The sequence below is a fragment of the Carettochelys insculpta genome, chromosome 4 (assembly GCF_033958435.1).
Source record: "Carettochelys insculpta isolate YL-2023 chromosome 4, ASM3395843v1, whole genome shotgun sequence".
In the NCBI taxonomy this organism is placed as follows: Eukaryota; Metazoa; Chordata; order Testudines; family Carettochelyidae; genus Carettochelys; species Carettochelys insculpta.
Window position 1 is genome coordinate 95812446 of NC_134140.1, and position 72089 is coordinate 95884534.

A 72089-nucleotide genomic window follows, 5' to 3' on the forward strand; every position below is an offset into this window, starting at 1 on the left:
TCTATAGAAAAATAAATAATGTTTATTAGAGACATGCCATCATCTAAGGAACGGCTGTTATTGCCATTTACAATGCCAACTGGCAGTGATGAACTAGATGAGCTGAAAAAGAGCACAAAATGTTTGTAATAAGCCCAGTGCCTTTCTCCCGCTCCCCCTGCCCAAAAAAAAGAGGAGCTGGTACTCAGATAGCTCCCTGCCCCTGCCTCCCCAACCAGTCCCATGGGTGGGGCGGCTGAGGTGCTGGTACTCAGTACTGGCAGGTACCAGCACAACAAAAGCACTGAATAAACCTGATATACAAGACCCATAACAGTATATGTGTTTTCACAGATAAGAACAAAATTGTGTATTGGCACAGGATTATTCACACATAGCTTCCTTAAAAACTTCAACTGTTTGAAAAATATTATCTCAAATTTTAAGAATTTATCTTTCAAAAAATTCTGAACTTGAAATGTGTGAACAAGCTCCACTAAAAACACTATTGGGAGTATCCATTTATAATAATCAGCAGAAGACACTGACTTTACAGTAGTACAAATAAAAGCAGAAATGGGTCGAGAACACTTAATATAGTATTATAGGTGTTTAGACTAAACAGTATAATGGTATATTGAGCAGGAAGTAGCAAGATAGACAGTTTTTTGCAGTGTGTTGGTGACAACATTTGCTCAGATTCCAAGTTATGTTACATGGGTATAAGTCTTCCCTCTGACTTCAGCTGATTTACTCCAAGTTTGTACTCTTGTTGCTGAAATCTTTTCTGGCCCAAGATGTTTTGACCAAAACGACAATTTGCCTCATATTGTACACATTTTACAAATAATTCCGCCTGCTGCTGATAGTTATTGTTCTAGTACGACACCTCTAATATAAAAAAGTTAGATTAAAATTTGTAAAACTGCTGAGTACTTTTATAAAGATGACAGATATGCTGTTGCAATCCACTCTTGGATTACAGAAGTATGGCTACATCATTATGTCAGATTACTAAAAGGTTATTAACAAGATGTTGTTTGATTCCAATTACAACTCAAGATATTTACATGAAAAATGGTCTTCAGGTTCCTCCAACGAATGAACTAAAATACTTTTCAGTTGTGTTCCTGTGTTTCTAAAATTATTCTACTAGAGAATACTGTGAAAATAATTTAAAATAAAGCAATAGTTCAATGGATCCTTAATCACTTTAAAGGTGGTGTGATAATTACCATGAAACAATATTTTATGTTGGCATTCACAGAAAACAGAAAATCACATTTTTTTAAAAGGACCCACATATTTGAATTGAACAATTTCCCAAATTTAGAAAAATCATGCAGCAAAACACAGGTGACAATTGCCAGGGAGATAGGTGTCTCTATTAAAAAACTGTTACTGTTTCCTTAGGTAGATTTATTTCCCATTTCTGAACAGTGTGTCTCTTAAATTGATACAAAATTATAGTGTCAATCATGGATGAGGTATGTAACTCCAGTTAAAATTCATTATCGTCTGCTTTCCTTTCCTTTCATGCAGGCAGTGTCTTTCTCCAAACTAGAAACATATTCACTTTCTTTTACAGATCAGAAATCCAAGAATAAAACCCCACTCAGAGCACTCAAGCCAGATCACAAACTAATTTAATGTCTAATTGGCTAAAGCATATTTCTGAGAGTCAGTCAGTGGAAAACCTTTGTAAGGCAGGCAACATTTGATCTTAGCCACAATGGCTAGTCAGATGATTGACCTTCATCTGATCAGAATTTAGACTACTAAAATTGCATCTCAGGAAACAGACTTCCTAAATCAGAATTTTGTTTGGTGCTTGAAAACACACGTCTCACAAAATCAACTAAAGACAGTGAGAGCTGCACAGACTACAAAATATTCCTCTTCTCCCTCTAGAGAAGCAGCATTGGGCTTTACTCATCAGCCTAGAATGATGTAAATTATCCAAACAAAAAAGCAGTAAAGTAGCACTTTAAACACTAACAAAATAATTTATTAGGTGAGCTTTCGTGGGACAGACCCACTTCTTCTGACCATGGCCATACCAGAACAGACTCAATATTTAAGGCATAGAGAACCAAAAACAGTAATCAAGATTGACAAATCAGAAAAAAAATCAAGGTGAGCAAATCAAAGAGTGGGGGGAGGCACAGGGGGGTAAAGAATTAAATTAAGCCAAGTATGCAAAAGAGCCCCTAAAATGACCCAGAAAATTTGCATCCTGGTTCAAGCCACATGTTAATGTGTCGAATTTGAATATAAAAGAGAGTTCAGCAGCCTCTCTTTCCAAAGTAGTGTGAAAATTACTCTTCAGTAAGACACAAACTCTTAAGTCATTAACAGAATAGCCTACTCCATTAAAATGTCAGCTGACTGGTTTGTGAATCAGGAGTGATTTTATGCCAGTTTTGTGCCCATTAACTCTTTGTCTGAGAGAGTTTGAAGTCTATCCAGTATACAAAGCATCTGGGCATTTTTGGCACGATGGCATATATATGTTAGTTAAGGAACATGAGAATGTGCCCGTGATTCTGTGACCAACCTGGTTAGGTCCAGTGATGGCATCCCCAGAACAGATATGTGGACAAAGCTGGCAGCAGGCTTTATTTCAAGAAAAAGTCCCAGGACTGGTGTTCCTGTGGCATAGACGGTGGTGAGAATCCTCATAAGGTTGGGAGGTTGTCTGTAGGAGAGAACAGGCCTGTCACTTAGGGCCTTCTGGAGTGTGGCATCCTGATCAAGAATAGGTTGTAGGTCTTTAGTAATGCGTTGCAGTGGTTTGAGTTGGGGGCTGTAGGTAATGACCAGTGGTGTTCTGTTCTTGGCTTTTTTGGGACTATCTTGGAGTAGCTGGACTCTGGGTATGCATCTGGCCCTGTCAATTTGTTTTTTATTTCTCCTGGTGAGTAATTCAGATTTATGAATATTTGGTAAAGATCTTGTAGTTTTTGGTTTCTGTCACTAGGATCAAAGCAAATGAGATTGTACCTAATGGTTTGACTGTAAACAATGGATCTAGTTATGTGTGCAGGATAGAAGCTAGAAGCGTGTAGGTAAGTATAGCAATCAGTGGGTTTCCGGTAGAGTGTGGTACCGCTCAGGCCATCCTTGATTAGTACTGTAGTGTCCAGGAAATGTATCTCTTGTGTGGAGTAATCGAGGCATAAATTGATGGTGGGGTGCAGCTTGTTAAAGTCTCTGTGGAATTCTTCTAGAGTCTCTATACCATGGGTCCAAATCATAAAGATGTCATCAATGTATCTTAAGTAGAGGAGGGGTAATAGGGGATGAGAGCTGAGGAATCGTTGTTCCTGGTCAGCCATAAATATATTAGCATATTTTGGTGCCATGCAGGCTCCCATAGCAGTTCCACTAATCTGGAGGTATAAATTGTCCCCAAATCGGAAATAATTGTGGGTGAGAACAAAGTTACAGAGGTCAGACACCAGACTGGCTGTGGTGACATCAGGGATGGTATTCCTGATTGCTTGTAATCTGTCTTCGTGTGGAGCATTAGTGTACAGAGTGTCTACATCCATTATCCATTATTATAAAATTATGCAGTTAGAGTCTATCTGCATGCGTAATATTGGAAACCAGTCATATGACTATAAATACACAAGCTAAATGAAAAATCAGCTATGATTTTGGAAAATAAATATTTGGAATAGTGGACAGCTTTAGCTGTACTTAAGTCCCTCACAGTTCCTAACCTATTTTCAATAAGATATGTAGGCAATTAAAATGGAATTTGAATGATTATCAAAGAGACCCATCAGTGAGATTCTCCATACAGTATTCTGAAAAAAAATCTTCCCTATAGTAGCTAACGTACATTCAGTGTACCGGGTGAAATGCTGATTACTTTGAATTTACATCCAAGCAATTTTGAAAACCTTCTGCTGTATATATTTTTGCATATCTTTCATCTCTTCCTCTTTAAATAAAGAGCTCTACAAAATCCTCTCTGGTACAACAGAGCAAGTCACACAACACATCAGCATTACACTATGTTAAGTATCATACACTACAGTGAACTTCACAATAGTGTGTTCATACACTGAAAGCCACATTCTGCCACTGGATATATATGCAACTTCCATTGGCCATCATAGAAGTGGTACGCATGTACCTAAGGTCACAATTCAGGGTTACAGCCTTTTATTTTCCTTACAATTTGTTGATTAAAGAGAAATCAGCAGCTCTCTTTGGACAGCTCTATATAAAAGAACAGAGAGAGGAGAATTGCTACAACATATTGGGTGCGTCTCCACTAGCTGGATACTTCAAAGTAGATGGCACACCATTGAAATAGCACCCGTCACGTCTACACGTGCCGTGTGCTATTTCGACGTTGAAATCGACATTAGGCGGCGAGACATCGAAATCGTTATTCCCATCCATAGATGGGAATAGTGCCCTACTTCGAAGTTGAACGTCAAACTAGAGTGTGTGTCGACGATCCACATCCTGCTACTTTGAAATAGCAGGGTCCTCCATTGCGGCCATCAGCTGAGGGGTTGAGACGCTCCGTCCAGCCCCTGCGGGGCTTTATGGTCCCAACGCACGGCAGCCTTTAAAGCACCACAGACCCGGATTTCCTGTGGCAGGAAGCTGAGAGTGTGCAGAAAGCAGCACACACACATACTAGCCCTACACGCCCTCTACAGGCCCTGACCCATCCACCCACGACCCATGGCATTGAGCCAGTCCCCCAAGCACCCCCAGGGCTCCCCTCCTGAGGGGACCCAGGCACCCCCAGCAGCCAAGAGAGGGGCCAAAAAGGGCGGGACCCCTCCTGGTCAGAGGCCAAGCTCCGAGACCTGCTGGGGCTCTGGGCTGAAGAGGAGGTGCTCCACATGATGGGGAGCAAGCAGCGGAACGCAGAAGCATTCACATGACTGGCTGAAGCCCTGGCTGCCCAGGGTCACCCTGCCTGCACTCCAGATCACGTCCGGAGAAAGGTGAAGGAGTTGCGGCAGGGGTACGCTCGGGCCCGGGACTTGGCCAGCCTGTCTGGGGCCGCCCCCGCCACTTGCCCCTCTTACAGAGAGCTCAGGACCATCCTGGGGCCCCAGGACATGTCTTCCCCCCAGCCACTCCTGACACTACAGCCAACAAGCCCCAGCAGGCCTCGGAGCTGGAGTCCGGCCCAGAGGCCAGCCCCTCACCCTGGGGCCCACCCAAGGAGCCCCCCACAGGACAGCAGAGGAGGGGTCCAGGAGCGAGAAGGGGGGCTCCTCATAGACCTCCCATCCCGGAGTACCAGCCGGGTGTCCACCCATGGGGCTTCCCCCAAACACAGCAATGGATGGTCAGGTACGTACCCCACAGGGCACACACCCATGGGCCATGGGGAGGGGGCACCAGACATGACTGGGAGCCTCATACACCCCCAGCGGACCCTATCCCACAACCGCCCAGCCATAGCACGGTCCCAGGATGACAGCACAGCCATCAGCACCCGTCAGCACCCGCACACATGGACAGCACTGCGCCTTAATCCTGGGGGCGGGGGGACAATGCTATGCGGACAGCCAACAGGGACATCACACCCACCGTTGGGGACAGAGACCCAGCACCCAAGGGGGGGTGGACGGAATGGGCCATGGGCCACAGCACGGTACTAACAGCCTTCCCCTCCCTCTTGCCCTCTCTGCAGCTGCACCATCCAATGCCCCTGGCAGCCAGGCACCCTCTGTTGTCCCCAACAGCCCGACGGAGGTCAGCCACCACCAGCACCTGGAGACACCCCCAAGGCCAGCGGGATAGTCCCGCCACCACCGGCCCCTGGGGATGGCCCCTATGGATTCCCAGCTCCTGGCAGCTCTCCCTCGGCAGATGGAGGTGGCGCAGGAGAGACTCCGCTTCGACCAGGAGGAGTCCACCCAGCAGTGGGCAGTGTGGGAGAACTTCATGGGGGTCTTCCAGGACATAGACGGGTCAATCCAGGAGTCTGTCACCCGGCTCCTGCCCCCCACTACCCCCTGAGCCACCCTCCCCACCACTCCACCCGATGGTCCCCCTCCAGAGCTGCCTGCTGCCCCACCTGCTGCCCCACCCACCTCGCCGCCTGCTGCCCCACCTGCCACCCCACTGGCTTCACTGCCTGCCACCCCACCTACCGTGCCACCTTCAAGTTCCCCAGGACCAGAGTCCACTGGGGCTGAAGACCAGCCAGTGGAGGCATCCTGGTCATACTTGCCAGTCCTCCTAGCCCCCAGCTGGCCATGCTGGGGATCATGGACAAGGGGGGGGTCGTGAGCCGTACCTGCTGGGGGTCACACCCCTCTACCCCCACCCCGGACTGATGGGCCAACAGCCGAGCCGTCCACTGGGCCCCCATGTATATAGTTGTCCCCCTTTGTATATTGGTTGCAGTTTCTGTTGTGCACAAAACAAAGTTACCAGTTTTCAAAAAAAAAAAAGTTTTTATTTTCCAAATAAATGGAGGTGTGTTCTTGTTGGGGGAGCGGCGTGCAGGTGTTGGAGGCGGTGTTCAGGCAGTGCGGGCTGTTGGGCGGGCCTCCTCCGGGGAAAGCCACGGAGGTGCTCAGGGGGCTCCCTGATCAAAGTGGGCCCGCAGGGCCTCACGGACCCATACCCCCTCACAGTGGCCCTGGCAACTGGGTGTGGTGGCCAGCTGGGGGAAGCCCACACTGGCGTAGACCGCCCACTCCTGGACAAAAGCCTCCCCCTTGCCCTCGACAATGTTGTGGAGCATGCAGCATGTGCCCACAACCTGGGGGATGTTCTGGTAGTTGATGTTCAGTTGGGCAAGGAGGCACTGCCAGCAGCCCTTCAGATGGCCGAAGGTCCTCTCCACTACCTGGAGGGCATGGTTCAGGCGGGCATTGAACTGCTTCTGTCTGGCATTGAGGTGGCTGGTGTACGGGCGCATGAGCCAGGGCTGGAGGGGGTAAGCCGCATCTGCCACGAGGCAGAGGGGAATGGTGATGTCCTTCAGAGGGATCTCCCTCTGTGGCGGTATTGGTCCCTGCTTCCAGCCAGCGGCACAGGCCCAAGTTCCCAAAAAAACACGGGCAGTTCCCAAAAACACGGGCAAGTTCCCAAAAACATGTGTGCAGCCAGGCCAGCCCAAGTACACGTTCTGGAAGTGGCCCCAACTGTCCACCATGGCCTGCAGGACCACAGACTGGTAGCCCCTGCAGTTTATGTATCTTCCTCCACTGTGGTCTGGGGAGCAGATGGGGATGTGGGTCCCATCCAGGGCCCTGAAGCAGTTTGGGAACCCTATGGTGATGAATCCGGAGGCAGCTGTATCCAGGTCCCTGAGTCAGACGACCCTCTGGAGCAGCACGGCATTGAGCACACGGACCACCTGTGGGGAGGGAACACAGGTGCCCATGAGGGTGTTCAGGGTGCCCCAGGCCCCCCCTCCCAGGCACCTCCCCAGGTACCCCCCCCATCCAGCCCGTCACTCCCCAGTGCCCCTCCCTCCACATCCCCACACCCGGCCCCTCCGCCCCCCCAATGGTGCTTGCCCTGGCCTCCTTATCTCCATGATGACGGCCCAGACCGTGGCCTTTCCCACTCCAAACTGGTGTCCTACGGAGCAGTAGCTGTCTAGAGTGGTCAGCTTCCAGATGGCTATTGCGATCCTTCTCTCAACGGGGAGGGTGCGCCACATCCAGGTGTCCTGTTGCCTCAGTGCGGGGTGAGCCACTGGCAGAGCTGCAGGAAGGTCTGCCGGCGCATGCGGAAGTTCTGTAGCCACATGTTGTCATCCCACTCTCGCATGACCAGCTGCTCCCACCACTCGGAGCTGCTGGAGTAGCTCCAGAGGTGGGGGAGCAGCCGGCAAGGGAGGAAGAGGGAGCCCGGTGGTTAGGGGTGTCCCAGTCTGCCCCTGAGGAGGGATCCTCTGGCAGGAACCACTGGGTGGCCTCCTGGGCAGCACCTCGCAGGGCGCTTGCCCCCTGGATGACTACCTGGAGGGCCTCCTCTTCCTGCTGCTGCTGCTGCTGCTGCTGCTGGGGGTCCATATCTGCTGTGACTTGGTCTGCAAGAGGGAGGAGAATACTCTGCGGACCTTGTGCTGTGTAGGCTGGGTGTGTCTTGGAGGGGCCCTTTAAAGGAGCTGCTTACTGTTGACCCGGAAGGGCTAGTCCAGCCTGTGATCTTGTCCGCAGGCTTTCCTGGCACCTTATTTTGACGGGGAGCACTTGTGTGTGTGGACACTCCGCGTTTCCTTCTGTGGCAGCTCCTTTTGAAGTTCCCCATTGCTATTTTGATGTTGAACGTTGACGGCTCCAGCCCTGGGGGACGTGGAGACAATACGCATCGAAGTAGCCTATTTCGATGTTCTTACATCAAAATAGGCTACTTCAACATAGCGTGCTAGTGTAGACGTAGCCATTCTGATTAACACCTTCTTCTCTTAAATTGAGGCATCATGACAGTGTACCACTGCTTCTATCAAGGATATTGCAAACAAATATATCTAATGTAAACATGATTAAATATAACCAATGCATAAGTCAATATTATTATAATCATGCATTATAGAAGGATGAAAAGGCATTATATATTTAGCTAGAGTCATGTAAGACTGACAGACCCAGGTTGCCAGCAGCAGGGCTAGAACCAGCAAGCATGGGGCCTAAAGTCCTGTGCTCTACCATATGAGATGAAGGTCAGCTGGCTCTTAGCCTGAGCTGTAGAGCAGAGACTTAACTCACTCTAGATGAGGTCCCAGTACCTCTTGGTACTACATGCTTCCCTGGGCTGAGGAAGCACATCCTGAGCTTCTGAGACCTTGTAGCAATTCTTCCCAGCCAATGCAACCAGATCTGGGTTGCTAGCCCCAGGGATAGCACTTGTGAGCATAGGGTCTAAAATCCTGCACTCTACCACATGAGCTAAAGGCCAACTTGTTCTCAGCTGAGGCTGTAAAGCAGAGACTTCACTCACCCCAGATGAGGTCTCAGTACCTCTGGGTACTACAATCAGTTTAAGTTTGTAACAAATGAACATACCTATTACCATATTATCTATGTGATATATATATACACTGTACCACCTGTTACTGAAACACAAACAGATCTGGACTGAAATAGCATTATCACTGAAGAACACACATCCTAGTGAAATTGCAAGGGACAGCATGGTGGCTGTAGGAACAATCTAAACACCTGGGATGGAATTGAGTAGGACACTAGATACATTTATTAAAAAAAATGCATAGGCTCTTTAAAGACTGTAAGTGATTAAGACATATTCTGTTTTACCTGGAAGGTCAACATTAATTATTACCAAGGTATTACAAGACATTGTTATCAGCACATTGCCACTTCTTAACTGATGGTCTCTCATAATTACACCAATTAAAAGCTGAAAAAATCACTTTGTAGTTAATAAAATTAGGATTTATAATGAGAGGACAATTGTCAACTAGGTTACAAGCACAAGAATTTCTCAGTATCACTAGTTCCCCATTTTCCACTTGCCTGCTAAAGGTAAGATGTCAGTAACATATCTTAACACTACTGTATATTTAACTCCCCAAGGTACAGAGAGAGTGGACAAAATAACTATTTAAATAACATTTCATGCATAGTTTGTTTATATTTAATTTTTCAGTTTAATTTGATTGACTTTGTTTTTCACATCTTGAGAAACCTTTCTTTCCTAAAGTAGGTGAACTGTATATACTTAAACCCATTGAAATATGGATGTAAGCTATTTCACTCTATTAATATTTGAATATGAGTAGCGCCCAAAATTACTGTCGTACTTCACAGAAATAGTATCACTACGCATATCGAGATGAGAATAGTTGAATTATAAAATATGTTGTGGTGGCAAATGGCCGGAAGGTATTAATCTGATCATATTCTCGTTAAATGATTGCTGCACTGAACTCAGACACCTTACACCCCGGATCAAAATTCAGGCCTCCAATTGGTCGGGTCCAGTCAGATTCTGATTGGACACTTAACCCAGGCCTCTGATTGGGTACCTGGGAAAAAGTTCTCGAAGCTTCTACAGGCTGGAGGACCTGACTGAAAACTGCAAACAAGCTCATACATATTCAAATCATGTCATACATTATTCATAAGAACACCAAATAAAAAGCGGCGCAGCACAGCACCAGGGAACCATTCCGCCCAGCCTTTTCGAAGAGCTCCGGCTAAGAAGACTTTTTGAAGAGCTCCGGCTAAGAAGCCTTTTCGAAGAGCTCTGGCTCAGAAGCCTTTTTGAAGAGCTCCTGTCAGCTTCTAACACCAGCACCGCCCAGCAGGGTCCGCCTGCTGTGGCAACAGAGTGCTGCTATTACTAAAAGACCAAAAGGCAGCTCTGAGGGAAGTCTGGCAAGTGCTGAACTGGCCTCACCCATAGGGTGAGGTACTGCACACTTGCCACTAGAGGCCCAGAGCTTGCTACCTCAGTGGCACTATCAATCCCGCCGCCTCTAAGCAGCTCTAAGGCAGATTGGGTGGGTGCTGAACTGTCCTCACCCATAGGGTGAGGTACTGCACACTCACCTATAGAAGCCTCAGGGCCTGCCACCACTGCGGCACCTACGATCTCGCCGCCAACCCATTCGCCTGAGAGGACTTCGCCCGCCGAGACACGTAAAATTCCCCGCAGGCCTGAAGTTCACCTCAGGCTTCACTAACTCGGGGTCCTACGAACTACCAAAGACTATATAGACATTTATAGGCCTGAGGCCTGGCTTAAACCACCAAACTTTTCACAGGCCTGATAATTCCTTCAGGCCACAAAAGACTTCTTGTGAGCCCAAGGCCCGGCCCGGGCATACTAATTATACTGTAATAACACTGTGGGTGTCGGGTCCCCACGTTGGGGGATTTGGGGTCATTACCCAAATCACGCCCTTCCAGGGCCGAGGGAGGGACATGCCCAAAGGATCGACCCTCAGGGCCGGACTTTAACGCCCAAGCTTTAAAATTATTAACGCACACTAAGTATTAGCAATTTTTACAGTTAAAATTTGTTTAATTAAGCTTAGGTAGTGATTAGTTAAGTTATTAGTTAAGTATTTGGTAAGAGGTTTAACCTCCCAGCACCCTTCTACCCTGGTGTCTTAACCCAAACCTTGTCCAAACCCCAGTCAGGAAGGTAATACTTCCCTGGGAGGAGGCTCCAGCAGGCAAAGCAGGAGGACATCAGCCAGAATGTCATGAAATAAATGTTCTTGAATTTTTAAATTGAAAATATTAATTGTCCTATTTGAGGGCATGTGTCATACAGAACCGCCCCCACTGCCCACCCCTTCCTCCACCACACTCCCTGCCCCAACGCCCACACCATGGAGCACCCAACTGCACCCCCCTCCCACTTTTCCTGGACAAATGACAGCACGCACTTGTGGCTGAACTTAAACTGCTTTTTCTTTGAGAACTTTTTTTTTTTAACTATAAATAAAACAAGAACAAACTATATACAACATGTGTGGAACCAAAGTAATATGTACAAATAAAACAATAGTAATAAAAAAGTTTGCTCAGTAATGAAAAGAAAACCAGGGATGATAAAGGGGAGAACTATTTACATGGGGGGGACGGGGCAAACGGGGAGCACAAATTAATAAGTCCCAACTATATACAAGGGGGGGGCCACGTCCCAGGCCCCTCGCCCCTAAAGTCCAGCACTGGGCGTGGGCGGCTGGGAGCCCCGCCGCGGCCGCAGCCCTGTCCGGGGCTGGCTGGGGGCGGGGAGGACCGGAAGACATGCCCGGCGAGTCTCAGCTGGCTCCAGGGGTCCCTCGGCGTTCCGGCCCTCGGTGGTGGGTGGCAGGGCAACGGCGGACGGGACGGCGATGTGCAGAGCAGCTGGTGCTGCGGCGGATGGAGCAGGCAGGGCGGGCCTTGCGGCGGACGGCACAGCATGGGGGGCCAGGTAGTCCACCAGGCGGTTGAAAGTCTCCATGTAGGCCCCCCATGCCTCTTGGCGCCAGGCCAGCGCCCGCTCCTGCAGGTGCAGGTGGCGTTGCTCCACCCGCAGGTGCTGCTCCGCGACCTCCAGCTGCTGACGGTGGATAGCCAGCTGCTGGGGGTCTGTCGCCGTCGGCTGGTGGTGGCGCAGGGTCCGCCGTCTAGCCCGCCATGGGGCCGGTCGGTCCTCGGCCGAGGGGCTTGCCGGGAGCGATGGCCCCAGAGGGGTCTCCGGGACCACTGATGCCTCGCCGGCGCTCTCTTCCAGTCCTTCCGATGGTGCAGCTGCGGGACACAGGAGAGGAGCGGGGGAAGAAGAATGGAGACAGGCGTTAGTGTGGGCCCCGAGCCGTGGCCTTTGTCCCCCCAGCCCTGTGCTGCAGGTTCCCCATCCCCGTCCCCGGGAGATGCTGCTGTGATGGATGGGGTTCAGGGGTCCCCCTGCACTGTACCCCGTCCCCTGGTGGGAGCGACTCTCACTTCACTCCGCAGGGTCTGACAGGAGAGGTTTCTTAGGCCACAGATGCCCAGTTTCTCCCAGGAGTGACAGCACCAGCTGTCAGAAGAGACAGTCCTTCCAACCCGTCCTGGGGAGAAGACCCCAAGGGGGGCCCCTCTGGGATGCAGCTTTCCCCCTCCTCAGGCTGGCTGCCTTCCAGCTCTCCCTTCCCCTAGCCTCTACCTGTGGCCTCCGCCCTCCCACCCCCAATTCAAAGCCAGCTCAGCTCCTCCCTCCTCTTTGTTCAGGGCAGAGGTGTCACATGCCAGCTGTAGCCCCAGGATCATCCTTCGCCCCTGGGAGCTATTCAGCTCTTGTTGCTCATATCTAGCCTGAGTCTCCCTTTTGCACTCCCTCCATTCCATCACATGCTGTTGTTGCTGCTGCTGCTGCTGCGGGGTGTCCCACCCCCTCCTCCCGGGGGCCCCTCGAGGTTCCGCTCCCCCCTGCCCCAGGGATGGGGCATGGCACTGTCGTGCGGGGTGGGGGGGCCAGGGGCTGATGCACTGCTGTGAGGGACATGGCCCTGCTGTCCTTGGGGCCATGGCCATGTGAGCATGTGGGGGGCCCTGGACACATATCTATTACCCCTGCCCCTCAAGCCCAGGGGTGTACACCAGAGGCGGGTACATATCTGTCGGTCCACTCCCACGGTCTGGAGATCCCCGGGGGGCAGAGGCCTGGCTGCTGCTCCGGGATGGCAGGAGGAGGATCTGCAGCTCGGATTCTGTGGAGGAGGAGCCCCCTCCTCCTCCTGCCGCGATGGCCCAGGGGGGGCTCCAGGGGGGGGCCCCCAGGGTATGGGGCTTACCTCTGGGGTGGACTCTGGCTGAAGGGCCTGCTGGGGCTCGTCGGCCGAAGTATCAAGGGTGGCCGGAGGGGAGGAGGTGTGCCGGGGGTCCAGGATGTCCCTGAGCTCCCTGTAAAAGGGGCAAGTGAGGGGGGCGGCCCCAGATCGGCCGGCCGCATCCCGGGCCCGGGAGTAACCCTGCCGCAGCTCCTTCACCTTACTCCTGACGTGATCAGGAGTGCGGGCAGGGTGACCCCGGGCAGCCAGGCCGTCGGCCAGCCGAGCGAATGCATCCGCATTCCGCCTCTTGCTCCCCATTACCTGGAGCACCTCCTCCTCGCTCCAGAGCCCCAGCAGGTCCTGCAGCTCGGCCTCCGTCCAGGAGGGACCCCGCTGCTGCTTGCCAGCCTGGCTGCCCGCCTGGCTGGGCTGGCTGCCCTGGCTCCCCTTGGGGGGGGTCCCCTGGGGGCGCTGGGGGGGCTGCCAGGCGGCCATTGATGGTCCTGTGGCTGCTGAGGGACGTGCAGGCTGGCCGCGTGTTTGGGCTGCTGCCTGCACATTCCCTCAGCTTCCTGCACAGGAAGGGAGGGGGGGAACCTTTAAGGGGCCGCTCCACGTGGCCACCATTGAGCTGAGGGGCTGCAGAGAGCGTCTCTCAACCCCTCAGCTGATGGCTGCCATGGAGGACCCCGCAATTTCAACGTTGCGGGACACACAACGACTACACGGTCCCTACTTCAACGCTGAACGTCGAAGTAGGGCGCTATTCCTATCCCCTCATGGGGTTAGCGACTTCGACGTCTCGCTGCCTAACGTTGAAGTTAACTTCGAAATAGCGCCCGACGCGTGTAGCTGTGACGGGCACTATTTCGAAGTTAGTGCCGCTACTTTGAAGTATCGTGCACGTGTAGACATGGCTTAAGTGTTAAGAGAAGGCTTTGTGGTCTACTGCACACACAACAGTTTCAGTTAAGTATCTACAAGAGAGAGAAAGTTTATGGATACTTAAAAAAAAATGTGATCAGAAATGCCAGTCCCCCAGCCATCCAATGCAGGAAAAATATACAGGATGGCTATGTCTACACTAGCCAAAAACTTCAAAATGGCCATGCAAATGGCCATTTCAAAGTTTACTAATGAAGCACTGAAATACATATTCAGCGCTTCATTAGCATGCGGGCGGCTGCGGCACTTTGAAATTGACGCAGCTCGCCACTGCACGGCTTGTCCAGACGGGGCTCCTTTTCGAAAGGACCCCACCTACTTCGAAGTCCCCTTATTCCCATCTGCTCATAGGAATAAGGGGACTTCAAAGTAGGTGGGGTCCTTTTGAAAAGGAGCCCCATCTGGACGAGCCGCGTGGTGGCAAGCCGTGTCAATTTCGAAGTGCCGCGGCTGCTCACATGCTAATGAAGCACTGAATATGTATTTCAGTGCTTCATTAGTAAACTTTGAAATGGCCATTTGCATGTCCATTTTGAAGTTTTTGGCTAATGTAGACATAGCCGATATGATTCATCGTCAGAACACACAGAGTTGAGAGAGCCTTCATATGTGGTACAGAAATTCAACTTTCCTCTGACATCGATAGGTTAATCCATTCCCTCATTTTATACTCGATCTAAGCATATAGAAAACTTCAGTGCCCTTGATTGTATTGACTAAAATGTATTTGGAACTATTGACTATTACGGTACATCTAGACTTGCATTTCTCTTTCGAAAGAGGTATGCAAATGAGGCTCATCAAAACGCAAATGAGGTATACATTTGCATATTTGGCATCTGATTTGCATATTCTAATTTTGAAAGCACCTCTTTCAAAAGAAGAAAGCCAGTGTAGATGCTGCTCTTTCAAAAGTAAACCCATCTTTGAAAGAATCCTCCTTCCCTTTATTTAATGGGAAGAAGGATTATTTCGAAGATGGGTTTACTTTCGAAAGAGCAGCGTCTACACTGGCTTTCTTCTTTCAAAAGAAGCACTTTCGAAATTAGAATATGCAAATTTATACCTCATCTGTATTTTCAATTTGCGTCATTTGCATACCTCTTTCAAAAGAGAAATGCAGGTGTAGATGCACCCTTACTTTTACAAGATACACTTCAGATGACCCAAAGACTGAATATGCTCAAAGACAAACAATATCCAGGTCTAGTCTTGCACTCTATGATATTAAGAGTGCTAGTTACTGTGTTCAGTCATGATAAAATAACAGTATTAAGATAAAATTCAGAATCATTTAATTTGATCAATTTATGTGATCTTACTTCAATTTCCAGCTTGCAGAGCATAGGGCTAGGGATACTCATGAATACAGTTGAGGGAGCAGGGAGGCATTGCCCCGAAACAGAACCCTCACTTTTCTGCAAGGGCAGAGCTGCCCTGTTCAGCTCTCTGATTCTACAGCTGGACAGCACCTCCTGGGTCCTAGTATCAGTCCCTCACCTTCTATGTGTTCTGGCCTCCTTTCATGGCTCCCATCCTGGTTTCTATTAAATGGTGAATGCCAGCAGTGAGGCAGGGCAAGGTGATGGGTTGTAAAGCTAGTGGAGAAGAAGGATGTGGGAGAGGAGAAATGAGGGAGTGGAGGCATGGGGATAGGGACAGTAGAAAGCAATGGGGACAGGGATACCAGGGACAGGGAAAGTGGGAAGCAAAAGCCCAGCATGCAGCATCCCTCGGCAGTGGCTGAGGCTCCCCTGTTAAGATGGCCTGTCAACCACCATGTAAATGAGCTCAACCCACCACACCTGAACCACTGCAGACAACCCCCAGACCCTGACTGCACTGAGCTCCAAACAGTTGCTCATCGGTAGCTATACCACCAACCCAGCACCTGGAACCCCCTGTCAAGTCCCATTGCCCCTGTACCCAGAACCCCAATAAGACCCTGTGCATCCAGATGTTCACTGAGGCGCCCTCACTCAAACTGCCCTACACAGAACCCTGTCACCCCACATCTGAGCTGACCCACTTTCAGAGCCCACACACATTTGGATCCTACTGGAATGATCCTGCTTGCCCACTCCTTGTGCCCCTTGCAAAGAGGTGAGGCCCCAGGGTGTTTCAAGAGCAGGCCTGTGTCTTGCAGTGTGTCAGGGTTGGGTGCAGCCATCACCACTAAATCTGTATTCCAGGGGATGGGAGAGACTGCAGGGTGATCTCCTATCTCCAAGCAGCCAGTGACCTGTGCTACCCACTAGCCTTAAAGAGCTTCCACATTTATTTGTTGACAAACAAAATTTGCAGAATTTTTAAATATGGTGCACAGAATTTTTTTCCACCAAATTATCTTAGGAGTAACCTGTGCTGTTACTGAGATATCAAAATTAAATAAATATATATTGAACACATTCGGGGTAATTAATTTCTGTATTTCTTGCTTAAATTGTTTAAATTTCAGCTTAACATAAAATATTTACTGCTAAGTGGAATGTGCTGCCACATTCTTGGGTGGAAACCAAATCTCTAAAAAGTTTATGGTAGCATATTCTCCCAATGCTCTGCTGTTGTAGCTCACAAACTGGGGTGCTCAGAAACAGCCTTTCAGAGCTGAAGTCATGCCTGAGTGTCTGTATATAGTTACAGCACTGGTTCAGCAACTCTAACAAACAGCAGCCAGTCAGAAACCCTCTCCCACGCTCTGACTTGCTCCAGCCTGGTTACTACTTAAAGGGTGACCTCAAAATGGCTCCCATCCTGAATTTCCTCAAAGAAAGGTATTCTGCACATCCAGCCTTCTCCTGTGCAGTTCATATATTAAAGGTGCATTGCTCAATAGAGAGTCAATATTTAAATAGTTTGCTATTGTAAATGGAGTTAACAAATGCTTCTGTTTAAATGCAAGATTGGATTACTTTAGGTTACAAGGAAAGCAAGCTTGTTTAAAAAAAAGGTAGGATTTTCAGTGAATTCAAATATCGTGCATTAAAAAAATAGAAAAAATGCTTTCTAGTAGCAAAAACATATGCTATAACTGGTTCAAGGTAAAATATTTACCATGTGTTTCCAAAAATTAAACTTTGAAATTCATAATGAACTGTGATGGATAAGGCAGGGTAGAATGGATCCTTCCTCACCATCTTTTATAGATTTTTAGAGCCAAAATGGACCACTGTGACCCCTTACTATGATTTCCTGGCAAGATCCAGTGCATACAACTTTAGGAATTCCTTCCTTCATCAATTCCCATTACAACCTGTTTGAGTGGCTACAGCAAATGAGTTAGAAAGTAATGAAATTTAAAAATGTCAAATTAAACAGAGAATTGTCCTCATTGTTATAATTTGCATGATACTTCCATTTTGAATTTGTCTACTAACACTCTGGATAACGTTATGTCTGGCTGCTAAAAAGCAGAGCTTTCTATTATCAGCTATATTCCCTCTTTGTGGGATTTATAAACTAATTTACAAATTACACTGTGGCTATTTGGTTTGAAATACTTAGAATATGTGTAAATGGTTTATATATGCTTTAATAACTAGTTTGCATACTTTAGTAACTTTGTCTCCTCCATTTTACACCCAAATGTACAAGAGTGCAAATCATACAAGGATAAATCTTTCAGCTTTTTTTCCAGCATCTTTGGCAGTGGAATCAGTGAAATTAGGAGATTTTGGGGTCCGTGTGTGAGATTTCTTGCTTGGCTTAGCCCTTTGTGGCTCTGTTGCTTGCACTCTCTCAGCTTCCTGTCATGGGGCTTTCAGGGTTCCCTGCAGCTTTTAGGGTAGCCATATGCAGGGAGCATATAGCTTGGTTTGTGTCAGACATGGCACCCACTTGGCCAGCTGACCAACACCATGGAAGACTTATCTGTCAAAAAAAGTTTCCTGGGACATCCACATGGATTTTTTGTTGACAGATTCTGTTGAGGAAGGCATTCTGTCTCGTGGGGGAGAGGCAGAAGTCTGTCAACAAAAGTGCCACATTCTGTCATGTTGCTGTTGCCAGAATGCACCTTGGTGTGGATGCTCTGCAAGTTTTGTTGACAAAACTATATCTCTAGTGCAGACGTAACTTAAGACTTTTATTCAGATCAGGAAAAGGGTTTAGTCCAGTGTTACTTTAAGAACCATGAAAATTTTAGTAACACCGTTAGTTGAGAAAAGTTATTTTGAACAATATAAGAAGTGATATGGAACAAACTTTCACTGTCATTTTATTTAATTTTTTTAATTCTTCTACAAAATTAAAATATTTGCACTAAAACATTTTAAATATTGATTCACATTTGTATTTATGAAGAATGGAGAACAGGTATTTTGACATAAGATAAAACAATTCTCTATAAGGTTAGTTACTGACAATGGGCACCCCAATAAGGGTCTATAGCAGTATATATGCCTTTTTGCCTGCTCATCTGTCCATTTTTATTAATAACTTTCATTTGAGTAAGGTCAGGGGAATTGAGATGAGGAATATTTATTTAAAATAGAGATCCAGGTTAATGAATATTTCATATCTCTTAATACAGCATGATTCCTGTTTACCACCAAAGAATTAACCGTAGGATACAACTTTTAAATTTACATATAAAATTACTTGTCCTTATAAATTCTCATTTAACCTGAAGAGATTTATTATTTCATTGGAATGAAATCTTTAAAGGAAGAAGAAGAAAATTTTCAATCTTTAGGTATTAAAAGATTTGTAAAGATTTGCTGGACAGAATCCCTCTACCTGCAGGGGATAGAATACAGCTGAATCATCCCATGCCATGCTAAGTCAAGTCCCCAGTTTCTGAAAATGAAGAGAGAAGAAATAAAGGATGATGGGATAAACCAGGAAAATAAGGAGAGCAATTTTGTCAAGTGGTGGGTTATGACTAGAGTTGGGAGAATAACAGACTACTGTCAAGGATGAAAAAAATTGGAAAAAATAGATTCCGCCCAAAATGTAAAACAAATTTTCATCAAAATGTCAAATTTATTTAATTAAATAAAATATTTTATCTTATCCAAAACAAAACACAGTTTTGACGTCAGCATCTTTAATAGCTCTATATTACATTGGATCCACTGTTAATGCAAACCTATCCATGGATGAAGAACTGAACATCAGAATCGGGAAGGCAGCTATGATTTTTGGTAGACTTACAAAATGAACATGGAACAATCTTATGATGACACTGAAAATAAAAATAGTAATCTATCAGGCACCTGTACTGAGTATCCTGCTATATGGTTCTGAGACATGGACCACCTACCTGAACCAGGAGAAAAAACTGAACAGCTTCCATCTTGGCTGCCTCTGCAGAATTATGAATATCAACTGGCAAGATACAGTTTCAAAGGCAGATGTCCTGTTAAGATCTGGCATACCCAGCCTCACAGCAATCCTCAACAGCAGAAGACTATTGTGGTTTGGTCATGTGAGAAGAATGGGTAAGGAATGTCTTCCCAAAGAAATCCTCTTTGGTGAACTGTCATGTGGGTTGAGAACAAGAGGAAGTTAAGAGTCAAGGATACACGTAAAAATGCCATGAAAAAATTCAACATCTATCCAAAATCCTGGGAATCTACATCATCAGATCAAAATACCTGGCAACGACTGCTACGACAGGGCACTTCATCCTTTGATAGTGTAAGTGCCAGCCACACAAAAGAACTTTGTCTTAGAAGGAAAAGCTAAGACTCAATAATTCAGAAATAGAAGTCAGGAATTCAATAGACTCAAGAATTCAGAAATAGACTGACACGTGGTTATTGCAATCTACAGTGCAAATCCAATATTGGATGGGTAAGCCATGAGAGAAGCTGCAGACTCAAACACTGCCCATAGATCCTCACCGCCTCTGCTAGTCACCATCTCTTGAGATGAAAACAGGCCATAGTATGCATGTGAATACTTTGGAAATGAAGTTATTTTGATATTTTTTTAATTCTAAATGTTTTGTTTCAAAATGTTAAAACAAAACATATTGATTATTTTAAACTTTTTTATTCCTGGCTCTTAAAAAAAAATGGCGAAATCAGTACAAATTTACTAGATGTTTGTGTTGCCAGATCTGCAAGTTTCTCAAAGATTTTGTGTCAAAGTATATCATACACGTCTAGTCACAGTCCCCCCAAGGAAAGTGAAACATAGGTCTGAGCAAGTTTTATTACAAATTGGTATCACATCGTCACTCCCCCCGACACCCTTATCCTTCTCTGTTAAGTATTTGCTGTCCAATCTTTGACTATATCTACACTACCAGATAAATTTGATTTTATTAAATTTGATTTTATAACTCTGGGTTTTATAAATTCGATTTTAATTATTCTCACTTCCCACCAAGTCCACATAAAGTCCAGTTAGTGCTGCCACACTAGAGTCACCAAACATTAACTGTTGCAGTAGTGCATTGTAGAAAACTATCCCACAGTTCCCTGAGCCCTGCCTTCTCTTCCCTCCCCCTGGGCCCTGCTGCACCACCACCTCTGACTGCGCTCACCCTGTTTCCTGGGTCCCTGCAGCTTGGGGGAGCTGGCAAATTGAGCAGTGCTGCTGTGCCTGGCTCATGGGAGCTGGGAGCGAGGTGCAGCAGAGACCCACATCCTGATCCTGATCCACACCCCGGTCAGTTCCCTGGCTCAAGAGTGTCAGGAAGCCAGGAGTCAGGTGGAGCAGTGCCATGAGTTTCCCAGCTCCCTACACTTGAAGAAGCCAGGAAACTGACCAGGGCTGGTGCACCTACAAGTGGCAGGGAGCTAGGAGCCAGGTGCTGCAGTGCCAGCCAGCCTCTGGAAGTTAATGGATTTGATTGAAAGACATGGTGCTTCCACCCTAGCATTCATTCAAACTGTTAAATTCAAACTTGACACTACACCCACCCAGTCCCAGTGGTATCATGATATCAATATTAGTACTCCCTAAATTGAGCTAAGGCTATGTACAGTGAAGACAGTCACTTGGTACAATCAAGCTACCTGCCTTAAATTCAATTTTATCTCATAGGACTTGTCCACATTACCACCTTCCTTCGAAGGAAGGATGGCAATTAGCATGTTGGGAGTTTACTAATGAAGTGCTGCCGTGCATAAGCAGCATTTCATTAAGCAAATTCTCCCCTTCCCCCCGGCAACTCCAAAGTTTTAAACTTCAAAGTACCGGCACTTGTCTAGCTGCGGTGCACCCACCAGTACTTCGAAGTGCTGAGGCAACTTCAAAGTCCCCTTACTCCCAAGGAGTAACTGACCTGACCAGTAACTCCCAGGGAACTGACCAGATCAGGATGTGGATCTCTGCTGCACCTGGCTCTCAGCTCCTGAGAAACAGGCACGCCAATAAAGGTACAGATTTACTGTTATCACTGATACATTTTTCTATTAACTTAAGAGTAAACAGTATAAGGGGTAAAGAACATTTTTCTTTGCCAACCTGAAAACTCTGAGAAAAACTGAAGAAAACACATGGAAAGAGTTATGAGAGACACTGAACAGAATGGAACTAGTTCATTTAGAAAGAGGACAAATGAGAGGAAATTTTGTAGAAGCATACACAGTAATGAACTGGACAGAGAAGATAACTTGGGCACTCCATATTTGCCTTTCTAATAATGCCAGAACAAGAGAACATGCAATTAACTGAAAGGCAGAAAAATTGAAAATGACAGTGGATTCCTCACATCAAAACTCATGCCTCCAGAATTCTGGGATTGGGTTAAAGAAAATAAAACAAGAGATTTTAATAAATAATGAATGTCAAGTTCTTTTTATTGGCATTTTTGTCTTTGATTCGAACAGGTTAATATTTTATGTCTTTGCATATAAGCATGAGGGCTAAAAATGTAATTAAAATAAAGCTGAGATTCTGATGTAATTATATCAATTGTGGAGTTGAGCATCAAGGGACATATTTTATGCTACAAGACTTCCAGGGAGGTCACGGAAATTACAGATTCTATGACTTTCCAGGGCCTCTATGACTTCTGGAATGCATGTCCTGCTATTCTGGGCACTGGGCAGCCAAGGGTTCACCACCGCTTCTGCTCTGGATCAGGGAGCTTAGTGCTCTGTCATTACTGTTCCCAGACCATGGCTCGGGTGACCCCACACAGCTGGTTCCAGCTCCCAAGATCGGAGGTCTGTGTACCGCAGCAGCATGTCCATGGGCCATACCTGCCTGAAGAAGCAGTGGTGCCTGAGGTCACTCCCCATTCCCAGCAGCAGTCCCAGAAGTGCCCTGCTCCAGGACCAGTAGATTCTGCCAGTGCACCCTGCCACCAGCACCTAACATTTAATTAGGGGCATTTTATTAAAATCAAGGACAGGTCAAGGTCCATGACATTTGGTTATTACCTGTGACCAGTCCATGCCCTTTATGAAAAAAAAATGTTCATGACTAAATTTTAGCCTTACACGTTGTTAAAGGTTTTGAGAGTGCCTTCGGAGCTCAGATTTATAATAGAGCTGGATAGAGAAGGGTAATTCTATTTTTAAGAGATTGAGAGATTTCAGTGTTTTGTTTCATTCTTATTTGAACATCTCAAGATTTTGAATTATCTAGACAAAGACAAAGAAGGGCTTGTTTATACTTACCAGAAGATTGTCATGCTGAAGGTTGATCTTCCACGGTTCTATTTAGTGGACCTATTTGGGTTACATAAAATTGAATGATCGGGGTGCTGCCATTGACCACAGATCACAAAGAGTAAGTGTAGTCAATGGGAGAGTTTCTCTTATTAACCTCCCGCTGTGGAGATGGCAGCAAAAAAAAAATCAGTTTAAGACACGTTGACTCTAGCTGAGCAATTCTTGTAGCTGGAGTTGTGTATATTAAATCAATTTTCCCCCTAGTGTAGACCTGGCCAAAGTTATCCTTCTCTACTCAACTCTACTAAAAGCCCCATCTCTGGGGCCAGTCCATCTAGAAGGTTTCATCAGAGCCAGGTAACCAGAGCTGTCAAGAGGTCTGGTATCTGGGGCTCCCTGGGACTCCAGGATCTCAAGCTCCACATTACTCCACCAGCTGAAGAGCCAGGTGGGCAAGATGGCAGAAAAATGTGCCTGGTTTCCAGATCTTCATCAAAATTGACCTGCCTTCACAGCACATTTGGACAAAACAGTACATTCCAATGAAAAATGTTTTTATCCTTATTTTTCCAACCAGCCATAGTTGCCAAGTCACTTAGGAACTTTTGAAAATTTTATCTTACACCAAATATTGTGACTGCACCACTGTGAAAGGGAATATTCCCTCCCGCCAACACACACAGTGCATAAGAAACTCAGTGCCAGAGACTCTCTCTGAGACCAATAACTTCATAGGATTCAAAACAGGATAAGATACTTAGGTGGAAAATAGGTTTAAAATTTGAGAGATAAATGTTCATGCTTCATGGTATAAATCAAATTAATTTTCCAGAGATTAGGAAGAAACTTCTCTAAGGGACATGTTACAGCACAATTGTTTCCCACCAGGTTTTTCCCTGAAGCATCCACTTTCAGGTCATGGTCAGAGACAGAAAATGTGACTAAATTATCCTGGGGTCTGATGAAATATAGCAATTCCTATCAGAAGTCATTTGATTTTACTTCTAGATTCTTCTTTTAGTCTTTAGCTACAAAAGCACCACTGAGAATTTTACATCTTCCCTCCCCCTTTTAATAAGCAGCTGAGGTGGTTCCTTTTCCAGTCAAAAACCCAGAGGTAATTGGAGATTGTAAATTAGTCAGAAGCCTGACTCAAACGAAGTATAATCCCCACTGGGGATTAAAGAGCAGCAGAACCAGTAGGCTTTAGTCACATAACAAAGCATATTTGCTTTAAAAGAAAGAAAAACATCAGGAGAACTGTCTCATTCATAAGTGTTGATTGGCAGAGCTGAAACAGCAATAGACAGAGCATGACCAAAGCAGAAAAACAACAAGAGAGTCAAATTAGTTAGTATTTTCATTATACAAAATGACAATATATTCTTTAAATCTCCATGTACGTAGGATATGTACAGAATTGGCACAAATTAAATAGCCATTATAGAACGGATTTTTAGGGTAGACCCATGAACAAGTGGCAACATATTAAAGCTTGAGTGATTATAATAATGGAGGTTTCTAAGGACATTCCTGAGAGTATCAATTCATGGAGGCAAGGCTCCTTAGAGTCCAAGACAGGGAGTCCTCCACTGTAAAGCACACCAAACCAGTCACAAAGGGCACTTCTGTTTAACACTGGCCAACCAGAAGTCATACAAGCAATTCTCTTTAGACACTCCAGTTCTCCTGTGCCACCACTGGTACCACTGCTTATCAGAGGTTATAACAACCAGTCTCACCAAATGAAAAGATGATTCTGGTAGCAAAGGACCAGCCACATTCCCAGGTCAATGTATAACTCAGTAATTACCCCAAAAGCAAACTGTTAGCAAATCCTTTAGAATGGAAGTGGGCAATAAGAAAATGGCAGCCCTTCAGCGATAGTCCCTGGCATGCTCCATCACTATACTTAACTGCACCTCTGCAGCTATTCAGCAATCACAACTTTCCTTATTTCTATGCATTCACAGAATGTCATTATACTGTGCCCGTTATGACGGTATTATTAAAGCATAGGAATCATATAAGTCAAAGGTTTTTTTACTTATTTTGCCAGTCACCTTTATAAAAAATTGCACCAGTTGGCTCAACTGCAAGAAGTGACTCTGAAATATCAGTGGCAACATGGAAGGTATAGGAAACAGCTGTTGTGTGCTTATTGCTTCCTGAAGAGCCTTCTCTCAGTGCACCACATCCTGATTTGAAATAGAACTCTAAGGAGTGCTGCTGTTGCCAAGAGCTTTTCAGTGCTTAGGTGACACATCAGCTAGACAGATAATTAAACAGAATATAAGCAAGCCCGTCCAGTGAGAAAATGAAATTTTGATTCTGATCACAAATCAATGGGAAAATCTCTCCACAGCTGAGAGCAACAAAGGGCTTAAAAGACTGTATACAGCAATCCCACAGCCTCAGTCAGCAAATCCACCAACCTGGCATGATACAAGTTCTCTCTGGCTATGTCTATACCTGCCTCCTTCTTTGAAAGGGGCTTGGTAATCAGGGCAATGGGAGATTACTAATGAAGTTCTGTAATGCATATGCAGCACTTGATTAGGCAAATTCTCCCCGCAGCAACTTCAAAGTGTCAAACTTCAAAGTGCCAGCATGCTGAGTAGCCAAGGACACTTTGAAGTTGCTTCAGGGGAGAATTACCCTAATGAAGTGCTGCATATGCATCACAGAACTTCATTAATAATTTCACATCACCCTGATACCTTGTCCCCTTCGGAGAAGGGGGCAAGTGGAGACAAGCCCTGAGTATTATGAAATGGCATAACAGATACAAACCTGTCACTGAGGCTGACTGCCAAGCTTGTCCACTCACAGTCAGTTCTCAGTTCAAATATCAGTAACTAATAGCTGAAAATAAAAAACAAGATAAGCTCCTTACCTTTCAGAAGTTAACAATCTCCATTCCTAATATTTCAGCTATTAGCAGAACTAGAGACTCATCATGCCCAACACACACACACACACACACACACTCATTCATTATAACCATAGCCAAAGTAAGGCCTTGATCAAACAGTTATTTTTAGGAAGCCAAATGATCATCTAGTCTGACATCATGCACAACACTGGACCATGGATGTCCCAGAATTAGTTTGTGTTTGAACAAGAACATCTCTTTTAGAAAAAATGTCACGTCTTTGAAGTATGGTTTATTTTTGTCTGTATGCAGAAAAACAGAACATGTCATAATCATCAGAAAGTGCTGCATCTAAACTTTGGTAGATAACTGGACAAAATCATGACAGGAGAAGTCTCAGAAGACTGGAGAAGGGCTAACATCGTGCCCATCATACAAAAATGGGAGAAAGAATGAGCCAGGAAAATGCAGACCAGTAAGCCTGACTTCAACGTAATGAACTGTATGAGCCATTGTATGAGCCATTCTATTTGTGAATGCCTGGAGAATGAAGGGGTAAGCACAACCAGCATGGATTTATGAAACATTCTTGCCAAAACAGGTTGATTGCATTCTTCACAGTGCAACTGATTTGGTGGAGTCAGGAATGCAGTGGGTACAAAATATTGGACTTCAGCATAGTTTTTGACATATTTCCATATGACATGCTAATAAGACAGACAGCTGGGATTGCTAGAACTAGCAGTAACTGGACACATAATTGGTTAAATAACAACAAAGAATTATGGAATTATGTCAGAGTGGACAAAAGTCTAAAGCGGTGTTCCAAAGGGTTTTCTTCTGAGACTGGTGTAAAATATCTTTATTAAGAGCTGGATGTAAGTATAGAGAGCAGCTCATAGATGACAGAACACTGGCTGAAGTGCATGCTAAAAGTTCAGAGAATAGGTTTAAAATTCAGAAGGAACTTTATAAACTGGAGAACTGGGATACAGAACACAATGAAATTCAACAAAGAAATATAGAATACTGTACTTTGTGAAGAAAAAACCAATACACAATTACATAATGGGGGAAACTGGTTTGGCAGCAGCCCTGCTAAGGATGAAGGAGTTGTTGTGGATCACAACTTAAACATGAGACAGCAATGCAATGTTTTAGATTTAAAAACAAACAAACAAACCATGTAATTATAGACTGCATTTACAGAGCCATAGTATGCAAGCTGAAGAAGATGATAGTACCACTCTTTGTGGCACTAGTTAGACCTCAACTGAAGTATTGTGTGCAAGTTTGGTCACCATAGCATAGAATGGATGTAGAGGAACTGGGAAGGATACAGAGGCAGACCGGAAAGATGATCAAGGGAATGGAGTGCGAACCTTGTGATCAAAGGTGGAAGGAATGGCATATGTTTACTTTGGAAAAGAGGGCATTAAGCAATACAGTAGCAGTCTTCAAATACTTGAAAAGCTGACAGATATAGAAAAGTTGTTTTGCCACAGAGGGTAGGAAAAGAGGCAATTGGTTCAAACTAAAGCATGGCAGATTTAGATTAAATCTTGGGAAGAGTGGACTAACTTGTAAGATAACAGAACAGACTGCCTCAGGAAGTTGTGGAAGCTTTTTCATTGGGGGTTTCCAAAAGAGCTGGGGAGTCTTTTTTTTTTTTTTGGAGGTTTTAGACACAACAAACTCAACGTTTCAGCAGGCAGTCAGAATGACAACTGAAGTGCTTTAGAAAACCCTTTCACTGGGCAAGTCTCTTAGCCTCTCATGGCCTCAGATCTCACCTTGAAACAGTAATAAACACTTACCTACCACATGTGAGAATAAATACATTAATAAGTTATAACCATTTTCAGCCATACCGCTGAAAAGTGTTATATAAGAAATAAACTTTATAACCACATTAACAAATACTTTCTACTTCATGTGGTTACCATTGTAACATTGAAAGAATTTAGGTAGGGCATTTGCTGCCAAAATGTATTAATCACACACATTTCAATAGTAGGATCAAACACCATAAAGTTTGTTTTGACTTTTAATGCTTTTCTTAAATCATTTTTATTATCCTATTGACAGATTTGCCAAGGCCAATCTGTGGTAAGTACTCAATTCACGGAACAGCAGGCCTTTTACTTGGATTTTCTAGCACATAATTAATGGGTCAGTTGCCCAAAGAAATCAGGTTGTGTTTGTATTATCTAAAGACTGTGTGGAATAGCAGGTATTTTATTACAAACTTATACCTATCATCATCTTCGGCTTGATGCAATGGTTGAACCTACATTTAATGTCGATTCTTGTTGGGAAAATACAAAAGACACAAAGCAAAAGAGGATACTTGAAAGATAACACCGTAATTTCACAATATTTACAGAGCACAAAGTGAACTATTAAAAAAAAAAGATAAAGACACTTTTGAACTGCAGCTATGTTTTTGTAAACAAAGATGAAAAGAAGTGAGATGAAAAAAAGACATTGTCCAAATTTTCTGAACCCGAGAAACCCCCTGGAACAGACTGGGCTAGTCTACCTTAAAGATGTCATTCACTGATTCAGTTGGAGTCATCACTTATTTCTTCCCCTTTTTTGCCCCACTGCCTTCCAAATCTCTCTCTCTCTCTCGGTCTCTCCTTTTTTTTTTTTTAATAGGAACCTTATGGTCATATCTTCTCAATCCCTTCCTGTGATAACTTCCCATTTACTCTGCTTCCACAACTCCACCTATGTGTCTGCATAAGGCAGCTGTAAATAAGCCATACAGTCCAAAAGATTATTTCATTTCAGTGGAATCTAGGGTAAGATTATTCTGGTCTTCTAGTATGCCTTTTTCTCTGACTCAACCTTCTCATAGTATGTGCCCAATGAGAACTCAAACAAATGATAGAAATCTCTCTATGATCCTGCCATAGTTGTAGCATGATACTTTTCATATAGTCGCAACTTGACTACACTAAATATATAAAACTCCAAAGCATGATAAAATGCAGGATACAGCTAAGTTGTAACAGATTTCCCTAATATGGTTCTAATTGTCTCAAGTGGACAAAATCTCTGTCTGCTTCTAGACTTCTGTTTGTTTTTGCATTCATTCATTATTTCTCAACTTCAAAACATTACCAATACAAAATTCACCCTCATACATGAGATTCGTGTCTCTCAATGTTACCTTCTTCTTAACATGGCCTTACTCCCTCTAACACCACAAGAGCCTAGAGTGATACCTGAACCTTTTAGTAAAAGAATAAGACACCAAGCACTACTCCCCATTCCCTCAGAACATCAAAAGAGTGTGATTTGGAGTGGTCCAGGGGTATTGCTGCTTGGAATAACTGTCATTCTTTCTAACTGGATTTTATAACTTTTCACCTCAATAGCACCTTATCCTAAACAGTAATACTTGGAAGACATCAAAAGGCTTAATTTCATGAATTCAACCTACTACTCCTTAGGTTTGCGTGGTTGTAAAAAGTGGAAGGCAGGCTGCCTTGTGAGGGGTGTGGGGGAGGGAGGCAGGGGTGCAAGAATTTTTTTAAGGGGGCACAGCACAACTGATTGCTGGATCTGAGGCTCATCCATCTCATTAAAAATATTGAAATAGTTTGCCCTTTTTATGTATGTGTATTCACATTTATATACCAATTAATAACATTTTTACATTCTACATTCTTATTTTCTTACATGTACTGAAACGGTTCTTTTTTCATACAAATATAAACCAAAATTTCCATCAGTTTGGAATACATTGATAGATTGAGGGTGGGCGGGGGTGCTGCTAATTGCAGAGATTAAAAGTGGGGCCCAAAGTAAAAAGTTCTCTCACCCCTGGCTTAAACTTGTTGTGCCATATGTGCTGCTAAGAAGTTACCCAGAGATAGGTTCATTTTAGTATTGGGTGAAGAGTTTTCTTCATATACAGTTATTGCACAGTAATAACATAAAATTGTTTAGTATCCAGTACAATAAAATGTAAAAATGCAACTTATTAAAATGAGAAAATTCAGAACCCATGGAATCCTGCACATCTCCTGTTTTCTGTGTATCTCAATGAAAAAAGCACCATAAACGTTAGCAATATTATCAAATGCTATGCTTGTTAGAATATTAGGAATTTGCACTATATTAAGTTTAGCACCCCTGTCACTGTCAACAAAAATAGGTTTTTACTAACATGTAAAGCGGATGGTCAAAAGTATTGATTTGAGCAGTAATAAAGGGCTATAGTTTCAGGTGTGTCTTAGATGTTAAACTTTACTGAAGGAATAACTCCCCTTTGGTTTCTCGCTTGGTTGCCTGAGACACTAATTCTCAGCTCAAAAGATTATCTCACACTTCACTGGCTTTGGTACCTAAGTATAATCATCTGCTGTGAACTTTTTCTGCACTTCACAGATACACTGCAGGGAACAGAGCAGTCATAAAAGATAAAGAAAGCAATAAAAGGCCACAGCTAGTTTCTTCATAATAGCTACTGTTTTCTTTAGATTTCAGACATACTTTCACAATTTTTATTTTAAGCATTATTCAAGGTGAATATAGATAAGAAGTCTCAGGACTAGATCGTTTTTTGCCTATTCTTTTGAGGTAATTTCACGAGTTCCTGCAAGGTCAGATACCATGCACAAAAATGGTAAAGTTCCCCCTCTAATCATGATTAATGCTGCTCAATCATTGTGCAGTAAGACTTATTTAAACATGCATTGTAGGAAATGCATAGTGTGTAGCATGTTTCAACATGCACACAGATAGTATATACAACATACAGTCATTCACCTTAATCACAGTTTAAACTTCAGATTATTTTTTTCAGGGATTACTGAAAAGATATCACTGTTCATTTGCCACAATAGTCAACACTTTAAATGGCTTTTTCTCATATAAAGAATGTTGTTTAATATGTAGGCCGAATACTGTGCAGATGTTTGTAGTATGCAGAGCTGAATTTTATCTCTGTTGCATAACCACTTTAGTAGGGAAAAGGCTCAAAATAGTTACGCGCACCTCAGCACAGACACACAGCTTCAGAGCAGGAAATGGGACCTTGCTACTGAGGTGAACAGGTGAGGGTGTAACTGTGAGCCTCCCCAGCCTTCATAGGCACCACAGCAGAAAGTCGGGCATTTTGCCCTTTTTTTGTATGTTGTGGAGCACCACCTATATCGTAAACTGTTAAGTACTCCCCTTCCCTGTCGTCAGCCATCTTGCCATGAATCATTACGATGGCTTTGAGCTTGCCATGCAATTGACACCAAACTTTCTCCTGCCTTATAAAATAAAGTTGTAGGGACACAGTTGTAAAATCAAGAGCACATGATTATTGGCAGAGATTGTCCATCTGTGTACACTTTGTGGGCATTTACCAATCAAGAAATTGGCCAGTAATATACCTAATTAGCTATAAATACTTGCAAATACACTTCATGTGGGCACATTAACAAGTGTGTATACACAAATGATTCCAAGGCAGTCTATACATGAAATTATTCACAGCTCTACATTGTGATTATGGCCTTTAAAGTACTACATTTTACTATATAATGGTATGACCTGTAGTTAGATGACACCAGTGGTATATATATATAGTCACACATACTATAAAACTCTCAAAGTACGACATAGCACTCTCCAAAATTCACAGTCTGTGCAGAAATTGGCCTTTAACATTGAACTACTTTTCCACTAAAGAGCCAGGACTTGATGGACGACTATCTTCAACTGCTATATCCTATTTTTATTAGGACACTGAAAATTACTCCTCCAAAGAACCTCGATTTCATATTTTTAAAAGTATGCAAATGTCCTAGAGAATAAGAACAACAACCCTCTTCAAAAGCAGTGATCTAATTTGCTCAACATAATGTCGACTGGTTAACCCATATTGTTCCCTTGCATTTTGTTATATATTTGTGTTTGTAGTTCTGGAGTTCTGGAGTTATTTATCTAAATGCGTGTAGTCCTACATGTATTGAGATAAATAATTTCAAAGCCTAGTTCAATGGGCAGCACTTAACTGCATGGTACCAGATGCAGAGCTTGTGTACATCAGGCCTACCAATGAGCAAAGGGAAAGCGGGAAGTTGTCTTGTGTCCTGGTGATTCAAAAGGGCTCATAGCTCATGGCCACCACTGCAGCAATGGCAGCAAATGGAGCCCTGGGCCTTTTAAATTATGAACAGAGTCCCATATGGCATAGAGCCAACCCCCATACCCAGAGATTTGGCAAGTCTGTCAGCCTTCTGCCTGACCACAGAGTAGAAGTGTATGTATGTAATTGTCATGATTTTGGCTACTCTGAACTGGACTTTATATTTCATAGATGGCAGATGGAAGTTATCAAGTTGTATTCGGTTCATGGAAAGCCTGCTACAAAGCAGGCATGCTGTACTCTCACAGAAATCTTACTTTTATTTATTTATTTAAATTTTTAATTTTATTTATTTTACACTGCAATGATCTGTTGACAGAAGTTACTATCAGAAGATGTCTTCTGACAAAACTTCTGTCAACAGATCATGTCCACACAGATCAGATTAAAAGAGGTCTGCTCTGACAGAGTGGCCAGATTGCCCATCTGCTCTCTCAACAGAATGGCCAACTGGGAGAACAGCAGACAGGGCTGCCTGGTGACCCAGAGACCCTGTCTATCAACAGAGCACCCCCAGAGCATCTACATGGAGTTTTTGTCAAGAAAAACTGTGAAAGGTATTCAAGAACAACAAGAAGTCTCGTGGCACCTTATAGACTAACAGATATTTTGGAGCATAAGCTTTTGTGGGCAAAGACCCACTTCTGCAGATGTCAAAGGCATTATTCTTCACCACAGAGAGGCAGAACGCTATTGGCACATTTTTTGTTTAGACACTCCATAAACTTTCTCAAGAAAAAAAAAACACCCTGGTTTTATTGACAACACTCTCTAGTGTAGACGTATCCTAAGAGTATTGTTATTGACAGATTCCCATCCAGGCTAAGCAAAGGCAGCAGCACATAACCGCACTGTATCAGAGGCACAGAAAGGACTAAACTGTCTCACAGTAACAATTAGGTTCCTGCTGCCCCCTTTTTCCATAGAGAAAGTAAGGTGCACCAACCCCCTTTCTCAGTGAAGGCAAAATTCCACCAAATGAGCACACTAGCTTATGCATTCTCCACCTCCAGCCTGAACAGAAGGTATCAACTAAGTGGCAGCTGTCTTCTTTGTTGTAATGATACCTGTGATACTGGTAGCCTTTGAAAAGAAGTAAAGGGGCTCCTTTTACCCTTTTAGCTCTCTGACCTAAGTGTATCCAGGGTATAATTTGGTCAGAATGTAAAATAGAGCTAATTCTTACTGAAAAAAATGTATGTGGTTGCTTTTGGCAAATGGAAAAAGAAACAGTAGTCATGCATGTTTAACATGGGATGAAATATAATTACATACAGGCTGTGTCTACACTAGCTCCCTACTTTGAAGGGAGCATGGTAAGTAGGGTGTCGGGAGATTATCAATGAAGCACTGCGCTGCACGTGCAGCACTTCATTAAGCAAATTCTCCCCTGCAGCAACTTCGAAGTGTTAAACTTCAAAGCGTTGGCTTGCATGTAACAGCGGCTAACCTGCCAGTACTTCAAAGTGCCTGACTCCCTACTTACCGTGGTCCCTTCAAAGTAGGGAGCTAGTGTAGACACATCCATACTGTTGTATAAAGTCTCTGTTCAGTCCAGTATAATGCAGATGCAAGTTCTGTAACTGCCATGAGTCTGTGGGAAATCCTGGCTATTCTTTCCAGAGCAGATTTCTTTCTCTGAAGTGAGTTTCTTTCATGTGAGAGAGGAAAATGTGAATGTGGGTATGTCTGCAATGGAATCAGTCCCTGAAGCCAGCCTGTTTGGGTGACCAGATGCCAGCAGCACCTGATGGCCAGAGAATAATAGGAGCTGAGCCCTGCAAAATAATCCATGCAAGAAAGAAAAAGAGGTCCCATTAAGAGAAGATCAAAGTCACTTCTGCTGTTAGCTGATGATTTATGGTCATACAGTGTCCTGGGACAGTGCTGATGACTCATGGTCATACAGCATCCTGGGGCAGTGGGGCAGGACAAGGGCTATTGGACTGAAACATAAAATATGGGTACAAATATTTAAGAGTGCTTCTACTTGCCATCACCACCCTGCAGGAGTTAGTCTGAGCTCACTGGGGAGGCAGGAGGCAGTCCAGGGCCGTACCTACCCTCCCCCCGCCCCACTGTCAAACCCCACTCCTTCCCATCTCTCCAAGATGGATAGCAATGACTGCTCAAGAATACTCACTGACAGGAGAGCAAGCTGACCAGGGGGTCATACAATCAGTTCACCACCCTGAATTCTTGACTACAGCCAGACACACTATATCCGCTATGTCTTGGTTTCCTCTGCTGTCCATATACAACTATTTACGTCTTTTTCTTTAATCCAATAGTGGCATTTAATAATATACATTGAGTGTAACCCTTGGGTGGTCTTTAGTGGAAATAAGGTAACATACTACAAAGGTTAGAATTGTAGTAAAATATATGAACCAATTAAGAGTGTCTCTGGTTGTTAGCTTAGTCATTAGAACAATGCCTTTAATAAATAAAGAGATAGCCACCAAAAAACCTGTCTTGTTTAACAGGTTATGTTTTTCTCATTTTTTCCCCTTTGTCACACACATAGCCCATTCATTCTGATTAATATGTCCTGGACAGAATAGGTGGATGAACATAAAAGCCATGATTTATTAAATGTACAACTACTGCAAAGAGGAAAACAATCAATATTATAAGTGTCTAATTTTACTGACCCTATTAATAGTGTGTGAAAATTAATAGTAAAGACAACTTGGTAATCTTGCCTAAAAATTCCTTGGTATGACAGGGGTTACACAAGAGATGCTTCATGTAATTTATCAGAGAAACATCCCTAGTGTGCACACTTCATTTTCTCTCTGATTATCATAATATCTGCATGCTTATTTCACTAGTTGCAACAGCAGATTAGTTTCAGAAAGCAAGAAAATAATAGCATTCAAAGTGAATGCTTTCAAAGCCCTTGGCATTAAAATCAATAAACTGACCAATTTTAAAGCTGAGCCATTTTATTATGCAGTAATGCAGTGTAGCTAGAATTTTGGCAGCCATATTATGGCACTGGGATTTAGCAAACACTCAGAGGCAAAGACTTTTTGTAGGTCTTTACTAACTAATGAGTCTGCTAATAGGGGTATTCTTTTTTTAAAAAAATCTGCAATACGTAGGTTTCTTATCCCAAAATGGGCTTCCTTTCATCTGACAAGGTGAAAAATTAGATACCGTGCTCTTATCTTTTGAAGACATTGCATGGAAGTTCCCCTCAATGCCTTATCTGCAATCACTTTAAAGACAGATTTTTTTTTTTTTAGGCTTGATTCTTTAATTCAGTGTAGGTCAGTTTTTCTCATTAGCACCACAGGCACAAATTATCTGGGGAGTGCTAAAAATACAAGTAGTATGGATAAAGCATTTCTTGGAACACCAGTGTGGAACTCCAGTACCTGCTAACTTCACTGATGGTGTAGCGTGCAAGAAGACATTGTAACGGTCAAGAGTGCAGTCCGACCCCTCTGTGAATCCTCAGGAAAATCTAAACAGACCAGTCTGTGCAAGGCAAAAAGCTGCAAAATAACTGCCATGGGAACTGCTGCAAAACAAGATGCGCTTGCCAAGACTTCAAGGCATCGCTGGCAGTAGGCCACAAAAAATAGTAATAGAAATGCATAGGCAATTTTAGGCAATCTTATGTTAATAAGTTCAGCTTTATCAGCTAGTGTTAGGAGGCCTGTTACAGAGCCTCTCCCCAAGAGAAGCTCCGACGCGTAGGGTTTTCCCCCACTGGTGACTGCGGTGTTTCCGGGGCTCCCGTCGCGGGTGTCATGCGCTTTCAATAAACCAAATACAGCACTCGCCTTCTGGGTGCAGCCTCATTTCTGGGGAACCCGAGCCTGGTTGGCAACAGATGGGAAGGACATTCTGAATTCACAGAGGATCCAGCTCTTAGCCCAGATATAAAGATGTATTAGATGGTCTTTAGAGATCCACACAGACATGGGGAATTGCCACTTCCTGTTGGTGAGCCTGCAGACAGCTAAAACTGGAATTACATCATTTAGTTACAAATGCATCAAAACCTAAAAATGCACACAATTTTTCATTGCATTAATTTAGCAATGTTTGTTGCCTTATACCTCAGTTGTAGGGTCTCTGGGTCAGAGACTGTCTCTTTCCAGTTTTTGTATATGGTCTTGCACTATGGGATCTGGTCTGGTATATTGCCTAGCACAATGGGGTCTTTCCATGTTTCCTATGCACTAAATACATAAAGAAATAATATCACAGTAGGATGGAAAAGCCCAAATAACAGCCAATAGAACCAAAGAATTACTTATTCGGATGTAGGAGGAGGAGCAACCTATTTAATCTACTGGAACTATCTAGGTATCATTGGCTGGGTGTACACTACAGAGGTTTAGTCAACAAACTAGCCTTCTGTCAGCAAAACCAGGGAGAAGTGTCCACACTACAAATGCATTTTGTCGAGAATCTGTTGACAGAATGCAGCACTTATCCTGGCAGACTTCTGTTATGACTGTACGAGACATAGCACCTCTGTTGACAGATTCTGCTGATAAAAAAAAATAGTGTAGATGCTCTGGGGGGGCCCTCTGTCAACGGAGAGGTCTTCTGGTTCATCGGTCGCAGAGCTTCCAGTTGGCTGTTCTGTCAGTGAGCTGGGCAGTCTAGCTGCTCTGTTGACAGGGGGAGAGTCTCTGTTATGTGTGGACGCTTTCTGTTGACAGAGGTTTGGCTGAGAAATATCTGTTGACAGTGACTTTTGTCAACAGAATGATGTAGTGTAGACACAGCCATTCTGGCTGTAAAAGTGTTCTTTTTTAGATACATCACTACACATAGATGCACACAATCTATGTCTGTATGAGATTTTAGAATTGTGTGTTGTAACCTTCCAGGACTAACTGCAGTGTGTTTCACTGGAAAGTCAGGATTCTCCCTTCTTTGCAGTATACAGCTTTAATTTTTCTTATGTAAGTGTCCCAGAAGAGCTGACATTGATGCAGGACTGATGGGACCACCTGGACCAAAAGCTAAATTAGTATCTGGGGAGGAAATAGTTCTCTAGAAGCAAGGTGGAAAAAGGTAGCTGTTTAAAGTTGTTTTCAAGTTTATAATGTGGCAACAATCCCTACAGAGTGACAAATTTACCTATGTGTTTGGGCAGAGACTGAGCGCCATAACTGCTTCTTCTCTATCCCCTTGGAGGCACAGTTCCCTGGAGGGACACATCAAGTGAGCAATCCCTAATATTTTCCTGAGCTCATGGTATGAAAATATGATAGTTCTCACAGTGGTTATGGTCTGTGGTGGAAGGGATAAAAGGGTTCCCCCAAGGATATCTTTCATACTCTTACCCAGTGGCAATACAGCAGAAGAGCAGAATTTTGGAATGGCAGTAAGGAAACATGGCATAACAGAGAAATAATTTGCTTTGGGTAACCACTCAGCTTTTTGTCAAATTGTTTTATTTGTTTCTCCCTCTTCGACCGTGTATAACACTAGTGACCGTTGTGGTTTTATTTTGAAAACAGATGACTATTTGGATGCATACCTATAGTTGCCCCTTTGTTTACATCTGTGCAGACATATTTATGACATATTGTAAAAAGGTTGAGTTATTGTGTTCCAGTTTGCCAGAACATTCTGGTCCTTCTTGTAGTTAGCTGCTTCTTATTTCACTGCTTGTCTTCCTTTGCCTCATTAACTCCTAATCCTGGCTGCAATGCTTAGAGAATAATGACATACGGTCTGTGATCATGCACTCTACCCTGCAACCTTTTTAGGTACACTTAACAGACTCAAAGAAAACTAATTTGTTTGTAGGTTACCTTTGGTAGAATTACCCAAACTTCTGCACACATGCAAATGGTGTTTGCAAAACTTAATGCAATTCAGCTTCATCATAGAATATTTGGTCACTCTCCAGTCTCTAGGTTATGCTCACTGCAATAGACTAGAAACTCAGAATTGAAAACATGCCTGGAATGGATGTTTTTCACAACTCTGAAATGTTTAACTTTGAACCAAATATTACGGTTCCTGTTTCAAATGTTTACAACTCAAACACTGAGCACACATCTTTGAAAAACTTTGCTATTCAGAAGAAAAATGCTGTTTTTAATCACCTCAAATGAAGCAAGCACAGAAACAGTTCATTTTCCTTGTCAATTCTTTTTAAATGTTTCCCATTTTATTACCAGTAGTTCACATTTAACAAAATACTTCACTTATATTAGCTTTTTTTTTTGTCATTTCTTCTGCTGCCTGATTGTATACTTCCAGTTCCAAATGAGGTATATTGTTGACTGATCAGTTTTTAATTCTGAGGTTCTATCTGCATAACATATATTATTAAAGATACATCAGCAACAGACTTTTTAAACTGTATATAGTATGTATTCAACATGAAAGGTTTTTTTGATTCTTCTTGTGTAATCAAAGACATTCTGGTTCTGATTCTCTGTTGCAGCTCAGATGGGAGGTGCAGAGCACTTGTAAGACAGGAAGGAGTGACCAGAGGATTTGCCAGAAAGAAAGAATGTTACAAGGACTTCACTAGGAGGTTACTTCTATGTAAAGTTGGGATGAATGCTCTGAGATCAATCCACCAATGTCAATATAACAAGTCTAGTGAAGACCCAAATAAACTGCAGCTTGCTCTGCAGTTTACCCCTGTACTCTACATCTCTGATTAGAAGAGTGAGGTAAGTCAAAGAGTTTCTCCTGTCAACCCCTGCATGCTGTGGACCCCACAATAACTCACCCTGAGGTATATCAACTCCTGCTATTGTACCCACATAGTGGGTGTTGCACACTTTGGGTAAACTTTCTGCAGTAGTATAGACATAGCTGAAAACTCTGAGTAAAAGAGAAGGAGGAACTAGTTGGGGGGGAAGAGTGAGAAATGGCTGAGAAAAGGAAAAGAAAATGGACAAATTTTAGGAAGGAAAATATCTACAGCATGTGAGGTAAATTATAGGGGATTTGTGAAGAGGTAGGACAAAATGAGGGATTTGGGAACAATAAAAAGAATGGTCTTAGACTGGAAATAGGGGAAGAGGCAGAAAGAGAGTTAAGAAATGGGGAGATTGAAGGGACAGGATAATCTGGGGGGGGGTCTATCATGTGGAAAGCAGTAGTGAAGGAGAAAAGGGAATAGAATAAACGCATTGAGGAGAGGTCTGAAACTCAGCATAAAATAGGCTATTGTTGCATTGGTTTGGAGCCAGTTCAAAGATGATCATTTGAAAGAAGATGTAGAAGGAGAAGAGAACTGATATATTAAGGAAGTGGGGAGAAAGTAACATGTAAAATTATTTCTGGTGGCCAGGAAAAAATGTTACTTACACACACACACTCACTCTCTCTCTCTCCCTCTCTCTCACTGGGTTACATGGCATCTGATGTAACAACTTGAGTCCACCTCTGGACTGCTCTATGCTGCAACAGCAGAAATGAGAATGGTCTATTACAGGAGCTAGGGATTTCCCAACTGCACGGATGTTTTCCTCAGCAGCACTACATGGAAAACAGTCCACAGACAAAGCGCAAAGCCAGTTCCAACTGCTATGGGAGAAATCAGGAATCCTTTAGATGAGCAGAACCCCAAGCACCACCTACAATTCATCTTTGGTCTAAGGGTAAGAGAAACATCATTCCTAAAGTAGGGTTTTGGTAACTATTGGCAACTGGCAAATATGCTCTATTTTAATGGTGTCCACTGTCATCACCACACATGCCTGGGGTGTTCTCATGCTGTTCTCAGAGTAACAGTTCAATGAAATAATATACTCAAGATGGTTAAAGTGTAGTAATTTTCCTAAAATGTGGCTCATTTTATCAGTTCAAAAGGCTTAGTAATGTTAACCACTACATATATTCTGAACTTCAAATTAAGACAAAATTTGGCATAGTTCTTGTCCAATAATGCAATGACTTTTTTTTTTAACCAAGCACATTAAACTTCATGTATCTGAAGAAACAGATAGGCCAATCTATCGCTTTAGTATGACTCTTAGCAACTTCTTTTTTCTTAGCTTCCCTAGGACTGTTACAAATAAATCCTAGATTGGATTCCTGGACACATGTCTAAAAAGCTAAAGGGAAAGACATATAAGCCTTATCCTGCTAAATGCCATACAATCAAAGTAGTAAAATGGCATTATCCATGCAGTGTCACTGTGGCCAGGAATCTAATAGCGCTACCAGACATTTTAATAATGACATTCCCATCAAAGGAGTGAAAGATGTGTCATATTTCTAAAGGCAGTGGCTGTGCTATTTACACACTCAGCCACAGGAGTTTCTGTCAAAAGGATGACGAGTGTATAGGATGATTTTGGTTTCCAGTTAACAGCCATGTTTTAAAATACTGCCGAACTTTAATATTGAAACAAGGAAAGAAAAAGGAAAATAATCTCAGCTGGATCAGGCATTGAATCGGATAGGTTCTATCAACTTAACCCTCCTTCCTCCCCAGTACTAATAAAATTTCAAGAAGCAAACTGTTAGGACTTGTCCCACACATCAAAATGGTGTTCTCATTTCCAATTCCAAAATCTTCATTGTTGACTCAGAAAACTCAAGAACACATCTTGAATTTTGGATAATTGGTTCAGCTTGCAGTCAGAACAGTTTCGTTTGGCTTGTAATTTAATCACATCTGATACAGAAATAAGAAAAAAGTAGGATTAGATTTTATACTGTCACTTTACTGATCAGAGCTATTCATTAAATTTGTCTCACTGTTCTTCAAAAAAGCTGATCCCAATCCTTAACTTTCTGCTCTGCCCCTGCCCCCTCACCACCTTTGTGCCCTCACTCTCTGCCTAACAGACTGTATGGTACTCTCTTTGGAGCCTAATTAATGTAACTCAGTCAGCTAAAGGGGGCACTACTCAGTGAAGTATGGAAACTAATTTTGTTTTCAACTGATCAGACTGTCCTTGTTGAGCAGCATTAATCACTATGAGGAGACATTAGGAAAATAAAGTGAGCCTGGTTTGCTGGCACCGAAGTGACAAACACTCAGGCTATCTGTGGCTACACTACATTCCCGTTTGGAGGAGGAATTCAAATGAGAGAAAAATGCAAATGATGCACTGATTTACATATTTCATGCCTCATTTGCATAATCCTGCACAATCTCACTTCAGGAAGATACTTTTCTGAAAACAAAAACTGCTGTGTAGAAGGGGTTCCTTCACAAAAAACAAACAAACAACCCCCCAAAAAAAAATTTTTGAAAGAACCCTTCTTCTGAAACAAAATAGCCCTCAGACCTTTCAGAAATACATCTCACTTCTTCACACCACAGTCACACATGCTGAATTTAGCAATTCCTTCTCATTATTTTTGTGGTTGTAGTAGCCACTATAATAATTTCATTCCATTTGCTCATAAAAGGCTTCCATCCAAGGAAAATGTAGTCAATATTAGTCTCCACACTGGTTTCAGAATTAGGCTTTCATCTCCATCCTCCGACCCCCCAACCACAAAGCAAACGGTAGAAATCCATTAAATCAGTGGTATACTGAAACCTCTTTAAACCTACTAACTTTGGAAAATAGGCTATGCTGGATTATGGAATTTTCTGAACCACTGGTGTTTGCCATATATGAAAGATAAACAAAGTTCATTACTATATGCTTAAACTATTATAGAATATTGTACAAGTGTGACACCATAAGATAAATCCTCAACGCCCTGTATTTAAACTGTTACTCTTTTTATCATATGCAGATAGTTGTGATGGAACCTCGTTGAAGTAGTATTAGTGTCTGTGTACCTCCTTGAAGGTTGTGGCAAACTGCGTAAAGGCCCACTGCCAGGTGGGGAAAAAAGTGTACCTCAGGGCCCAGCAATTCAAAAGCTGTGGTAGCTGGAGCCCAATACAATGCACTCCAAGTGGTGCTAAGGGCTGGGTTGTCCCAACTCCACCCCCTCTCCCCAAGTTTCCATGCCTTCTGGGATGGTGGAGCTTCCCCCACACATACTTTGCACAAGTACCTGGCACTTCTGTCAACCCCTCTGACTTTGTATGAGCTGTTTAATGGATGAATTACCCGATGCTAATTGTCATAATGTTTGGGAGACAAGGCTACATCAAAAGCCTATTTTACTCTCAGGATAGTAGGCTGCTAGAAAATAAACCATAAGGTCCCTTTGAACACGCTCCTTTTTCATCTCACATCTGCTTGGATACTGGAGATGGGGAAAGCTACAGGCTAAAAGGAATGAGATCCCAAGATATCTGGATGCCCCTATGAAAGGCACTGACTTAACTCTGGACTGAGGCTGAAAAAATTCAGCTGTTGAGAATTGTAATTACAATTTTATGAATCTAATTGGAGAAGTTTCCTGATGTCTGTACACATTTGATTACTATAATCAATTTCAACTCTCACTTTTCCATCTCTTCTATAAATAACTGTTTAGATTTTATATACTAAATTATTGGCAACAGTGTGATTTTTGGTAAAAACTGAGTTGTATATTGACTTGGTTTGTAGCTGTTCCTTTGGGATCAGAAGAACTTTTTATTTGATAAGACTGGTTGTAAGGTACCACTTCTCTGATACCAATATTTTTTCCCTCATTTTTGGTGGTTGTTAAGATAGGAGTGCCTCAGGAACTGCTTTTATGACTTCTTGGTAGCCAGTCTGGTGAGACAGCAGTTTATTTTTGTGGCTGGTTTGATTACATCTTATGGGTAATAACCACTAAATAGTTGCAATAGCTTTGCACTGTTTCTCAGACACATGACCTGAATTTGGAATTCTCAGTTATGATCCATGAGGGCATGGAAACTTTGGAAGATGATCCATTTCCAAAATTTTCCATTCAAAATTTTGAAGAGTAAAAGGACTTTGAAGTAACACAGGCACTTCAAAGTACCTGCAGCTACACACATGGTGACACTTTGAAGTTGCTGAAGGGCAAAATTAACCTAATGAAGTGCTGTGTATTCACTGCAGCACTTCGTTAGTAATCTCCCTTGGCCTGATTACCATGCCCCCTTTGACATTTGGGGCAAGTAGACCCAGCCTTGGTGTGGTGGATTAATTACATTGGTAGAAAAAAAAAATAGAAAAGAACACATTCCACTAACATAAAAAGCAACTGTATTAAGGAAGCACAGCTGCACCATCAAAGCTGTGCTGCTGTACCATAGACATACCAGTAAGCTCTCTGGATCTCAATTCCTCTTCCTACTTTTGCCTGTCTTGTATATTTAGGTTGTAAAAAACAAATATGTATGCATAGTCCCTGGCTTGACTAGTGTGACACTGAGATCATGGCCCTGTGTACTGTTCTAATACAAATAAAGCAAATTATGTGGGATGTGCTGTGATATGCTACACACATCTGAGATTACAATCTAGCTTTATGAGTCAATGCATTTAAAAAAATAAGCGAATCAGATTTATTTCTTTTAAAAAGCAGATTTCCACAAATACCTCTTTTAAAATAAAAGCCTGCAAAATAGTCTGGTTAGTTTAACAAGGAGTTGCTCAGATTCTTAGAACTGCCTGAGGTAAATGGAGTAGAAGAGTGCTCATTTTGTAGTTCACATGCAAAATTTTGACCTTAGTGCTACTTAGAATATTTGGGAAGACTACAAATATTATATTTTTTTACATAATCTGTATACCTGCAGGGTTAGACTGATTTTTTTAAAGTACTTTATATGAAACAAAAGTTATCTAACAAGCTCTGAATGACTTTGCATCTGTTTGAAAAGGTAGACTAAAAGCTAAGAGGTAAAAGACTGAAACCTCAATGCAAAGCACTGAGTGATTTATGTATGATAGACTCTGCAGACATAGGATCCTCCCTATCTGGGGGGGAAATTTATATATATATATATATGATTGTGCACAATTACAAAAGTATTTACTCTATCTTCTAGACAGCATATTTAGAAATGTACAAGTTCTCTTATTTATAATAGCGATCAGAGGAACTTCAGAAATAAACTTTAGGTAATCATTTCCATGTAAAGAAGTTTTACCCAAACTATCAGAATTTTCTGACTGTCTTTTCTGTTGCTCACCTTCCCTGGTCTTCTACTTGGAGTGCTGACTCTTTTTCCAATCTCCTCATCCCTCCTCCAGTAAACTTCTGAGTGGCATCTTCAAGGAGTGTCTTGGTCACTCTTATCCATTCAGTATGGAAATCTCAACACCCAGAAAACAATTCACTGAAGTTCCATTTTCCTTCTATTATATACTTGTAGTTAGAATTTTTTGACATGCAGAACATGCCTCATTCTGGAATGTGCTAAATCATTTTATTTACCTTTGAAGAGTTTGGAGTAGTCAAGGTATTAATAAGGGGCACCAGAGCCATTTGGTTATAGACAGATTTTTCAAATCTGAATCAGGTCTGGAGTTGGCTCTAAGTCACTCTCATCTTATAGTTCTGTCATGGTAAAAGTCAGGGGGTCTCAAACTCCTGTCCCATGGATCATTCCTTGCCAGAGCAGCTGAGCAACCTTCATTCACTCAGCTTTCCCATGACTCCCACTGCTGGAAGTAGTAGAGTAGAGAGAGGTTCCCAATCTACCTTCTGCAGCTCACCCCCTGGTAATCTTCTAGGCTGCATCTCTTGGGGGATAAGGTGCCAGGGGATGGGGGAGAGTGTGGGTGCAGTGGTGAGAAGGGGTGGGGCTTGGGCAATGGAAATGGACAGTCACCTTTTCCCCCTGCCACCTGTACTCCCAGGTCAAATTGCACAACTGCTGTGGCTGGGAATGGCCTGCAGACTGGGAGTCTGAGATCTCTTGTATAAGCAAAGCGAGTTGGTGGGCTTGTGACTGCACTAAGAAATTATCTCCATTAGCATTTTTTGTCAAACTTGGCAGAAAAGTTAAAAGCTGACAAGTCAGAAATCATGCTGCACATCCAGCCCTATAACAGTCCCTCTAGAACAGGGATGAAGCATATTGGTGGAGCGTTATAGGTAGGAACTCACAAGTGGGGAGGCAAGCAAGGGCACAGAAATCCTTCGCCCCTGGGGAAAGTGGGAAAGCCAGTTCCTCCTGCCAAGAGGGCTGAGGTGGGCGAAAATCAGCTCCAACAGAGGGCAAAGTAAGTGCTCCTACAAATAGATAAATATTTATTCCTGTCCATGCCCCTGACTAAAGAAGGTGTCACTGATTCCCCTCCCAACAACCCCCCCACCACTTTTCTTTTATTTTTTTAAAGTATGTGCTGCAAATAGAAGACTAGTCTCTATTACTGTCCATCACGAGTACTTAATTTGCTTTGGCCAGAACATTTTTTTTTGAATAAATAAAAATAAATTGGCTCCTGTTTTCCTTCCTGACATGCAAAAAAACATATCCCCAATTGTAACAGAGAGGAAGCTGTGCTAGTCTATACACTATCGAAACAAAAAGCAGTCAAGTAGCACTTTAAAGACTAGCAAAATAGTTTATTAGGTGAGCTCACCTAATAAACTATTTTGCTAGTCTTTAAAGTGCTACTTGACTGCTTTTTGTTTTGATATCCCCAATTCTTATTGTAAAATCCCCAACAGAGGCCCTAAACTGCCAGTTTACTTCTATTTTATTTGAGAACATCACTGGTTTATTTCCTGCATCCTGGTGTGTGTTGGTCTCTACGCAGAGAGGTGTTTCTCAGAATTTAATGGGTCCTGTACACAGATGGAAAGTCTGAAGAGAAACACAAAACAGCTATTAGGTGAAAGCAGTTCAAGCTGGAGAAAACCATGCTAACTAGAAATCAGTACAACTTACTATCAGCATAAAGAGTAACACTTCTTTGGGGTATGCACCGAGGAAGGAATCTTTAGTTTTCCTTACACTTCCCCCCGCCTTTTGCATTTCTCTCATCCTTTCTTCTGAACATCCGGGGAAGGGAAAATGAGAACAGTAGAGTCTTATATATGTATATATGGAAAGATATTTTTCCTCTTTCTGAAGCTAACTAGAAGCAGACACATTAAATTAGAGAAAAAGCCAGAAACTCTCCTGAGAAAAGAACATGAATAACTCACAACTGCCTCAAACCAGACAAAGGAGTGAAAAAAAATACATTTTTATTAGAGCTGGATTACACTAGCACTTATCCAGGAGGTTCAATTGCTAACCACTGGAGACAATCAGAAGCATGCAAAGATCTCCACATAATGAACACAAATATCCCTTCAAACAGAAAATCATAACCTACTCTGCTGTAATCAGCTCTATATTGTTGCATAAAGAATTTTAAGCAGATGAGGAATAGGTACTTTGGAGAAAGGTGAACAGAAAACTTCTTCTTGAATGTTTCTTCAAAAGCATTCTATTTTAATACTTCATTATCTAATTAAAAGTAGTTAAATGAGAATTTGCCTCTCGGTCAGTTCACTTTGTTCTCAAAAAAAATTTCTACACTAGTCTCCTTTTATGCACAGAGCTAAATTAAACACTAATAGTTTGATAGTCGCTCTAGGATTCCAGATGATCATTTCTGGGGACTTCCTCAGGGATGGTTTGACTTCCATGTGCAACTCAAATGGTCAGGCGAAGGATTTGGTCACTAAAGCTGGCTGGAGTTTTGTATAGTTCTCCAGCCAACTCCACAGCACTCACCCATTCTACCCCAAGAAAGCAGTTTGGCTAAGTTTAAGCTTAAGCCCTTTGAATGAAGAGTTGAACCTTCAGGGCTTTATTTCAGAGACAGATTTTACATCCAGCTATAGTTCTGTTTAATGAACCTCCAACTCCCATTTCCACTGCCTGTGTACAGGCCACACAGCTTTCATGGAAGGTAGTTAATGGAATTACATCCCTTGTGTTAAGTGGGTATTAATTAGTCCCTTAACAGACTTTTGTGTGCCATATGAAACTCATGTGACAATATCTCAGGTAACAATGACAGCCTCATTCAGAATGCCTAACTTTTTGTTTCCATTAAGTGTAAAATCATACTAAAATGGGGCTATTTCAATGATCAAGTCTACTACTGATCTCCGAGACAAAGCATATTATGAACTGGCCAATGCCACAAAGCAACAAATGCACATTCCTGTTTGCACCACATACGAGTTGAATTGCTTTTTTTTTTTTTTTTGGGCACACAGCACACAACTATACAAGAAAAGTAGCAACCCTTCTTATGGAGCTGCTGTTTGTTCCCAATTCATTGGGGGAGTAAGCAAATTTCAAAGATCCTGATACTGAGACATAGAAGTATATCAAGACAGAGAAAAATAGAGTTCTGTCATAGAAAGGTCACTCCAAGCTTCCTAAAGAATGCACACATCAGGAAAATTTCTTCGCTGTCATGCTCCTATTATTTAATCTGCAGCAAAATAAGATACAGAGCAAATAGCAAAGGTTTGATGTTTTCTTTGCAAGGCTCTCAATATGAGCATCTAGTAATAATTATGTCATATTAAGCTGCTTATTAAACAAGTATGAGTATATATGTATATGTAGGCATATGTGCCACTTCTCAAATCATTGTCATCTACGGACAATTACACTGCTTTTAAACAATGTTCACCATCTCTTAGAGCACCATAAATAGCAATGCAAAAGGTCTTTTTGGGCAGCATATAGTTAACCATACCTAGAATTTTGTACAATGCATACAAATGAGATGGACTAACAGAAATACTACATTATAGACCTTAAGAATAGCTGAATTTAAAAATTATATCCTCACACCTATTGTAGGGATTTGAACCCGAGCAATAATCTTTGCTATGGGTTTATAGCAATAGGAAATTTTCAAAGTAGTTTAAAAATGTAGTCTTTTCTCCTTACTACACAAGTATTTACAAATTTAAAAAAAATGTTCAGGCTTCTAAATCTAGGTCACCTTATTTTACATACATGAGTGAGTAACCCCATAAGTTATGGACACACCGCAGCTCCCACAGGACTTCAAATTATCCACAACTTTGACATTTAGTGATGATAAATCAAGTAATGAGTTTTGATGGTACAGTATATGAACACATGAACACAGAAAGCACACTGGAAACTCACAGGTAGTTTTAAGAAGTTGTACTTAGAAATAGAGGTTTCAACATAAAGCAAAATATTTTTGTCTGAATACACAGAGCCAACCACTTGAATAGAGAGAATTGTTATAATCTGGAATATAGTTGCCGTAGGAAAATTATGAAAGCCCCATAACTTGATTTATTAAAGCAGAACAAGGAAAAAAAACACTGGGAAAAGTATAAACTATAAGAGAGCAATATTGAACTGTTGGGGTGAACTAACTGACCTCATGAGCATTTTCCAATTCTAGTTTTCATGACTGAAAATGTGGCATTTTAAATGGAAAATGCATTGCAATCAGTGCATAAACAGCTTAATAATTTACTATCTGTTTGTCTGTTCCTCAAGCAACTTAGCATATTATTTCATTATTATATGCAGATTCCAAGGGAGACCAGCAAACAGAGAAAATCACTTTGGACTTCATGAATATAAGGACTATGTAAAGCTACAGGACATAAATACAGAATAATAAACAGCAGCAGATAATCTCAGTCACAGAAGAGAGAACTCATATTTCAGAAGGTAAAGATGCACATCAACACTTTATTTTAAAACTCACATAAGTGATATTTTAGAAGGAATACTAATAAGAAAGAAGGAGGGGGGAAAGAGAAAGTGGGACAGATCCAGGTATTTCTAAACTCAACTGATACAATCTGGCTTATCTGAATTGTCCTTAGAATTTTACGGAATATTAACTACAATCAGTGTAAATGGACTATTGTACTGCATAGGCAGTGAATGGAATGTAACCCATCTGGAGCAGATACTGAATTCTTTAGCATGGGCAGCATTCAGGAACTCAGTATTTCACACAGCTCCACAGAAAATGCAAGTGGTTAATAGTGACCAGATACTTATCATAAATATTAACAAGGGGAAGTCATGCAAGACAAAGAGGGAAAGGACAGTTTAAAAAATACTTAGATAAGTTACATGTCTTCAGTTCAGCCAGGCCTTAGAAAATTCATGGTAGGGTACTTAAAGAATGAACTAAAGCAGTCACAGAACCATCAGCAATTATTTTCAATAACTCATGGAGGATGCATGAGGTCCCAGAAGGCTACAGAAGGACAAGCACAACACTGAACTTTAAAAAGGGGACATGAAAGACCAATCCACTTAACTTCAATATCCGAAAAGATTCTGGAACAAATGATTAAACAACCAGTTTTTAAGTACCTAGAGGATAGCCAGCATGGATTTGTTGACAAAAAAAAAAAATCACATCAACTCAAACTAATTTCCCTCTTCAACAAGATTAGTGATTTAGTGGATACAGGAGAAAGTCTTCGATCTGACATATCTTGGTTTTCAAAAGGATATAACAGTCCATTGTTATACATAGGATATTTAATAAGCAAACCAGATAAACATAGTTTGGATGAAAATACTAGAAGGTGGGTGCATAACTGGTTGAAAGACCATAATTAATGGTTTACTATCTAGCTGGAAAGGAGCATCTAGTAGAGACCTTGGAAGTGTTGCAATCATTTTGGAAAACAGACCTACAATTCTGTAGGTGAGTTGCCTCAGTGAGTGGCCACACCTGCTCCCTACACAATTTAGTCCTGGGGCTCAGTCCTGTGTTCAGGCATCAGTGGGTCAATACCCGGCTCCTTGAGCAGGCACCACAATTAGTCTATTCCTAAAGTCAAACAGCCCAAGCCAGGGTGCAGGGCAGGGCAACCAACAACCAGTCACTACAAAGTCCTGAATCTATTCCCAAGCCCTGGTGCAAGGCAGGCAGTAAACAAACAGTCACTATACAGAGGAGGCCCAGGCCCTGGTGCAGGGTGGGGCAGCAAACAAAGTCAATATACAGAGCTGGCTCAGACCCTGGTGCATGGCTGGGCAGCAAACAAACAGTCAATATGCCAAGCAGGGCCAGGCCACGCTGCAGGGCAGAGCAACAAACAAATGATCAATGCACAAATGGTCAATGCAGGCCCAGGCAAGCAGAGCGGCTAAGGCCACCCAGGACTAGTAAGAGTGGGGAGACTGCCACCCACAGGTTAGGGATGGCAGGCGGGATGCAGGCCCACCCATTCCACCTTGTCCCAGCCCAGGACACTGCTGCTAACAGGGGTCTGCCACCAAGGTCAGGGGGGATCCATACCAAAACATGCTGACCCCTGTCACTCCTGGGCTACCTTCATCTCTCCCCATACCTGGTGTGAAGCTGGTCAGAACTTTCTACAACTAGCAAGGAGCTACCAAGAGTATTTCCTCCTCCAGGTCTTCCAGGAGGGGCCCCAGAGGTCCAGACCAGTCCTCAGCCTCCTGGGCAAGCACTGGTCAGGCTCTTCTGGGTCCTGAAGACTGCAGTGTCTCAGCCATGACATATACTTCCTCCTCAGAGTCATCTAGCAAGGTCCCAGTGGTCCAGGCCAGTCCTCTGTCTTTCGGCACAGATCCTTCTCTTCCCAACCAGATAGCTCACAGCTTCTATCTGACATCTCTGGTGGCTAGTGCCCTACTGAGCCCTTGACTGGGGGTTTTATACTGGTAACTCCACCCTCTTGTCTTCTGGACAGGAAGGGAGTGGGGCTAAATTTCGTCCAGCAAGGTGCAGGGAAAGACTCTTCCCCTTCTGAGTCAGGGAGCAGGCACAACTGCTCCCTACAAATTCAAATGCTTTTCACAAATAGGAGAAATGATATGAAATCAGCAAGATGTTATTCAACGAGGACAAATGCAAAGTACTACGCTTAGGAAATTAAAAAACAAACATACTACCACATAAAGGGGATAACTTGCTAGGTGGTAGTTACTGCTGAAAAGAATCTGTGAGTCACAGTGAGTCACAAGTTGAATAGGTCAGCTATGTGTTAGAGTTGCAAACGTAGATAATATTTCTGGGGCATATTAACAGGAGTGTCACATAGAAGACATGAGAGGTGACTTGTTCTGCTCTTCTTGGTGCTGGTAAGGTCCCAGGTGGAGTACTGTGTCCAATTCTGAGTGTTTCATTTTAAGAAACGTGATCAAATTCAAAAATGTTCAAAAATGATAAAAGACTTAGAAAACTTGACCTACCAGGAAAGTTTTAAAATGGACATGCTTGGTCTTAAGAAGGGAAGACTGAGGGAGGGGAGTTGTATCAGATAAATATAATCAGGGCTGTGATAAAGAGAACTCTGATCAATTTTTTTCCATGTCCACTGAACACAGAACAAGAAGTACTTGGCTTAATTTTCATCAGGAGAGATTTAGGTTATATATTAGGAAAAGCTTTACAGCTATAAAGGCAATCAATCTCTGGAATTAATTTCCAAATGAGAATATAGAATCTCCATGTGCGGATTATGAAGTCTCCATCAGTGGTATAATAATGGCCTATCATTGGTGGTCTAGGTATACTCAATCCTTCCTCAGAACAGGGTACTAAACTTGATGACTTCAAGGTCCCTTGCCAACCTCCCATTTTAACAATTGCATAAAAATGAGGTCAGATAGCTTCCAGCTGCAGAAAATAAAATAAGGAAGTAGAACTTCTGGTTGAACAACTACAAGAAAACACAAGCAAAGGTAAATCTACCAGTACCGTCTGAAGCAAAAAGGGAATTCAATTAAGTTGTCTATTATCACTTTCTAATGGACTATAGTACAGAAGATAAAACTGTCGTTTCTATACAATACCATGAATACTAACAAATTCACTCAGTATTAGACATGCAAGCCCATTAACTTTCCTTAAAAAAACATTCAAAAAACAATTTGTAGGCCAGAGTATTGCTAGATGAGAGTTTGGATAATGATATACAGCCAATTGAAATTCTGGCTGCTGGCAATGTAGTAGAGAAACATAGGAGAGTAACAGACCTTTCTCAAATGAGACCACAACATTTTTACAGTATATATTTTATAAGAGACTCAGATCATTTATTCATTGTAAGCAGCATTTACATTTCTGCCTACATTAAGGAAATTACATATTCTTTTGTCAGCCCAAATTATCTTCATTGTAAGACCCAAAACATGCTAAGACAAGCAATATACCCCCTTTCTACGCCCTTTTACCAAAGATAGTTTCAATGCAAATTAAATCAGCTTTGCTTCTGCTCTAAGATATACCTGGGTATTCTACTGACCTCCTAGATACCATTAAACTGACTGGGGATAGACATGTGCCAGTGTGCTCTGCCTCTGGTTCATCATACCTTCAGCACACTCCTGCTATGGTCATAAATCCATTATTATGTTTTGCTACCTGATGTAACTCACTGAGGCTGTGTCTGTACTAAAAAAAAAAAAAATTGAAGTTCAGAGTCTACACACGCCCTACTTTGAAATTATACTTCAAGGGCTCTACTCCATTCCCAGGAATGGAGTAAGGACTTCGAAGCTGGGTTCCCTAACTTCAAAAGAAGGGAAGATGTGTGTAGACTCTCTGGAGGCTAGTTCAAAGTAGTGCCTAACTTTGAAGTTAACTTTGAAGTTTGTTCCTAATGTAGATGCACTCCAAGTGTCTTCCTCCTTATTAGTGGGGCTGTCTCCCTTTATGTCAGAGCACATCAAGTTTACCAATATTTGGAATGAGTGGATGGTTTTTAAGGAAGCTGTATGGTCTTTCTGTGCTGCAAGACCAACACAAAAGGGCTTATACTCTGAGCCACAAGATACCTTTATTATTATCACCTTAATTTTAATATAGTTTACTATTCAAATTACATTTAAAAATTTACCATCTTTTAAATAAATGTAGAATGTTGAAAAAACTCATTATAACAGACACACAGGGTTTTTTTAGGGTGAATAATGTGTTTAGGTCACAAAAGTCAGAGTTTAAAATTACTCATGTCTGCAGCAAAAAGAGCACAAGTTCACAAAGCAGAAAAGAGGTATCCGGGGACTTTATGAAGGGAAAAGTCATTCCTATACCCTATGCCTTCATACAAATGATTTGTGTAGATATCAGAATCTAAATGAATGTTTGCATTTGTGTGACTATCAGGGAATGCAGAAAAAATACTCTTGTAAACTGTTCGCAACATCCCATGACACTAAAAATTATGATCATTTACTTTCTACTGAGCCACCACTGAGCAGAAATTTTAGGAGTACAGCTATAAAAAAAGCAATGGAACCACTCCATGCTTATCACACAAAGAAACCCAATGCACTTAAGTCCTTTCCTCTCTTTACAGACAGGGAAATAAAACAACAGGAAAATACATAATTGGCCGTAAGAACCTTCAGATAATGCCACCGTTCATATATGCTTGTTCATTGAATTTCTAGTTGCAGAGTGTTTCCATAAAATAGATATGATGGGGCAGCTTACATTTTACAAACCAAAACAGTAGCACCCTGAACTAGCTAAACTGGAATGCAGTACTGAAAAATAGCAAGTTCATGTAGAGACAACCTCCTCTTCCTTGGATTTTTCAAAGCTCCTTCTTACAAGAACACAAATTATATAAAGATATTTTTGGCAGTACTGGTACTGAAAGATCTCATGTGGAATACCTACCCTACAGCCAGGAGCTTCACAGGCTTTAGCTCCCAGGTAATACATGTGGGATTAGCTCGTCTTTATAGTAATCAGTCCTTCCCTCATACTTTCTCCACCACTCCTCACCGACACACAGTGCTTTAGAGACAGGAGGGCAAGGGCTAACCCCCTAAGCATGCATTAATTTAACTTGCTTTAAATTTATAGATGAATGAAGATATCAAGTATATAAGACTTGGTCTCTGGTGGAACATTTTATACTGAACACAATGTTCTACTTTCACTGTGGTACATCTCTGAAGAGAAAGCCAGTAATTTTTTCTTAGCTCTAACTTGATAGCATACACTTATAATTAAAGGGAAATATTTAAAATAGGACTCCAAAGAATAGAATAAATTAAAAACTCTGTGCATTAAATAAGCCTGTTCTGAGATAGATGCATGTGATTGTGTAATTGTAGATCTATCAAGATATTCAACAGAAAAAAAAATTCAATACTTTTAAAGTCAGCTTTTAACTTTACTTACAGTTAACTGTATTGTATTTAGTTGAAGGGTATGCAGAAGACAAACACCACTGAATAAAGTGAGAGATGCGCGCAGACTCAAATGGTCAAACAAATCTGTATTTTGTTTTAAGGTTAGATGTTCCACTGGGCTTGTGTTACCCTTATATTATTGAAAGTCCAGCAAGTGGCTTAACTACATATTTAACAGAAAGGAAAAAGAAAATCCTCTGTCTCGCTTGCAGAAAGATTTTGAGCTTATTGCATCTTTAAGTGAATCCACTAGGACTGGTATAAAAAGTAAACCTGAAAAATGCTAATTATAATATCATAGTTTTCACAATATTCTAGTTAAGGCTAAGATGATGCTTCCATCTCTGTTTTTCAGTTGCTTATAATTTTGTCAGGAAAAAAAACTTTTGGGCTAAAACTTCTCATCCTTTATTTCATCCAAGATGATTTCACTTATTATATTTCATTAATTTAAGGAAAGAGGACTTTGATGTAGGAGATTAAAAAATAAACTTCATGTTGATTTTCATCCATTAGGAAACAGGTCACTACATTTCCTAATGCCTGGTACCTTTAAAAAAGGGGTCTTGGGGGCAAATTCTGCCCTTATTGTTAGCTATACAACCCTCCTGATTTCGTATGAAGACGGAATCTGGCAAATTGGTTTTAAACTTGCAATGTCTCGTGCTTAATTATTTTGCTGTAAAAACAGGTATGCATTTTTTTTAAATGAGCATTTAAACCCAGCAAATTTGGTATGTGTGCTACCTGGCATTTAATAGATCTACAGTTTGGATCTTGTATTTCTCTGCCCAACTCCAGTTAAGCTGGGTGAGACCTACTTAAATCTTGGATCTGGGTCTGACAGGGAGTAAAGCCCTAGTTCTCCAGAGCAAGTGTATGTTGAAGGGACTAACGGAGGTGAGTGGTATCCTTTTCTGGCACATGGAATAGATACTACAGGAAGAAAATAATGGTCTTTCTGATCTAAACATTAATTGTATCTAATTTTAAATGTTCAAGAGACTTGGTTTTTGTTTGTATAGTTGACCACATAGCTGACCATAGCCGTGTCTACACGTGCACGCTACTTCGAAGTAGAGGCACTGACTTCAAAATAGCGCCCGTCACGGCTACACGTGTTGGGCACTATTTCGATGTTAACATCGACGTTAGGCGGCGAGACATCGAAGCCGCTAACCCCATGAGGGGATAGGAATAGTGCCCTACTTCGACGTTGAACGTCGAAGTAGGGACCGTGTAGTCGTTGCGCGTCCCGCAACTTCGAAACAGTGGGGTCCGCCATGGCGGCCATCAGCTGAGGGGTTGAGAGACGCTCTCTCTCCAGCCCCTGCAGGGCTCTATGGTCATCGTGTGCAGCAGCCCTTAACCCAGGGCTTCTGGCTGCTGCTGCGGCAGCTGGGGATCCATGCTGCATGCACAGGGTCTGCAACCAGTTGTCGGCTCTGTGGATCTTGTGTTGTTTAGTGCAACTGTGTCTGGGAGGGGCCCTTTAAGGGAGCGGCTTGCTGTTGAGTCCGCCCTGTGACCCTGTCTGCAGCTGTGCCTGGCACCCTTATTTCGATGTGTGCTACTTTGGTGTGTGGACGTTCCCTCGCAGTGCCTATTTCGATGTGGTGCTGCGCAACGTCGATGTTGAACATCGACGTTGCCAGCCCTGGAGGACGTGTAGACGTTATTCATCGAAATAGCCTATTTTGATGTCGCCACATCAAAATAGGCTACTTCGATGTGGGCTTCACGTGTAGACGTAGCCCATGTGAGAAATGATTACTCTTATGCCACAGTTTTACACCTGACTCAAGGTAAGTGTTATGATTGACTGAAGTGGAACCAGGATTGAGCCCTTAATTAATTATATTAGATATTGACCCTCATGCCATAGAAAGAATGCTATTTAGTATTATATTGATTAGTTGTGTTTGATACCTTCCTCTCAAGATATAAGCAAACATAACAGAAAAAGACCAGACTTCTTAAGACTGTTATATTGCACAACTCATGGAATTTATAATGGCCAGGTACCCCTTCTTAGTTTTGGAAAGCTACAGTGTAAAGATAAAAGTCTGTTTCAGCTGCCACTAAAAAAATAAAAAGTGGATAGCCCTTGGGAGGACAGCCTTGAAAATGAAAACCAATGCAATCCTATTATTAGGGATTGAACAACCTTACCCTGGCTCTGGCACAAGTTCTGTCCTTGATCTTAGTAAATAAGTGTAACTTGTCCGCACTTACTTCCACCTCTGTTACATGGAGATAATAGTAATTTGCCTCATTGAGAAGTTCTAATATTTAATTAAATCATATTTATATACTGCCATTGAAAGTGTAAAAAATCACCATGACACAAACTAACCCACCACAGTGACTTAAAATCTAGACCTCACAAGTTATTTCAAGAGTCACTACTGGGAAAGGAGAGGAGTAACATTTGTAAATGCTGGCAACAGCATTTAGTTCCCAATTCAAACACAAAAGGTCATTTTTTTTTATTGAAGCAGATAAGGGTGATTATAGTATGTAAAGGAAACCCAGCACCAATTCTTTCCAATAGAAATGTTGACACTACAATTAATAGTTCAGTTATTTTTTACCTGCTTTGATGTATTTATTGCATTTATTGCAGAGCAAGTAACAGGGTTTTTTTTCCCCTATGAATTACCAATTTTAGAGCAGCTTTAGAGGTATAGTATTTCATATTAATGCATTCATGTTGCAAGATTGTGAAATACAGTCCCTCACTACAGTGCATGCACTCCAGGGGAGAAAGGAAAATTAACTGAAATTCCTGACTTTTGTATAATTAAATTAGCAATTTCAATATCCATATATTTGACATTGCCATTGTTTTATGTGAGTGAAAAAAACAATTGGTAAGTAAGAATATGCTTGTTACCCAGAATAAAAATAATACACATAAATACTTAGCCATGTTTCAGCAAAATGTCCATATTTTATTTTTAATGAAACTTTCCATGTTTCTAAGTAAAATGTATTGTTGTTCTAAGAAAGGGTTTGTTTCCTATTTGCTGTGTTTTAATAAGTTTTTTCTCTTTTACCAAGAACTTCTCCAACTTAAAAGTGTCCTTGACTTGAACTATGTTCAGAGTTTGGTGGTTTTAATCAAAAAAAATTTTTTTTCTTATAGGAGAATGTGAAATTTAAAAGTGACCATCATTCATATTTCTAAGCTATTTTGATAATTTTGATAAAAGGTATAAAGATATTTTGAAGTTCACCTTTTTCATGTAAGTTCTTTTTGGTAAATAAAAGCTGTCTATGAGAGAAGAATTTGAATCATAAGATCAATGTACTATCTGAAACCATCTTCAATAGAATATAATTTGTATAGGTTATATGGATATAGCATCAGGAAAAAGCTATATGACTAAAAAGGAAAAAGTAGGTCAGAGAGGGTTTGTTTTTTTTAAGAAGATGCTTTTATTTTTATTCCTTTTGTCTCCCTCCCCCTCTATATATTCATGAACTACACATTTCAAATATTGCTGGCTTCTGATAGGACAAGTAGAACAAAGCAACACTTCATTTTTTTCTCCAGCTGTGGAAAAAGCAGGGAAGAAACCCCCACCGTCACAGATGAAGCTGAACCTTTTACATAATGATCTAGCTGATATTGGGACCAGATCAAAGCTAGGATATCAGAGTTAACATTACAATAACCCCTGAAAGGATCCTCCCTAATGTAAAGCAATGCCCATTCGGGATAGGTGGACATCCCGAATGACCCATGACACATTAAAATGGAGGAAGAATAGGAGAGCACATAGAACAGCTATTTTGTTTCTCAGCAAGGAGGAAAACAGAAAAAAAAGTTATTTCTTGAGGAAGAAATTTTAGATCTTTGAACCCAAAGAAATCCACACCATGTTCTATTGCATCGTTCTCAGGGAGTGGTTATGTTATGGCTTGCTTAGGTAAGTGTTAATTAGTGACAGAAAATAAACATATACACTGGTAGCAACCTAAACTTTTTACATAGCCAACCTGTGCTAAAATTTGCTTATGTCTTTGCCTATGACCTTGTAACTCCTTTGACCTCATACTAACCTATTTGCTTGTTTCAACTATCTACAGTGGTTTGTCATGCACCAGGATTGTAAGGCAGAGGGAGCAAACCACAGCCTGTGGGCCACATCAAGCTCATAAGATGTTATAATTGAGCTTCTACTAGGGAGCAAGGTCTTGTGCTTGCCTTACTCCACATGTACTGTAGATCTGCATGGCTCTCAGAAGCAGTAGCATATCCCCCTTCCGGCTGGCTCCTACATATTAGGGCAGCCAGACAGCTCTGTGTGCTGCCCCCTTCATGAAGCCCAACCTGCACCTATCATTGGCTGTGAATTGTGGCCAATAGGTGACTCAGGACTGGTGCCTGTGGACAGGCAGCAGCGCATAATACAGAGTCACCTGGTCACACCTCCACATAGCTGTTGTCCAGAAGGCGGGATACACTGCTTCTTCCAGGATATACTTGAGGAGGTAAGCATAGCCCAGAGAAGGCACTCTGAGTGTTCCTCCCACTTCCTGTCCTCCCACCCCATCCATGATGTCCCCCTAAACCCTTCTGTCCCAGCCCACCTTACCCTCCTGCACCTCAGGGCCCTCATTCCCAGCATTTCAGCATGAACATCAGAGCCCAAACCCTCTCCCCTGCATTTCAACCCTCTGCCCCAGGACAGAGCCCACACTCCTCACCATCTTCATTTCTGGATCCCTTTTTTTCCAGAGCCCACACCCTCAGCCAGAGCCCTCAACCTCTCCTGAACCTCAACCCTCATGCCATGAATATTCATTGCCCTCTATGTCATTTCCATACCCTCATGTGCCCACCCCGTCATAAGATCTCTAATGAATGGCGTTTTGCAAAGCAGACACTATTGTTCTGTAAGGATGTAGGACAGGACTACACAGACCATTAGGCAACCTCTGTTTCTGAAGCAGGGGTGGAGTAATCTTTAGCCAACTGCAACTGTACCAAGCTTTCATTGCTGTGAAATGTAATGTTTTATAAAAACCTTTAAAGGAACATGGGAATGCCTTTTTAACAACATATTTGTGAAGCACAATAGGGTCCCAATTTCTGATTGTAAAATAGCCAGTAGTATGCAAGAACTTGAAGGTGTAGGGGATTATATTTTGGAGTCAGACACTTAAGTCCAGCTACTGATCCTACTAAATATATTGTGTGATTATAATGATTACAAATGAGCATGAACTTGATTTTAACTCTTATCGGAAAGTGCTGAACAATAACCCCCACCAGCTTTCCTCACTTCAGTGTAGAATAGTTGTTCAAATCATCATTCAGAAAGAAAGCAACTACTTACAAAATTACAAGATCACTCTTTTGAAACCACTTGTGTTTTCCTTTTAAGTTTTTGATCCAAGTAAGCTGACTAGATACACCATTGCTTTGTTTTTGAGACCTGATAAAACCCCATGTAAGGCAGTGATGCATACAATTAAATGAAAACTTGAATGTATATTGAGTAACAGCAAATTGTCCAACTTATTGGGGTCCTCAGCAGTAAATAAATAGCTTGAAAAAGCAATTGAAGAAACGGATGACTTGATAATGTAATAATAATACACTGTATCAAAGTCTGCTAATTAAAGGTTTGCCATGACCAGTTAATAATGCTCACTGTAAACCTCTCCAGAAAAATAATACCCTGCTACAGGAAGAGTTTGATCATGTGGAAGAAATTGTAAGGGAATGAAAATTAGCAGACTTTGCAATACATATCACTGAAATACAATGGTGATTCTCAGAGCCCAGAATGACACACTAATTTTCTAAATTTGACTGGTTAGTTAATTGCACATGGAAATACACTGAATAATTTTGAAATAATGCTAACAATGATGAGAAGTTTTATATGGCATAAAAATCATCTCATCATTTTGATACTTTGAATATAGGTATGCAGAACACAGAAAGAAGAGTAGGAAATCAGGCTATGAAACATAAATGCTTTTCTATGTAGTGTGCTGAATGGTTCATATGACTCTTCAGACTTCATTACAAGCTTTCATTAAAAATATAATTTAAAAGTGCACCTTTCCCAGTCCAAACAAATTTAATTTCACCTATAGAAACCAGATTGACCATTTCCCATCTGCAGCAGAATAAGTGTGTAAATGAGGAGTGGGGAACAACTGGCTCATGGGCCACATGTGGTTCATCAAGGTTAGCAGCTGGTAGGATGCAAGATAGTTTCTTTACCTGAGCGCTCTCAAGCTCAGACACTCTCAGGTCCCAATGGACCATTCCCAGCCACTGGAAGATAAGAGAAGTGGTAGAAAATGGTAACACATTGCAATTAACATCATCTGAGACTCCCCCCCCGCCCCGGGTTTTAGGAACCATAAGGACCTTTTGTTGTATATACTGAAGAAGTTGTACAACTTTTACTTAAATTCAGTGGGGACTATTTGTATAGACAGCATTATGTACATGCATATATGCATGCAGGATTGGGCCCTTAGATACTTATGTCTTACCCCACTGTTAATGAATGTAAAATGTTAAAAAATGCAAATATGATGACTTTACATTGCTTCTACCAGCCTTTCAGAGTTGGAGAGGTGCCATTTAATTGGAAATGTTAATCTGGTTTCTCACAGTCATTTCTCACAACCATTAATGAATAATTACACACTTTGATCATCTGGCTTCAATTTGATTGTTTGGAAGGAGAAAAATGTGTATTGGAGGGACAGTTTTAAATTAACTTTTATAGCTCAACAAACAGACAAGGGATCACTGTGGACAGCTGAACAAAGAGCTGCAGTAACAGACAGCTGAACAAAGAGCTAAACAAAAGGCAAAGTTACTATACATAAGGAACTGGATGAGGAACAATACTGAAAATACTAAAATATCATTTTATGAATCAATAAAGTAGCCTCCATGTGAGAGGATAACCAGATCTTAAAAAGAGGTAGCAGAAAAAGAAAGTGCTCAGAAATGAAGAGAAGAAGTGGAGACATGAGGAAAATATCTACATACTGAGAGATTGAAAAGCTTAGGGCTGTTCACATTACAAGGGAAACAAATAGAGAAGACATGAAAAAAGTTACATAAAATTGTGAGCACTAAAAAGGGAGTTTGGACACATCTCTTCAACGTCTTGCAGTTCAAGAGGAAGGGGACATTCAGTGAAACAAAGTCAGAAACTGGGTAGCTATTAAAATAAAATCCTTATTCACATAATGCATGATTAGCCCATGAAAATCTTTCCCACGAGCTATAATTGAGGGCAAGAGCTTAAGAGGATTAAAAAATGAAAGCAAACATGTATGGGTAATGAAAAGATCCAAAGTTAGCAACTTAGAAGGCATTATGATTAAACTCAAGAAGAAAATTGTTTTAGAAAGAACATAAACCTTCAATCTTCAAGGCATAGGCCAACTTCTAACCAATGGGAACAAAGAAAAAAACTTTCCATATGAGCACTTTATTCTGTGACTTGACTTCTATAAAGTACCTTGCATCTTCCTCAGAAGTTAATGGAGTTGGCCACTAATGGAGAGAGAATTTTGCACCCTTTCCAGATCCATGCACTCTTATTCTCATGTTCTGTTGAAGGAATTTTATTGACAGGAGGGTGGTGGCTTAAGATGGGTAGATGTTCTATGCCTTGATTGGAGTAGTGGACAAATACATGGAAACAGTTGTGGAGAAACGTATGAATGGTGATCTGTGACTAAGGTTTCTACCTTCGTGCATCTGATCAAGACATCAATGGTTTAAGTGCTTTGATCCTTACCAAAGGCTCTTAAGCAAATGAAGCAGTCAAGAGATAAGAAAGAAGGTCCTCTCAAGAATGAATCCACAGGCATCCGTCAGTCCCACAGGACTGTGGTGTGTTGTTGCACCTGGGGTTGGATCAACAACAGCGTCTAGTGTGGCTGTAAAATCCGATTCTTGAGTGGCGGTCTTTTCTGCACAAGGTACAGGAGAACACTGAGCCCTGGTTGATGGACTGGGGGCAGGACTTCCTCAGGGTTCTTTTCTCTTCTGCTTGTTGCTTGAGGTTGTCTTCATCCTGGGACAGTCCTTTTTTCACCCATTGCTTCCACAGGCATTGATCGGTGGCGAGTGTCTCCCAGGTGGCAGTGCTGATGTTAGCAGCCTTCAAGTTGTGCTTGCACACATCTTTGTAGTGGAGATGAGGTCTTCCAACCGGCCTGGTCCCTGTCGTCAGTTCACTGTAGAGCAAATCCTTAGGTATGCGACCGTCCTGCATACGGGAGATGTGACCTAACCATCGCAGGTGTCTATGCTTGATCAAAGTGTGCATGGTGGCAGTCCCTGCTCGTTCAAGCACCGTGTTGTTGGTCACCTTGTCCCTCCAGGAGATTCCCAGGATGCATCTCAGGAAACGCATATGAAATGAGTTGAGCCTCTTTTCATAGTTGGAGCTGAGCGTCCAAGTTTCGCAGCCATACAGGAGGGTACTTAGTATGCAGGCTCTAGAGACTTTTGCTTTGGTGTGCTCTGTGAGTTTCCTGTTTGACCATACTCTTTTTGTTAGCCTGGATAGTGTGGTGGCAGCCATTCCGATATGTTTGTTAATCTCACTTTCAAGGGAGAGGTTGTCGGATATTGTGGAGCCCAGGTAAACAAACTCATGGACAACTTCCAGCTGGTGATCATTGATGCTTATGGCAAGCGGATGGTTAGTGTCCTGACTCATCACTTGTGTTTTCTGGATATTGATGATAAGCCCGAACTCTTTGCAGGCATCTGCAAAGCGATTCATGAGGTGCTGCAGTTCCTCCTGTGCATGAGTTTTAATTGCTGCATCATCCGCAAAAAGGAAGTCTCGCAAGCACCTTTTTTGCACTTTGATCCTTGCTTTTAGGCTAGACAGCTGGAAGAGATTGCCATCAGATCTCGTGTGAGGATAAATGCCTGTTGTGGCTGAACCAAAGGCATATTTGAGCAGGACGGAAAAAAAGATTCCAAAAAGTGTGGGGGCCAGAACACAACCCTGCTTCACTGCACTGTGGATACTGAAAGGTTCGGAGGTGGATCCATCATAGACAATGACTCCTTTCATGTCCTCATGGAAAGACTTGATGATATTGAGCAGGGTGGGGGGACAGCCAATCTTTTCTAGAATTTGAAAAAGACCATTTCTGCTAGCAAGGTCAAAAACCTTGATTAGGTCGATGAACGCAATGCATAGTGGCCTTTGCTGTTCCCTGCACTTTTCCTGCAGCTGCCTAAGGGAAAATATCATATTGATGGTAGATCTTTTAGCTCTAAACCCACTCTGTGACTCAGGATAGATTTGTTCTGCAAGGACTTGGAGCCTCTTTAATACTACCCAGGCAAAAAGCTTTCCAACGGTACTAAGGAGGGATATACCATGATAGTTGTTACAGTCGCTCCCTCTCACCCTTATTCTTGTGAAGAGTGATCTATGTTGGCATCTCTCATGTCTTGTGGTACTTTCTGCTCCTTCCAACACTGGCACAGCAGCCCATGCAGTTCTGCAATCAGGCTGCTCTTAGCACACTTGGGAATTTCTGATGGAATGCTGTCTTTACCTGGGGCTTTCCCAACTGCCAGTGGTTCAAGTGCCTGGCTGACCTCCAGCGCTGCTGGTACATTGTCGAGCTCTGGCAAAGCTGGAAAGCACCTAATGCCATTCAGTGCTGCTTCTGTGACAGTGTTCTCTGAAGCATACAACTCTGAGTAATGCTCCACCCACCTTTCCATCTGTTTGGAGCAGTCCTTAAGGATCTCTCCACTGAGTGCCTTCAGGGGAGCAATCTTATTTTGAATTGGTCCAATGGCTTCCCTGGTTCCATCATACATGCCCCTTATGTTGCCATTGTCTGCACAGGTGTGGATTCTGGAGCAGAGCTGAAGCCAGTAGTCATTAGCACAGCGCCTGGCTGTCCTTTGGACTTCACCATGAGCAGCCCTGAGTATCTGCAAGATCCTCTCGCTAGGGGATGTCTTGTATGTTGTGGCTGCGAGCCGCTTCTCCTCAACGATGGGCAGCAGCTCTTCTGAGTGTGCTTCAAACCAGTCAGCTGACTGCATCTACTTCTTACCAAAAGTCAACATCGCTGTGTTGTAGATGGTATCCCTAAGGTACGCCCACCTTCTGCTGGCATCTTCACTTGTTGGGCCAGGAAGGGCCACATCGAGGGCACAGGTAAACTGTGCAACCCTCTCGGGGTCTTTGGTCATACAGATGTTGATTCGTGGACTACCTGCATTCTTTGTTCGATACAGCCTCCGAGGATGAAGCCTGATCTTGCTGGCAACGAGTGAATGGTCAGAGTTGCAGTCTGCACTATGATAGCTGCGAGTCAGCTGGAGGTTGCCTATGCAGGCGCACCTTACAAGGATCAAGTCCAGCTGGTGCCAGTGTTTGGACCTGGGATGACACCATGACACACTGTGCTGGGGCTTGGTCTTGAAGAAGGTGTTAGTAACACAGAGACTGTTCTGGCAGAAAGCTCCAGCAGTCGCTGCCCATTCTCATTTAACTTCCCAACTCCGAATTGCCCTAAGCATGTGGGCCAGATGGAATGGTCAGCACCAACTCTTGCGTTTAAAATCCCCAAGGATGATCAGTGGCTCGTGAGCTGGAATTTCTTCGATTGCGATGCTGAGCTCATCATAAAACTTGTCCTTGGCTTCTTCGGAAGAGGTCAGTGTTGGAGCATAGGCACTGATGATGTTGGTCAGGCCTGCAGATGTTTGCACCTGGAGTTGTATAAGCCTTTCCAAGCACCCTGTGGGTGGTGTGATGGAGCCAGTCAGACTATTCTTGATTGCGAAACCCACGCCGTGCTCTTTGGTCTCACTAGGGGGTTTTACCATCCAGAAAAAAGTGAAATCTTTCTCCTTTAGACTGCCGGAAGATGAGAGTCTTGTCTCCTGAAGGGCAACAATGTCCATTTTTAACCTTCTCAGTTCGTTGTTAATAACCTCTGTCTTGCGGATATCATCTATGTCTTCAAGGTTGTCTGAAATTCCAGTTATCATGCTTCTAACATTCCAGGAGCTCAGTCTAAGAACCAGGTGCTTTTGTATTTTTTTCTTTTTGTTTGGTGCACAGATTTCAGACCACCTGTTGGGATTGATCCCTAAGCTCCACACATCCAGTGAAGCAAATGGACTGTGGCAAGACAGCACCCTATTGGCTGGGGGCTGCCCAGTTTGAGGCGGGCAGTAGCTGTGCAATGGGGCTACAATGACCCCTCCCACTGTCGGAAGCAACCCCGTTGTCAAGCTCTTCGCCAATGAGCTACGACTCATAACCCGTATACTGTTGCTTCCTGTGTTATGACAACACTGTGAGGCGACGCTGGAGTGTCCTCTCCAGGGCTCATGCCTGGGCAAATTTTGTATGGAGGATGAGCTGTTGCCCATGTAGTGGATCCCCCCTCTCCATGTTGCTGATGAATCCAAAGGGTGTCCAACTTCGGATTTTTCCTCAGGGTTAACTCCCGAAGCCATTCCCTAGAATGGGTGTGACCGCAAGGCAGCAGGGGTTTGAAATCAGAGTTTACCTTTTCCTAGCTGAGTGACCGACCGAGGCTAATGAGCCTTACCTGACTGAAGCAACTGGTTTTAAGGTGCTGGTGAGCCGCCTTTCGTCCCGTCTCCTGTCGGTAGAAACGGTTCTGCCAGGCTTAAAAACTAAGCCACACGAGAAGGCCAGGAGCTGGACATGGTTGTCAGATGCTTTTTGAGATGCACGCCATTGAGGGAATTTTATAGGCTATGGGAGCTTATCCCCACAACTGCCCTTGGCATGACAACTTTGGAACCAATAAGAATGAATAATTGGTTAAAAAACAGGAAACAAATGTATCTTCCCCCTCTTCCCCCCTCCGCTCCTGAATGGAGCCAAATAAATAGTGTGTTCCCCCAGGGATCTGTACATGGACCAGTACTTTTTGACATATTAATAAGTGATCCAGGCAAAAGGGTAAAACAGTAAGGTGGCAAATTTTGCAGATGATACAAAATTACTCATGTTTGCTAATTGCCAAGGTAACTGCTGATGAGTTACAAAGAAATCCTACAAAACTGGGTGGCTGGACAACAAAAGGAAGACACATTCAAAGTAATACATATAGGAAATGATGGGGTCTAAATCAGCTTTTACCACTGACATAAGGGATTTTGCAGTCACTGTGGCTAGTTCTCTGAAAACATTCACTCAGGCTAAGACTACACTATGCTTTCTTTTTCAGGATACATTTGTGTCCTGAAACAGACCCCACATCGGCAATCACCACGCTGAAAATAGCAGGGCTACTTTGAGGGTGTTATTTGTTCCCATTAACCCTTGTCATACAAAAGTTGGTGGTAAGTTTGAAATAAGCACTCATTTCAAACTCCAGAGCAGTGTAGCCTGCACCTGGTTTGAAATAAGATGCCTTGAAATATCTTACGGAACCTGTGCAATGCAAATTGTGTATCTTATTTCAAGTTAGGAGTACAAAGCAGCCCAAGCCTTAATGCGCAGCAGAAGTTAAAAAAGGCAAACAGAATGTTATGACCTATTAGGAACATGAGTGGTACCAATTTTCTAATGTGCTGGGGAAGGATACTTAGCTTTCCAGTTCTGCCTTAGACCCTCACCCCTTCCTGCCTCCAATCTACTCCTGCCCCTTTTCCCAAACCCCTGTGTCACCATGCCTCCTCTCACCCTACCCCAGCGCTACTACTTACCTCAACTTTTCCCACTGTCTCCCCAGAGCTTGCCCTACCCTCCTTTCCTCCTCTCACCCAGCACCTCTTGCATGCTGCAGAAAGCTGATGGCTGGTAGGTGGGAAGTACTGGAATGGAGTGGGGACACTGTCTAGTGAGGCTGCTAGTGGACAGCATGCAAAGGGTAAAGGGAGTTGGATGTTAATGGGTGCTCAGCACCCACCATTTATTCTCCCAGTGGGTGCTCCAGCTATGAGGAAACAGATAGACAAGATAGAAAATCTCTTAATGTCACTATATAAGGCTCTCCTATGCCCATACATTGAATAATGTAAGTAGTTCAGGCCACCTTGTCTCAAAATTGACATAGAAAAGGTACAGAGAATGACAACAAATTAATTAAGGGTATGGGTCAGCTTCCATGTGAGGAGAGATTAAAAAGACTGGGACTGTTCAGATTGAAAGAGAGACAAGTCAGGGGAGGAAGGGTAGAGCTTGATACAAGCATAAGTGAGATGGAGGAAGTGAATAAGGCAATGTGATATACTCCTTCACATAACACAAGAACCAGAAGTCACCCAATGAAATGAATAGGTACCAGATTACAATGAGAAGGAAGGAAGTATGTCTTCACACAATAAATAATCTATCTGTGGAATTTGTTGCCAGAGAATGTTTGGAAGTCAAAAACTATAAGGCTGTCTACACTGCCACCTTCCTTCAAAGGAGGATGGTAATTAGAGTGTTGGGAGTTTACTAATGAAGTGCTGCCATGCATAAGAAGCACTTCATTAAGCAAATTCTTCACACACCCCCGAAGCAACTCCGAAGTTTTAAACTTCGAAGTACTGGCATGCGTCCAGCTGCAGCGCACCCGCCGGTACTTCAAAGTGCTGGGGCAACTTCGAAGTCCCCAAAATTTTGAGGAGTAAGGGGACTTCAAAGTTGCCCCAGCACTTCAAAGTACCAGCAGGTGCTCCACGGCTAGACGCATGCTGGTACTTTGAAGCTTAAAACTTTGGAGTTGCCGCAGGGGGAAATTTGCTCAATGATGTGCTGCCTATGTATGGCAGCACTTCATTAGTAAACTCCCAACACCCTAATTACCATCCTTCCTTTGAAGGAAGGTGGTAGTGTAAACAAGCACTAACTGGATGCAAAAAAGAAAGAATTAGGGAAGTTCAGGGAGGATAGGTTCAACAAGGACAAGTGCAGTCCTGCACTTGGTTCAGAAGCATCCAAAGTATTGTTACAGGCTGGGGACCAACTGGCTAAGTCACAGTGCTGCAGAAAGGGTCCTGGGGATTACAGTGGATGAGAGGCTGGTTATAAGTTGACAGTGTGCCCTTGTAGCAAGGAAGGCTAATGGCATATTGGGATGCACCAGGAGGAGCATTTCCAGGAGATCTAGGCTGTGTCTACACTAGCCCCAAACTTCGAAATGGCCACGTGGATCGTCCCGAAGGGGCTCCTTTTCGAAAGGACCCCGCATACTTTGAAGTCCCCTTATTCCCATCTGCTCACAGGAATAAGGGGACTTTGAAGTAGGCGGGGTCCTTTTGAAAAGGAGCCCCATTGGGACGAGCCGCGCAGCGGTGAGCCGCATCAATTTCGAAGTGCCGCGGCCACCCGCATGCTAATGAGGCGCTGAATATGTATTTCAGTGCTTCATTAATAAACTTTGAAATGGCCATTTACATGGCCATTTTGAAGTTTGGGACTAGTGTAGACATAGCCCTAGTAAAGTTATTATTTACCTCGATTTAGGACTGCTGAGGCCACATCTGGAGTATTGCGTTCATTTCGCCTCCTCACTCCCCACCCTGTATAGAAAGGATGTGGATGCATTGGAGAGGGTCTAGCAGAGGACAAAGAGAAAGATTAGTGGGCTGGAGCTCATGACCTATGAGGAGAAGCTGATGGATTTGGGCTTACTATATTTAGTTTGCAAAAGAGAAGAGTGAGGGGTGATTTGATAGCAGCCTTCAACTTCCTGAGGATGTGGGGCTCTGAAGAGGGTGGAGAGAGACTGTTCAGATGGCAGAACAAGGGGCAATTGTCTCAAGTTATAGTTAGAGAGATGTAGGTTGGATATTAGGAAAAACTATTTCACTAAGTGGATGTTGAAGCACTAGAATGTGTTTCCTAGGCCGTGTCTACACTAGCCAAAACCTTCGAAATGGCCATGCAAATGGCCATTTCGAAGTTTACTAATGAAGAGCTGAAATACATATTCAGTGCCTTATTAGCATGCGGGTGGCCACGGCACTTCAAAATTGATGCAGCTCACTGCCATGCCCTCATCCAGAAGGGGCTCCTTTTCGAAAGGCCCCTGGCTACTTCAAAGTCCCCTTATTCCCATGAGCAGATGGGAATAAGGGGACTTCGAAGTAGGCGGGGTCCGTTCAAAAAGGAGCCCTGTCTGGACGAGCCACGCGGTGGTGAGCCGCGTCAATTTCGAAGTGCCGTGGCCGCCCGCATGCTAATAAGGTGCTGAATATGTATTTCAGCGCTTCATTCGTAAACTTTGAAATGGCCATTTGCTTGGCAATTTCGAAGTTTTTGGCTAGTGTAGATGTAGCCCTAGACAGCTGGTGGAATCTCCATTCCCAAAAGTTTTTAAGTCTTCACTTGAAAAAGTACTGTCTGGGATGATTTAGATAGGGTTGATCCTGCTTTAGGCATGGGGCTGGACTCGATGGCATCCTGAGGTCCCTTCCAGCCATAGGATTCTAGGATTCCATGATTGTATGATAGGTCCATCAATGGTTACTAGTCAAGATGGTCAGGAATGCAACTCCATGCTCTGGGCATCCCTAAGTCTGTCACTCTGGGATGTCTGTACTGGACATCAGGGGATGGATCACTTGATGATTGCCCAAAATATGGAGTATTCAAAGGGTCCCCCTCCTATTTTACTTAATGGGCATGATGATGTTTGAGCATCCAAAGTCTAAGAGTTGTCATGATAATAGCAAGGTTAGGATAGATGAGTAGATAGTTTGAATGCCTGACATCAGATTAAAGTTTAGTCTGATGTATGAAGCCAAAGTATGCTCCATTAACAACAAAACAAAACTAAACTAAACCAAGAGAAGAATCCATACAAGACTTGACCTCATCAGGAGTGAAGCACCCATTATAGATTGAATCAGTGTTTCTTAAGCTATCTTCTGCAGAACACTGGTGTCCTCTGAATGCCTGTCAGGTGTGCCACTAACATCTGGCACTTTTTTGATGTCAGACACTGATGGCATATATTTTCTTGTTGTTAAAGCCAGATATGATGTTACTTTTTCATTGCTTTGGTACCTGGTGAAGTTAGTTCATTCTGTTTTAACTGTATTTTTTGCTGTTTTGATCACAATTTTTAAAAGAATTTTCATAGGTGTTCCACATAAAAATATTATAGTTTAGTATTTAGTAGTCTCAAAAAGTTAAGAAACACTGTTCTGAATCACTGAGACCTGGCTGGTTAACATTATGAACTCCGTGCCAACCCAACCTCAGGATACTCAATACATCACAGACCCAAACTGGACAAGAAGGAGGGGAAGTGCTATTTTCATCTCGCCTGTAAACATCAAATACAAGACAGGTGCTTTGGTGAGATGGCAAATTTATTATTTGACAATATAAAATAAGACAGACAGAGACTATTTATGTTTTATTGTTATGTCACAGACTACTACAGACTACAGAATTTATAAAGTAGATCACTGATACATTCTCTGCAGTGGTTCAGTAACCCAGAGCTGCCTTCACAGGACTTTTAACACAGATTTTGAGACACTAACAATACAAATATCCCATCTGCTCATTTGCCTCCCTGGGAATCTCACAAACCATCTCTAGTCTAAACCACACAGCCTTTCACATCCGAAACTGATGTTTGGATTACATGTCAAGATTGAGGAAACTGCAACCTTGGACAAATCATCTTGGACAGATCATCACACCAGGGTAGTAGTTAGACACATACCAGTGCCTAACTAATAAGATAGAACCAATGCTCATAAGTTGACCATGAAGATTCAAGACTCCAGCACATTCCAAAGCCTGCTAAAGAAATAGCGCTCCTTTCACAAGACAAGGTGTCATTGTATAGTAGTTATGGCCATCAACATGCTGGCCTGCAAATAACTTTTTCCTTCCTATTTCTCACACAGATCTCCTTGATTTTCTGACAACTTGTGCTGCAGAAGAGGATGGAGCAGAAACTTGAACACAGAAAACAAAGGCCAGTATGGACAGGATGAAACATAAGTAAATTCTTCAAAGCCTATCTTGAGTTTGTACTACAGGCAAACAATTTTTTTTTAAAGATCAGAGTCAGTTGAAGCTGTCAAATTCCACTCCAATATGCTGTCCAGAATGGTAAACTGCTTCACCAATACTGCATCAGACTCCAGAACCAAATACCACAAACAAGTATTATCATGAACATTCAGGAAGCTTTCTCAAACAACCTGGATCTCATCTGTCTATACCCATAAATCAACAACCCACCTACATTCTCAGACTTCAGTACATTCTCTCATACCAAGTAGTTATGGACACCCAATGGACTCTCGACCCAGGACTTGTGCTCCTGACCCATGTCCTTCCTGGGTTGTGAAAGAGTCAAGTCTAACTTCTTGTTCAGAAAAGACACCTTCCCATCTTCCATTAAATATCCGAGTCTCACCAAGACCAATAAAACCAACACTATACATATCCATTCTAGCCACATAATGCCCAACAGAAAATCCTCCATGCCCAAACAAGTTGATACAGAAGATTGCCAAAAGCCAATTTTTACACATCTAATTTAAGCTAATATTCTGGTGTCAAGACAGAATTTGGAATAGAAACTGCATAAAAGGCACTGATGGATGATCTCCTGGTATTTATTCTTGTTCTCCTGAAACTCTCAGAAATATTTAATGCTATTGATCTATAATATACTGCTGTATCACCAAAGAAAGGTGGCAAGGATGTGCTAAGATAATTTGAGTCCTTATTGAGACGTACCCAGTCAGTAATAAATGGAATCTGCACCTCCTCCACCAAAACCCTCACTTACACCATTCACAAGGATCAGTCCTGTCTCTAGTCTTTTTCAGAATCTATATGCAATCACTAGCCCTGTGTCTACACGTGCCCCTTCCTTTCGAAAGGGGCATGTTAATGAGCGGGTTCAAAAGATGCTAATGAGGCGCTGCAATGAATATGCAGTGTCTCATTAGCATAATGGCTGCCATGATGATTCGAAAGTGCGGCTTTTCGAATTGCACGCCACCCGTTGAGATGGGACCTTCTGAAAGGACCCCCCCCAGTTTTCGAAAGCCCTTCTTCTGATCACCAGATAGGAAGAAGGGCTCTCAAAAATTGAGGGGGTCATTTCGGAAGGTCCCATCTCCACAGGCGGCATGTGATTCGAAAAGGCGCACTTTCAAATCACCATGGCTGTCATTATGTTAATGAGGCACTGCATATTCATTGCAGCATATCATTAGCATCTTTCAAACCCCCTCATTAGCATGCCCCTTTCAAAAGTAAGGGGCACATATAGACCCAGCCTAGGGGTGCATCTACACTTGCATTCCTCTTTTGAAAGAGGTATGCAAATGAGGCACATTGAAAATGCACCTCATTCGC